Source organism: Capsicum annuum, chromosome 1 (genome assembly GCF_002878395.1).
Source record: "Capsicum annuum cultivar UCD-10X-F1 chromosome 1, UCD10Xv1.1, whole genome shotgun sequence".
Lineage (NCBI taxonomy): Eukaryota > Viridiplantae > Streptophyta > Magnoliopsida > Solanales > Solanaceae > Capsicum > Capsicum annuum.
In genome coordinates this window covers 148,472,903-148,544,991 of record NC_061111.1, presented here as the reverse complement: position 1 = coordinate 148,544,991, position 72,089 = coordinate 148,472,903, and the positions used below count along the sequence as shown (strand labels likewise).

General features: G+C 34.3%; 2 protein-coding genes and 1 pseudogene across 2 annotated transcripts; 1 reads left to right on the top strand and 2 right to left on the bottom strand.

Moving 5' to 3' along the window:
- The first annotated feature begins 34,628 nt into the window (after positions 1-34,628).
- LOC107839692 (protein RETICULATA-RELATED 4, chloroplastic) lies at positions 34,629-39,246 on the top strand. Its single transcript, XM_016683294.2, has 8 exons — positions 34,629-35,454; positions 36,368-36,436; positions 37,034-37,165; positions 37,294-37,347; positions 37,443-37,487; positions 37,938-38,077; positions 38,889-39,014; positions 39,099-39,246. The coding sequence occupies exons 1-8, from the start codon at positions 34,936-34,938 to the stop codon at positions 39,145-39,147; spliced, it is 1,134 nt and encodes a 377-aa protein (XP_016538780.2). The 5' UTR covers positions 34,629-34,935; the 3' UTR covers positions 39,148-39,246.
- A 2,014-nt stretch (positions 39,247-41,260) lies between these two features.
- LOC107839700 lies at positions 41,261-49,598 on the bottom strand (annotated as a pseudogene).
- A 5,735-nt stretch (positions 49,599-55,333) lies between these two features.
- On the bottom strand, positions 55,334-57,541 carry LOC107858681 (50S ribosomal protein L1, chloroplastic-like). Its single transcript, XM_047411879.1, has 5 exons — positions 57,533-57,541; positions 56,480-56,569; positions 56,092-56,247; positions 55,938-55,997; positions 55,334-55,402 (listed from the first exon to the last, which is right to left on the bottom strand). Exons 1-5 carry the CDS (start codon positions 57,539-57,541, stop codon positions 55,334-55,336), a joined length of 384 nt encoding a protein of 127 aa, XP_047267835.1.
- Between the last annotated feature and the right edge of the window lie 14,548 nt (positions 57,542-72,089).

The window sequence follows — 72,089 nt, the reverse complement described above, 5'->3', positions numbered from 1 at the left end:
GGTGAAGGAAAGAGGTTTAAGTAATTGTTAGTCTTGAAAGAACCCCAACCACCAAAAGACTTTACATCACTTCTCAACTACTTTTCCATGAAACAAGGGTCCATGTTTTAAGGAAAAGTACTATAAAAGTCAATTCTTGAAATTTGAAACTTGAAACTTGAAAAAAAGGCTCCAAGACTTATTCTTCCCTCCTTAAAACAAATTCCACCAATCCAAATTAAAATTGGTCAAGACTTGGTCGTTGGAAAATAAAAATTGTAGAAACCGCAACCAATACGTAGCTGCCATGTCATTAAGTTACTGTTCATGCATCAAATTTTGGCTCAAATTTTAGATTATTAGTTTTACTTTATTGTTTCCTTAGCTTTTTGTCTTGATTCTAGAATTAATTAACAACTAGTAATCACCTACTTAGTTGTAGAGTAATTATTGAATCCGTTCCTTTCATGTCTTCATTATTTGTGTGATTTTTCTCGTTTTTAACTCGTAGTAACTTCTTTGCTTCAAGTTCATAAGTAAATTTTATTTTTTGTGTCTTGAGTTGATCAAACAAGAATCTATCTCGACCGCCAAGTAGAATTGACATCCTATTGACTACCGGAGTATAAGCAACTTTCAATATTCGCCGCTCCAATTGCGAGAATCACAAAGGTGAGTGTATACGAGTGTTAGTGAGAAGCTTTTACTACTAATCTTATCTGTTCATTGTGTAGGTACAAAGGTGATATAAGGGGAACATGTCTTCGATAGCCAGGGATTATTGTGACTACAACATGGGAGACTATGATTGTAGTGAGGGGTTTTATGGCTACGAAGTTGAGGGATATTGCAGAGGCTGTGAAAATAGCCATGAACAAAACTTGGGCAGATTCGGGAGTTACAGTTTTGAGGGAAAAATGAGGTGAATGAAGTGCCTAGTGATTATGGTGAGTTTGGAGATGATGTAGGACCTCGTGAATGTTCTTATGATGATGTTGGGGCATGTGAGGAGTCCTACAATTCTTACTCTGAACCTAGATTTGATGTTAGGTATAACCCTTTCATTTGCAAATCTTATGAGAGCTATCATGAGAATGCATGTGAGGAGTGTAAAGATTCATATTCTTCACCTTGTAGTACTTCTTATCAAGGTAAATATAGTGTGAATGGTTATACTAGTTCAAGTGGAGGTTGTCCAACAAGAAGAAGAGGGTGTGCATCTCCAAAAATGAGGGGTACTTGTGTGCATTATAATGTTGATCCGAGAAGGAGTATACACTCCGAAAAGGTGACCATTTGTAGGATACTGGGCTGCCTTATTGTGTTGAATTATAGTTACTATAAAAACTACATTCTTCCGTCCATGGTCAACTACTTGGGGTTGTTTCGAGAGCCTTTACTTTTTCCATACTCATTGGAGGAGTTCAAGGTTATCGAGAGGGTAAAAGTTTTCTTCTCCCAATATGAATACCATGAGGAGGTGTGGTGCGATGTTCTTCCCTTACCCTATGGTCATGTATACTTAGGTGCCGATTAGTTTGCACGATATAAAGTTCCTAACATGCAAAATTAGCCTAATGTTGTAAGAGACAAATGGGGGAATCACCTCATAACTTACTTGCTACCCAAGCCGTGAAGAGAAATGCCTACCTACTCCAATCCAAATTATTATGAGAGATAAAAGATTGAGAGGAGTAAGGAACTACAAGGTGGTAATCCGAGAGTGGAAAAAAGAGAGGTTGTGTGGAGTTAAGTGAGGGTATTAGCACCAAACCATGCTAACATTGGTTATCCTTCTATTTCTAAGGACATCTATGTAGGTACCAACATGGAAAGCAAAGGTGAAAAATGCAGAAAGGAATTTTCTACCTAAACTTGTGGAATACCTTCACACCATGACAAAGAATAATGTACTCGAGGACTTTAAGGTAAAGTAGCTAACTCTTACACTTTTGTGCATGAGAATGGTAATTGTGTGACTAGTAGCCCATTGAGTGTGAGTTGTATCTTTCCTATATGTGAGTCTATTATTTCTTTGCCACTTGATAATGATGTACATATTGTGAGTATGGATACATTAGTTGATCCTATTGATGACCGAATTGACTCTTCTTGTAAGATCAATTTATGTCCACCTAGTTGAAATCATTGTGTTGAATAAGAGTACATTATCTTGTAAAATTTGTGTTGATCAACTTATGTGTGAAAATTGCCCACTACTTAAGGATGTGTATGATGTGATTAATGAACCTCAAGTGCGTGATGATGTTGAAAATATTGATCAAAGAAATAGGAGTGAACCCCTGAGCTTGCCCTTTGATTCTAATATTTGCTTGGCTCATAGGGATAATCATGTTCTTAAGACATCTTTAAAACTAGATAATGAACTTTTAGAGAGTGAACTTACTTGTTCCAAATCTTTCTGCGAGATAGATCATGCTCTCTTTAGGTATAATATCTTGTTTGAAGATGATATAAACACTCCTAATAAACTTAGTGGTGAAAATGATAGTATATCTTGCCTTGGACTCTATAGTCGATTGCTAACCCACTATGGTGTGACAACATTCCTCCTAAATTTGGAAATCTTTTTTTGAAAGATGAGAGTACTCTTAAGGGTAAGGAATGCGTAGTCCTTCTTGAAAACCCGAGGGCAAGGGTGTCATTAACTCCTTGGGATAATGTTTCTAAATGTGCATCCTTGTTTGACACACTTGTGTTTACATTGCATGAATACCAACTTGTGGATGCCAAGTTGTTTAATTGTTTGAAGGAAAGAATGTGTGTGTTAAAATGCTCATTCATCAATCATGAATTTCTTTGCACGTGATTCTTTCCTATACTACTTCTTTGCCTATGATGATGTCCATGTTAGTTTTGGAATTATTTTATATTGAGGTGAGAAGTTTGTTGGTCTGTCGATGTATGGATTTTATGGACTTTAGAACCAATTGAAACACCCTCCTTGGTGTGGTATTTTGACGAGATAAAGAAGAAATGGTGTCTTATGGCTCATAAGATGAAGGAAGTTCTATCTTCTGGATTATTTGATGCCATTGGGACCTATATAGTTTCTTTATCTCTTGGTGATTCCCATAACCAAATCCTTTGTTCACCTTTTCATGAGCTTTTAATATTTAATTCAAAGGATCCTTGGTTATATTACAAATATGTGCAACCTTGGCATGTTCAGATGATTTGTTAGGCTAACCCTAACCCTCATGCCATGAGGAGTTTGTATTTGTTTTCCCTCTCTTCGTTTTTGCAAGATTTGGATTTGAAGTCGAATCCTTTTTAAGAAGGGGAAGATGATACGAGAATAATCATGGAAATGGACTTATGTGGGTGTGCATTTAAAATGCCTAAGTGTATGTGCAACAGAAGTGTAATTAAAGGCCCAAATACACACCAAAATAGCCCACTCCATACACTAGAGGAGCGGCCCATTCTTGAAGGGCCTTTTTGGTCATTTTAACTTCTATTTGTTTTGTAATATATAAGTAACATGTTAGGGTTTATTCACTTAGTTTATGAAAGATGAAATATTGAAACATCAAAAATCTTCTCTCTTGAGAGTAGAACACTTAGTCTTAATTAGGGTTTGGAAAAGCTAGTATTGATCTTTGCTTGGAAACGGTGGATCTTAAGGTGAGTTGATTCCCTTAGTGATCACCGTAAGAGTGTGGTTTTGATAATTACATTCATTAGGGGTTTGAGTTTAATACACTCTTTAGTTCTTAATCTTGTAATAATCTTGGTCTCACTATCTATCCTTTGCTTTTGTTGTTGTCATCTTATGTAGTGGACTGTTTTGGGTTCTTTATTAAATCCGAAACTTGTGTTATTGTTATTCATCTTGTTCCTCACGTTTTGTAGCTTTTTTTGGTGTTATATACACCATTGTATCTTGTATTCTTCTTGTTGATAGCAAATCCGAGAGTGGTCTCCATCTTGGTCCTTGGATCCTTAAATTGTGGACTGATTTGGAGTGTGTTTTGTGCCTTTCATTGTTTTCTTGTATCATGTCTGTAAAGAAACACTGAAAAGGGGAGGAACGTGACCAAGATATGGCACACATGAAAAACCAGATAAATCTGCTTACTAAATATTTATTATCTGGGAAGACTAACAAGGTGAAAGTTGTTGGTTCACAAAGCAGAGATGATTCTGATTCTAAAGAAGAGGACAACTATCTAAATAATCAGGAGGGTTTTTGAGGCAATAACCAAGGGAATCAAGGTCGAAACTATTACGACAAAGCTGGTTACAAAGATAGGGACCAAGGGAGTTGGAAAAACAAAAATGACAGGAGTGGACTGTATGCACCTCCTAGAAGCCGTGATAATGTTGCTACCAGTTCAAGAAAAATTTCCATAGAGGACGTGATAGAGAAGTTGTTCAAGGGAGTTGAGGCGACTAATGCTGGGGTGACGACGATGAAGAGTGACTTATCTTCCATGAGCCACCTAGTAAATTCGCATTCAACTTCTATCAAACAGTTGGAGCAACAGATGAGCTAACTCTCGGCAGTATTTAATTAGAGGAAGAGCGGTACATTGTCGAGAAATATAGTGCAAAATCCTCAGAATAATGGCTTTTGCATGGCAGTTACCACTCAAAGTGGTAAATTATTACCCGGCCCTTCTATGGGCAAAGCTATGATTAATGATGTGATTGAAGAAGACACAAAAGATGATGAAACCTATCCAGTGGAGTCTGAGAAACTAGATGGTAATGAGAGTACATCTAACTATCATCAGGTTGATGAGTTAGAAAAAAAAAGGGAAAGAAGAAGGAAGCAGTGGTTACTACTCTCCCAAAACCACCGCCTCCCTTCCCCTATTGATTGACAAAGAAGGTTAATGACACAAAGTTTAGAAAATTTATTGTAATGCTGAAGCAGCTAACTGTGAATGTGCCTTTAGTGAAGGCACTAGAGCAGATGTTAGATACGCCAAGTTTATGAAGGATCTTATGATGAAAAAGAGAATAATTAGCTACGAACCGGTGGATAATCTTTACCATTGTGGTGCTATTTCGACAAGATCCTTGGTACAAAAGAAAGCAGACCCAAGATTGTTCACCATCCTTTGTAATATTGGATCACTTGATTTTTCTAAGGCCTTATGTGATCTTTGAGCAAGTATTAACTTGATGCCACTTGTTATTTATAAGAAGTTGAGTTTAGGGGATCCTACACCCACAAATATGCGGTTAGTGATGGGTAACAGGTCAATAATATAGCTAGTGGCGATATTATATGATGTGTTAGTGAAGGTGGCCAGCTTTATATTTCCTGCAAATTTTGTTATTCTGAACTGCAAGGTGGATTTCAAGGTACCCATAATTTTGGGCAGACCTTTCCACACAACTGGGAGTGTGCTTACTGATTTATGGGCTAATGAACTATTACTCAGACTTAATGATGAGTTAGTTTACTTTGATGTGTGCTAGTCTATGAAGCAACCCAAGGAAATAAGTGTATTCTCTATCGTTGATGTTTATTATGAAGACGAGCAAGAGGTTCCAATCGGGGAGAGATTTGCTGTGGAAACTTTGGTTGTAGTCTTGATAAACTTTGATGGTGAAGGTATTGAGGAATACGAAGAGACAGTGTATGCCTTGATGGGAATGGGTTCATATTCTTATGCTCCCAAGAAGCTGGACTTAGATCTAAAAAATCGGCCAACACCACTGGCTAAGACATCTATTAAAGATCCACTGGTGTTGGAGTTGAAGAAATTGCCAGTATATTTACGGTATGTGTTTCTAAGTAGTGGAAACACTTTACCTGTGATTATTGCAACCTATTTGGGTGAGCACCAAGTTGAGGCACTTATCTCTGTTCTTAGGAGATATAAAAGGGCTATAGGATGGACTATTGTGGATATCATTGGTATTCTGTTGGGTATTTGCACTCACAAGATTTAGCTTAAGGAAGATTGCACACCAACCATTGAGCACCAATGTCACCTTAACCTACTGATGCAAGAAGTGGTTAAGAAGGAGATCATTAAATGGCTTGATGTAGGATTTGTATACCCTATCTCTGATAGTAAATAGGTGAGCCCCGTCCAATGTGTGCCAAAGAAAGGGGGCATAACTGTAGTGGCGAATGAGAAAAATAAGTTGATTATAATCAGGACTGTGACTGGGTGGAGAGTTTGCATGGACTGTTGTAAGCTCAACTCTTGGACTCTGAAGGACCACTGCTCGATGCTTTTTATGGATTAAATAATTGATCGGTTAGAGGAAAGAGGTTGGTATTGTTTCTTGGATAGATATTTGGGCTACAACCAGATTTCTATTGCTCCAAAGGATCAGGAGAAGACAACGTTCACTTGCCTATATGGTAATTTCGCTTTCAAGCGGATGCCATTTGGTTTATGTAATGCACCCACTACTTTCTAATAGTGCATGATGTTTATATTCTCCAACGTGGTGGAAACACCTTGGAGGTTCTTATGGATGACTTTTCAGTGGTGGGTGATTCTTTTGAGCTATGCCTGGTAAATCTGAGTAGAGCATTGGAAAGATATGAAGAGTTCAACTTAGTGTTGAATTGGGAGAAATGCCACTTCATGGTGAAGGAAGGCATCGTTATTGGTCACAAAATTTCAGCCAAGGGAATTGAAGTCAACTGGGAAAAGGTCGAGGTTATTTAGAGACTACCTCCTCCTTAGTAAAAGGAGTGCATAGTTTCCTTGGTCATGCGAGATTCTATCGTCGATTTATAAAGGACTTCTCCAAAATTGCAAACTTTGCAAGCTTTTGGAGAAGGAGGCCAAGTTCATATTTGATTATGATTGCAAGAAGAAATTTGAATGCCTTAAGGAGAAATTAGTTGTTGCACCAATCATTGTTTTACCAGATTGGTCAAGGCTGTTCGAAATCATGTGTGATGCAAGCGGAGTAGCGATTGGGGTTGTGCTTGGCCAAAAGAAAGAAAAGTTGTTTCATCCCATTTACTATGCAAGTAAGGTATTAAATGAGGCTCAGAAAAATTACACTGTGACTGAGCAGGAACTTCTCGCAGTGGTATATATATTTGAGAAGTTATGTGTTTACTTATTGGGGACCAAGGTGGTAGTTCACATAGACCTCGCTGCTTTGAGGTATTAGATAGAAAAGAAGGATACTAAGCCAAGGCTAATCAGATGGGTGCTGCTTCTTCAGGAGTTTGACTTTGAAGTCAAAGATTGAAAAGGATGTAAAAATCAAGTTGCAGATCACCTATCCAGACTTGAGGGATACCAAGCAGTCGAGGATGAGCTCGAAATTGATGATACATTTCCGGATGAGAAAATCCTGATTGTTGTACTCGAAAGAGTGCCTTGGTACACATACTTTGCAAATTAAGTGGTAAGTGAAATTATTTTGGAGAATCTTTCTTTTCACCAAAGGAAGAAATTTCTCCATGATTTTATGCACTACTTCTGGGATGAACCATATTTATTTCGGTGGTGTGCAGATAACTTTATCAGGTGGTATATTCTAAAGGTGAATAAGTTGAGTATCCTGGAAGCTTGTCATGCTTCTCCGGTCGGAGGTCACCATACAGGTGATCGTACTGGAAGAAAAGTATTGCAGAGCAGTTATTATTGGCCAACCTTATTCAAAGATGCATATGAGTTCATGCGGAGTTGTGACCAATGCTAGAGACAAGGGTCAATCTCAAAGCACCACAAAATACCCATGACAAAAATGATGGAAGTGAAGTTGTTCGATATCTGGGGTATTGATTTCATGGGGCTCTTTGTGGGCTCTTAAGGGATGAAATACATATTGGTTGTTGTTGACTATGTGTCCAAATGGGTTGAGGCTATTGCCTTGGCTGACAATAAAGGAAAGATAGTAGTTGTGTTCCTCAAAAATAACATCTTCTCTCGCTTTGGGATACCACATACTATCATAAGAGAGTGGATCACATTTTTGCAACCGAGTGTTACGAGATGCCTTGGAGAAATACGGTGTTAAACAACACAAGGTGGCGACTCCATATCACCTGTAAACTAGTGGACAAGTGGAGATTCCAATTTGAGAGATAAAATCCATTCTTTCCAAAACGGTGAATGCAAGTAGACAAGATTGGTCTACAAAGTTGGATGATGCCTTATGAGCATATAGAATGGCTTTCAAGACACCCATTGGCATGTCACCGTACCAATTGATCTATAAAAAGGCATGTCACTTTCTGATTGAATTAGAGCACAAGTCATTGTGGGCACTCAAGAGGCTAAATTTGAAATGGAATGAGAAAAACAAAATTGCGACTGGGGCAGCTGAATGAGATGGGTGAGTTCCATCTCAGTGCTTATGAAAAAGCTGATTTGTGCAAAGAAAAGATGAAGAAGTACCATGACTAGAGGATTAAAAAGCCAGACTTCCAGAAGGGTGATTGGGTACTCCTATTTAACTCCAGACTGAATCTATTTCCACGTAAACTTAAAGTGGTCTGGCCCAATCAAAGTTAACCAAGTCTACTCATCTGGAATTGTTGAACTTGAAAATGAGGACAGATGTGTCTTCAAGGTTAACAGAAAATGAGTGAATTGTATATCAGTCCAATGAACTCGGTAAAGTCCACAGCTATCATCTATCTTAATGAAGTCTGAATAATCGAGATAACTAAGTCATGCCGCGACAATAAATGAGGCACTAGTGGGAAGCAACCCACCAAGTGTTGTTATAGCCCTAGTTAGAGTTTATTTATTATTTTTCTGTGCAATTTGATGTGGTTGTGAAGTGTGTGGGACTAAGAATGAAGAAAGAAAGGATTTTCTCCAGTTGAGAGAGGGTGACAGAAAGGCTAATAAATCGTCAAGGCCACGACGGACCATCAATAGAACCGTCAAAGTCCTAGTCAAAAAATTGACATTCTGGATAAGCCTTGACGGCCAAGTTGACGGACCGTCATAGGTCCGACGGGCTATCACAGGTCCAACAGACCATCAAAGACTCCATCAACCTGAAGTTAAAATTCAAAGTTTCTGGATTGGACTGACGGACCGTCAGGTCGACCGTCAACTTAACCCTAGTATGACGGGTCAAGTCAATTAAAATAATATTGAATATATAGTAATTATCTAACCTAAACAATTTTTTTATGATAAAAGGAAATGATTACATACGTTGGCACCCTTTCAAATCCTAAAATTGTTTAACTTCTTCTGTATTCAAAGTACCTAGGATCAGTTATCCTCTCTTAGGACTCTCCTTCTTCCTTTTCTCTTCTATTTAAACAACCTCATCTTTCTCTTCCTCACATCAAAAAAAAATTTAGCAATAACTGATAAAGGCTCTAAGTTTTCTTTTTTCTAACTTTGCAAGTTAGAGTAGTGAAGTTACTGTAATATCAAGGTATGATCATAACCCTACTCTTCTATTTGAATTACTAAACTTGGGTTATGGAAATTATTGGTTGATTGAAAGAAATTCCATCTTATTTTTGTTTTGTGTCATTCTAATTCTAAGTCGAACCCTGGTGTGTATTGTTTTCGCTAATATCTGAGTAAGTCATAGATCAAAAGTGGAAAAAATTATCCTTAAACACTAAACTAATGCCATGATTGAACACATAATAAGGAATAGCATATCAGGTGTTCAACAAAATGCCTAAGTGAAGTTTGAAAGTGAAAGTTGAAGTTGACGGTCATCTTGACGGACCGTCAGACCCCTGAAGGACCGTCAGATCGACCGTCGCAAGGTTGTCAAAACTAGAACTTACTGGATAAGCTATGATGGATGAACTGATAAACCGCCATCCCCCTAATGGACCTTCAGGTCAACCGTTGCAAGGCTACCTGCTATTTGAGACACTGGTTAAGTCCTGGTGGAAAGGGTAACGGACCGTCATAACCCCAACGGACCATCAACCCTTTCGACAAGTCATGGTTGTAGTACTTTTTTTTCTAATTCTAATCCAACGGTTTTATTAATGTGATATTCAAGCAATATGGCAAGAAATCTTCCCCAAACAAGAGGTGGTGGATGAATACAATGGGGAAGAGGTGAACCAACTTTGAGTGAGGAAGCCCTGGCTTTGAGTGAGGAAGACCCAGCTTTCAAAATGAGGCAAAGGGACAAGATAAATCAATCACTCTCCCAGTCTAAAAAGGAGAGTGAGAGCAGTTCTAGTAGAACAACTTCAATCCCCAATCAGAAAGGGGTCAATACATCTAACTCTAACCAAGTTGAGGTACCGGAGGATGAGGATGCCAATGTGGTCAAAAGCAAAGAACCTCAAACGAGGGAAGCAATAAGGTGGCAAGTTGATGGAGAAAGGGATAAATACCTTGATGGATTAGAACCAACCGCAACCAGGCCAATTTTCGAAGAGCATCAGATAGTGACATATGAGTTGTATGAATATCCAAAACTTGAGCGGTAATTCAATGAGTATAAGTTACCCTAGATAAGAAAACCACTCAGAGCATACCAACCGAACCTTGTACGGGAATTTTTTGCTAATTATTTGGCACTGGAAGAGAAAGACTGTCTAAGGGCTCAAAATTTTTATATTTGCCCAACCGGGAATCAGTTTCGGTCAGAGGGGTTACCATTGATATATTGGCTTGCATAATAAATAGAATGTTGTTTGGGCCTGACTATGAAGCATCGGAGATAGTTCCAGAGATGGAGCATCATATGACCATGGCATCCACTCAAAGGCCTTGGTTGGCAAGACTTCTTACTAATGACAAAAAACCATCTTGGGCACTCAACCAGCGGGAGCACATTGCTTAATACTCTCTTAGCTTCCGAGCTAAGTTTTGGTGGGCCATTGTTCAATTGAGGTTGATGCCGACAGGGGGAGATGCTAATTTGGATAGTCATAGGGCTGCGTTGGTAGCTATTCTATTTGTCGGGCTGAAGATTGACATTGGTCAAATTATTGCTGATGAGATATTTGTTCGGGCACATAAAGTAGCAAGTGTGTTACCATTTCTGTATTCCTGCCTATTAGACACAATCATCTCCAAGTCTCGACACTTTAAAGATTCCCACAGGTATGTAGTTGCCTATCACCATACAATCATCTCCTACCCTAATATTCGGAGTATAGGTTGAAACTGGAAAATTTTACCACTGTCAAGCAACAGAAAAAGTTTGAGAAATAGTTGAGCACTTGGCCAAAGCAGTTCAAACCCTTTGTTGGTCATATTGTGGATGAAGCCTTAAAGATATATAAGAAGATTCAAGAGAGAATGGATGATATGAAGTGCATAAACAGGAGGCTAGACGCACTATCATTGCTAGATTTTGCAAAATTTGTGGCTGAGTTCAAGCAAGCACAGGCTGATATAGCCAAACTCAAGAGACAACCAATGCAGCTAGCGTTTGATCTAACTTTTGTCATTCTTGAGGAATATGAGGGTCTTTTTGACCTTATGGGGAACCTATTGAAAGACAAATGCAAGCAGGTATATGAAAGTACGGATAAAAGTGTGGATATAAAAGTCGCCAAAAGAAGAAGAAGAGAAGCAATGACACCAGAAGAATGATAAGCAAGAGATATGAGAAAGGCTGCAAAGAGATCAAGGCAAGATGAAGAAAGGAGACAGAAGAAGATTGTAGATGAAGCTGCAGGAGTTTCCACCAGTTCTGCCCCAGCTAGGGGACCCAGTTCAGACCCAGTTCAAGTTGAGATACCTTCGATTCTGGAGAATGATATTGTGAGTACCCCTACCACCATAGGGGTTAACGTTTCTAAAGATAAGGCCAAAGAAGCCTCACCATATTTTACTGATGCCTCATCTGAATAAGAGACTTTAGAAGTATTCCCCTCCTCTATACTTTAATTTTATGCATTGAGGACAAAGTATTTATTTTTGGTGGGGATGGGTATACTTGTACCAAGGGGGTTTTTGTTGCCTGTGTTCTTTTCCTAACGTGTGCTATCTAGTAGAACCGGCATGACTAGTTTGCATTTTATTTTCCTAAGTGATTGTAATCTAAATATTTGTTTGTTAATGTTATTTCTGAAGTATCTTTTCTTTTAACACCTTTTTATATATATGGATGATAAATGGATGTGGTATAAGACTCCAAACATGCTTGTATGACTATCTGAATACTGATACATCTGTCCGAAAGACCTCTAAACTATCTGAGTTGTAGAGTTGATGGGACATAACCCCAACTAACTCCGTCTACTAAAAATAAACTAAATCTGATGCGACAATAAAATAAGGATCATCCTCGACCGAAGATGACTCACTACTATATCTACTGCTGCTGATTGGGACTGGGTTGCTAAGGGTACTCTGGATCTCGTGCCTCTGAACCTATTGTGTCAAATAAAATCACCATAGTGCAAATACGTTAGTATGGGAATGTACTGAGTATGAACATAAGGTAAGGCTAAATACATGGGCTTATGCATGAACAATGACTTAACTGAATAATCATGAGAGTACTGAATAAGAACACATGCATGAATACACAAACCATAATCATAATCATCATGACTCTGAATACTGAAACTCGGGTACTGCACTACTATCATCTGAACTCACTACTAATACTAAGATACTACATAATTGAATCATCTGATACTGATAACTGAGTACTGAAAGTTGAGATTGGTCTTATCTAGTGAGTGATCTCAGAATCTAATAGTACTGAAACTTATTAACTGAATCTACTCACATCAATGACTGCATTCACTACTCTCAACTGACGGAATCGGAGATCAAACCTCTCTAACGGATGATTTTGAAATCTACTATCAATGATAAGAAAATGATCATATCCGAATTTGACAACAAGAATACTCAACTGAATCTGAGATTGGGATCAAGCCTATCTGACGGGTGATCTCTAGATCTGATAAAAAGGATACTCAACCAAATCTGAGACTGAGATCAAGCCTATCTGATGGGTGATCTCTAGATCTGATAATAAGAATATTCAATAGAATCTGAGACTGAGATCAAGCCTATCTGACGGGTGATCTCGAGATCTGATAATGATATTACTCAACTGATTCTAAAACTGAGATCAAGCCTATCTGATGGGTGATCTCGGGATCTGATAATGATATTACTCAAATGATTCTAAAACTAAGGTCAAGCTTATCTGATGGGTGATCTCTATATCTGATAACAAAGATACTCAACTGAATTTGAGACTGAGATCAAGCCTATCTGACGGGTGATCTCTAGATCTGATACTGAATAACTTTACATAAGATGAAGCCTATCTGATGGGTGGTCTATGAATTAATGGAACTATCTGAGTTCCTCACTGAGATAGATGATTGTATCTGACAATCCTAATTTCTGAAGATTGATACTGAAACTGCAATTATAGGAGTGTTTACTTAACTGATATGCCATGAATCTTAACTGGTGGGGTCCAACTTATAACCCTAGCTGGAAGGGTTTCAATACTGTGCCATGGGTAAAGACCTCTCTGGACAAGCCTCTCTAACGGGTGACCCTCGCAGGAAGTTAAGCCTAAGGCAATATAATGGTCAAGCCTATCTGACAGGTGTCCAGTCTTTCCTGATGGGTGAATCCTACATCCTGCGCTGGCTACGCAGTTTTGAAGTTCAGGGATTTCCCCTAATGACTCTGCCTCTCTGATGGGGAGCCGCCATCCTTACCCTCGTTCGGTGCTAGCTCCTACTCCCAATTGAAAGACTTTGAACTGATTCTTAAATAAACACAAACTGAGCTGAATTTGATACTGATCATGTTTCTCAAATGATTTGACTGAGTTAAGTTGAATTCACTTAGTTTCTTATCTGACGGAATACTACTGATTCACGTTATCTGATTAAACGACATAAAGCTTTGAATAGAGTACTCGATTACTACAGAGGTCAGAACTGAACACTTAAATACTACTAGATTTGAGCTGAGTATAGAACTGAGGCTAGAATACTAGAGATACTGAGATTACGATGATTACAAAGATCACTGAGATTTCTTAAGTTTTGTATCTGTTTGAGAATACAGAGTTCTATAACTCGCTGAGTTTTGAGAATCGTGGCTCGACTGAGATTATCATAAAAATTGACATGGGCTCTAGACAACAGCTAAATTATCGGGTATAAATACCCTCAGGACTCAATAACATAAAAGTAAAACATAACCATCCTTGACTAATCATAACCACGGTCATTCATTCACCATCATAATCATTAAAGCGTCTCTTCAAGCATTTAGGAATCATAAACATGTGATAATATAGGGAGAATGTTATTTGCTCATACTCCATTTAATAAGGTCTTGCATCAAACACTTGGCATGTATTAAAGTCTTGGCATATGTCGAAGAGCACACAAATGGGGAACTTCATACTATCATGTCACAATTCACTCATCAAACACTTAGCATGTATTAAAGTCTTAGCATGTATCAAAGAGCACAAAATTGGAGAATTTCATACTATCATGTCTCAATTCATTCACTAAGGCTCTTAAACAAACACTTAGCATGCATGGGTTTACACCTTATTGGGGATTTCATGCTATCATGTCATAATTCATTCACTAAGGCTTTTCAATTAAAACTTGGCATGCATAGGCTTGCACACAATTGGGGGTTTCCTAGTCAACATGTTATAATGGCTCTAATTCCTTCACATAAGCATTTATCTAATATATGGGGAGCATGCTTTGCATATTCAACAATTTTTATACTTAATTGACATGAACACATCATCTAACAAGCAACTTGAAGAGGTTTATCATGAATTCCACATACTAGGGTCAAAGCTTGAAAACTTTGTAAACAAACATGAATCACAACTCAATGATAGCAGGAACATCAGTTTCAACTCATATGAATAATGAAAACTCATAAACATAAAATCATTGAAGTTTAGAAAAGGTCTCCTGATCTTCTTGGATGAAAGGGACCCAAGAATCAATATCTACATACCTTAGAGAAACTCTTTCTTGAAAGCTCTTGAAGAGATTCTTGATTTCGTGATTTCTCTTGATTTTTCTTGAAGAAAGAAAGGTTTTAATTTTATAGAAACTCTAGTTTTTGATGTTGAAGATGAGAAATGAAGTTGTGAGCCTTGATCGGATATAAATAGGGGCTAAAAAGTGTAAAAAAAAATCAAAAACTCTTTTAAAAATGAGTTAAAAATGTTGAATGGGGTCTACGACGGTTGAAGTGACGGTCCTTCTGTTGCAAACTCGATGGTCTGTAGGATCATCCATTGCACATTGGCCAGGATGAGGCCACACTGCCTCAGTGCGATGGTCCCAGCGACAGTCCATCGCAGCCTCGATGGTCCGTCATCCTGACCGTCGCACTTAGGCATAAAAAAGAAGTCACTTCCTTAGTTGCGATGGGCTGGGCGATGGTCCATCGTAAAATCAACGGTCTGTCAACCCGGCCGTCGCACCTGGGCGGTTCCGACTGCTTTCAGTAAAACGGTCATAACTTCCTCGTCCGATGTCGGATTTTGACGAAATTGGTATCGATGAAAATCTTATTCAATGCTATACATAAAAAAAATTTAATATTATGGAATTCTACATGGTTTAAAATATTTATCACTTGGTAAGGCACTTCTCAATCTTTTGGGACCGGATTTATGCTTCACTTGACATGCTCTAAGGCTCAGACTACGACAGAAATTTGCGGGGTCTTACAAAGTGTTAATTTAGTTGCCTCTGTGTGGGAGTATTTGCTTTAGTTCTTGCATATTGATACACCTAGAACTTTCCCGGTTCATTGATGTTGTTTTATGGTTGATTCAATAAGATAGGATAGCAGGTCTCTTTGTACTTTCAGTCTACTTAGTTGAAATGAATGACCTACCAAAAAGATCTTTCCATTTTTTGTACCCCTTGTTTGAGATTATGTTAGTTCTTCTTCATTCCCAATAACTCTGATTAACTCTCTTTAGGTTGTTAGCTCCTAACTTTGGCCCTGGTCCAATAATTAGACATTGTGTACCTTAACGTAGGCAAAACACCTAAATTGAGGGTGGCTACTATCAGGATGTTAATAGCTTAATTAAAAAATAGTTTAAAGCTAAAATGAAGCATTCGGCCCTGATCTATTTAAGATGTTGTGCACCTCAACTGACTGCATCAGCATAAGTTGAGGGTGGCTGATGCTTATAAGAAAAAAGGTATATGGTGAAGCGTGCATAAATAATAGAGATTGAAAGTGAGATAGAAAAGGAGTAGTCTTGGTGAGTAGCAATCAAGGGCAAAGAGAGTAAAGTCTGAACTTTAAGTCACTTTTTCTAAAAAATTTCCTCACCTAGCCCCAGAACCTCATTACAAACCTATTTGATCTTTGCGAATCAACCATAAGGGAGCATTAGATTATAAGGGCAAGCCTATAGGTATGTATGCTATATTTTTAAGTTCTTTAATGAGCGTGAGAGTTTTGATTTTCATCCAAAAGATATATAAATAATGAGTGGTGGACTTCGTTGACTGTGATGGAAACTTAAGTTACGCTTAGTTTTGTTGATCTCTATATGATATCGTATCCATGTTTGTGTGTGATCTGAATTATAAACAATGTCGGTTATAGATCCTGATGTATTAAACTCACATAAGTGAGATGACAGTTGAGTGGTTATGTGAAATCTAGTTCAACAGTTGATTGCCCATGATTGTATTATTTATGTATGCGATTTGGTGCTGAGCTGCTTGAGGATAAACAATTATCTTAAGTTGAGGGTGTTGATATTTCGGCTTTTGATGGAATATTTTACATCTTTTTCAAGGAATAATTGTATGTTTTCAAGCAACTGATGTTGTATTTAATACTGGATTTTAGTGATTTCAGGTCAAGGATTTAGCTGAAGAAAAAAACTTGGAAAAGTAGCAGAAAAAGGCCACTGACGGTAGAACTGGAAGACAGTCAGCCAAGCGACGGACCACTTGTGTGACCGACAAAATTAAACAGAAAGGACCAAGTGGATGACTCCTGCAACGGTCTAAGTGATGGATCGTCGGACCTCTGATGGACCGTCAACTTGGACGTTAGGCTGAAACAGATCATTTCAGAGGATCAAGCGGCGGCCCATGAGATGGACCGCCAGACCAGCGATGGCCCATCAACATGACTGTCACCCCTTAACCAAAACATAGCAAGTTGGGACCTTCAGCGACGGTCCACGTGATGGACCGTCAAGCTACCAATGGGCCATCAACCTCGACGTGGCTTTAATGAGTTTAAATTTTAAACCCTCGGTACCAGGAAACATATAACTACCCAGTTTAGGTTTTATTGAAGTATTTTTTTATCATATTTCTATCTAGAAACCTTATTGTAACGTAATATTCTCTGAGATTCAACCTACAATTATAGAACTAGTTATTTTTCATATTCTTATTGAAGATTCAAGAATTATTCTTGTAATTTTTGTAAGCAATTCTCCAAATCCATTTATGAAGAACACAATGATTTCTTCTTTTTCTTCTCTTGAGATGTGTAGCTAAGCTCCCATAACTCGAGTTATGGGAGCCTTAATGTGAATAGCTGATTTGGGGTTTTGAAACACTTAATTCCATATGTAATTGAGATTGTATAAACCCTTCTTCATATTAATGGCCTTTCTTGATTGCAAACTTAAAGGGTGAGCCCAAGAACATTACTTGTCTGAGAAGAAAAGTGTATGTTGGGAAATGAAGGGGTTTACATAAAATCTAAAGGCTTTAACCTTTGGGTTCTGGGTTGATGCCTTAACAAGGATTAACCTACATGAGAGATTAGTTGAATAAATTAATATATTCTTTAAGTTCGAAAGAATTGAAAGGTAAACTATCCATTTAGGTTGAGAAACAAATGGGTAAATTTTAGAATTCAATAACTCTTATTATTGAATTTACAAATTGGAAATTTAAGGTAACTCACAACCTCGATTGCTCGAACATCTTGGTGAACATAAACTCTAGTTTGTCTACTCACATTGAATTATTACTTGCAAGAAAACTCTCTAGTAGGAACACATTTTGATACAAACATTTGGATACTATTAACAAGTTTAAAAAAATCCTTTAATTAGGAACCTTCGATCAACAATCCGTTAATAAATAACACTTAGTTTGTACAGTATTTCCTGTGGGATTTGACCCCAACCTAGTTGGGTTCTATATTTGACAGTGACCGCTTACACTTTCTATTGAGAGTTGTAATTTGGGCGTATCAGTAAGCGGTTCTCATTAATATTTTAAGAAGGTTTTTAAGGCACCTAAAATGTTTACTAACCTGCGGTTATCTAAACTGTTTGAAAATAATTCTTTTGGCTAACTTCTAAAGGAAAAATAGATTGTTGAAAAGAAATTGACTAAAGAATATTTTTTTAGGTTTATGCAAAATCAATTTTTTAACGATTTTGTAGGAAACTAACTAGTTCTATGCAAATTAAAGTCAAATAGCAAATAAGAAGAAAAAAAGGGGGGGATGGGGAAGAAATAAGTGATTTAGGCTCTTAAGCCCAAATCTATCAGCCTTGTCCTAATCTAATTAGGCTTTCTGCCCACCTTCACCTGTCCTAATCTAGATATTGAATTTTGGCCCATAATCTGTCCTAAGCTAATTTTCGGACCTTAAAGGCCCAAAAATCCGCTTCACCTATATTAAAGTTACAACTTTGGCTTCGAGGTCCAAATGATATATATATATATATATATATATATATATATATATATATATAATAAAAGAATAATAAAAATTAAGACTTTTCAAGTCTCTTAGCGGCCTTATCAATGGGTTTTGACCCACTTTTTCTTCTTCTTCTCTCTTTTTGCACCCGCACGCCATATAATCGACCTTGGGTTTAAGCTTCAAACTTTACTCGAAGAGGTGGGCCTCATTGGCCCATTACAAAATGCAAGAGGAGAGGAGACCATTTGGACTCGAGATATTTTTCATGCAAAGAAAAGATAAAAAAAAATTAATATACGTTTAAGGCATAAAAGTGACATATTTCAAAGCAAAAGAAAATATCAATAACCAATTTTTGAATGACAATGATAAGCGCACTTGTACACATATAACAAGAATGAGAGTCAACAGATAAAATGTAAAGCAAAGACACCCACTTACATGTCTCATGATTTATGTTCATATTAAGAATGAATAAAGGTAAAATGAAGAAGGTCATATTCAATAAATTAATGCGAGAAAAAATAACACAAGCTTGCGAAAGTAAAGGGATGAGACAGTAAGAAAAATAACCATGACTTCTAAAATTGAACATACATCGACACTAATCTATATGATAAAATAAAATGAAGGCTAACTTTTCAAGAAAGGAAATCTTTAAATTTTAATTAAGGCGACATTAACGAAGATTCATACATCTAAATTATAATCAATATTTTAGGAAAAAACATGTAACGACCTATGGTTTATCTTTCTAAGACATCGTTGATTCTCTTTTAATATTATGAATCAAAGAGAGACATGAATCAAGTCTTTACACACACAAAGAGCACATATAACAATCCAAAGGGAGTAAGAAAATTAGAATAAAAGTTTAGCATTTCTAAAAGTGAAATCGTTCAACAATCATACTATGCATGACTCAAAAATATATAAATAATTCTATTTAGCCACAAAAGCCCAAACTTTCTCATCATTTTTACAAGTCAACATGAGTAAAAAAAGAAATAAACATCTTGGATAAAAAATATTTAGCACTTCATCTCCCATATGAGAATTTTTAAATCCATTAAAATAATTAGCAAGCAAATGACAAGTTTTAGACTTAACCAATTACTATTTTATTAAGGCAAAACAAACAATAATAACTATTTTTTGACATAAAAAAAAATAACTTTACATGCTAAAAATAAATATATCTGCCAACAATGAATTTAACAAAGCATAAGAATGTCTTTTAAGCAAAGATTGAAACTTTATCTATAATAATCAAAGAATAAAGTCAAAAAGGCACGTACAACTATTGCTAGCTTATTTTTATTTCATGAACATGAAAATAATTATAATATCGATACCACAACGTCCTATGGCCTTTAAGGTCGTCTACAGCAAACAATCCCAGCAAATAAAATTATAACTACGAATTATGAAGAAGAAAACAATAATAAAACTAACAAGGGGAAAGGTGTGTTTACCTTTTTGGGGCAGCAAAACAGGACTACAATCTTTCTTAGGAATCTTGATCACCACCAGAAAGTGTTCAACTCGAGAACTTCGATTAGCCCGCGAATTTCATGGAAAAGAAAATTTTTTTACTAAAATAAAAACTCTTCTTTGCTCAAAGCTTTTATTTCCAACCTTGAGATTTCTTTTTTTCTCTTTGAAACTTAGTTTTTCTCCCAACATAATGGTAGTATTTATAGGAAAGAATAGAAATTTAATTCTTTTCAATCACCAATGTGGGAAAGAGTATTTAGGGGTGCTTTGAGAATTTTAAAAATTGAAGATGAGGTGAGGTGAAAAATAAGATGGGGGAAATTGTACAATATAGTACAATTTTTAAATTTTAAAATTTGAATTTGGAAAAAAGAAAAGGTTAGGGGGACTGTACAATGTAGTACAATTTTTTGAATTTCAAAATTTGAATTTAGAAAAAGGAAAAGGTTGGGGGGATTATACAATGTAATATAATTTTTGAATTTCAAAATTAGAAAAAGACAAAGTTGGGGGGAATTGTACAATCTAGTACAATTTCTGAATTTCATAATTTGAATTTGAAAAAATAAAAGGTTGGGGGGAGGGGGATATTATACAATATAGTACAATTTTTTAATTTTAAAATTGAAAAATGACAAAGTTAAGGGAAATTGTACAATCTAGTACAAATTTTGAATTGCAAATTTGAATTTTGGGATTTGAAATTATTTTTGGTGGGAATTGGGTAGAAGTTATGAGAGTTTTGGGAAATTTTGGGCTATTTAAAATACTACTCCAATTGGGATTTAAAATTTAGCCAAATTATTTAATTTTGATCAATTTAAAATCAATTGACGGATTGCATTGCAATTATGGCCAATTTGATTTTAGTTATGGCCAAATCTAATATATTGACTAAATTAAATTGAATCTCGATACAAATTAATACTTCTTTTAATCCCGATCTTCTTGATTTAATAAAATCAAACACATATTTATACCAAATAAATTATTTTTAAGAATAAATTATATTTAAATCAAGACTTTAATCATTTGAATTTATTTTCAAGATAGGCCTTGATTGGAATCCGATATTCCGTAAACTAAATATTTAAGTAACAAAATTATATAATTTCATATAATTTAATAAGATAATATATAATTGCTACTTAAAATGACAAAATTATCTAGATAAATACTTTAAAAAGTTGTTTTTCGGATAAAATAAATATTATAATTTTATTTAAAATCAAAAAAACTTGAAATTAAACTTAGTTATAGAGGATAAAAATTAAGTGTCAACGACTTTAACCTTGTGGTTTTAGGAATGTCATTTGGAAAGATGAAATTAGTAAAGTATCAACAAAAAAAAAAACTTGAGTGGACTATAAAAGAAAATAAGACAAACTAATAAAAGCGGAGAGTATTTCATTTTAAATTGATTCATCTTTTATTTGGAGGAATAGTTCAACATCACCAACTTGTACAAACTTTCTGAAAAATAAGTTTTGAAGACGTGACTTCATAATTGTATTTTATGTTAATGTACATCGGAAGATATCCTATTGAAAAGTCCTTTTGGATCTTGATGTCTTCATTGGACAAACGGAAAATTAATTGAAAATGGCTTAAATTTGTATTTTCTTTTATTTATTGGATCTCAGTTGTCTTTAATATTAATTTTGGATTAAAAATTAATAAAAATTACATATATAACGACATGTTTACTAGTATTTACTAAAAATCTCAACTATTTTCAAAATTTCATAAAATTTCAACTTTTAGCCTTTGATGATACATATAACTTAAGTTAAATACATACTACAGATACATGCTTTAATTAAACAGATTTGCACGTTTTAAGGGACTAGATAAGTATACATGCTTTGCACGTGTGTATGACGATAATAACAAACGTAAATAAAAGAATAAATTACTATTATTTATATCGAATAATATACTTGATCCGCTTCAAAAATTTCACTATTATGAATCAAATCTATTTAAAGTCACTTAAGGCTAATTTCTTGATAGAGAAAAGCTTACCGTTCGAGAGATCTCCCACTTCTCTCTTTCCATACCACGCATGTCAATGCAAGTAAAATCACATTCCATTCCATGTGTCTTCTCATCCAAGACTAATAATTATAAATGTATGAAATAAATGTATGAACAAAAAACTTTAAAAAAAAATAATACGTTGAAATATTATTATTTAATATTATACTTTGAAAGGAAAGATATATTTTAGAGTCTTGATGACGACACTAAAACATAAATCGAGCGATGCAAATTATCTCTAGCGTCCATCTCTAAGTACCTGATGGAAGAATGAAATAGGCTATAAATCTGATTTGCTAGCTCATTAAATCTCTAATCTCCGTTTTGTTTTATCTTCTAGTCAATTAATGACTTTATTTGATACTTGTTTGACACTATGATTTGTCTATGTCATGACAAATTACAATTTCACTTATATTTTTGTCCCAATCATTTTTTTTATGTAAGTATGATTCTGACAAAAGAGTATTAACTTGAATTACGCCTTAATAAGAAGTATAACTAACATGAATAAGAAATAAAATTTAGAATAGGAAAAACATACCTTAAATTCACTTGCAATCGACATGAAGCCTAGTTTGCACGTTTTAAACAAATTTTTCTTTCATCTGCACAAACATATTAAAAAATAAATCAACAGTAATCAATCAATAATGATTTATTTACGGAGGAAATAATTTAAGATTATGAAAAAAATATCTTATAAGTTAAGGAATATTCAATTTTGCTGAGCCTAATTTAAATCAACAACAAAAGAATATAAACGTATTTTGAAGGTAAATTTAAACAACAATAAAAAGACATCAAACATAAGCTTAAAAACCCAGCCCCATAGAGAAAATCTCATATGATACGGGAATAATCACGGATATGGACTTATGGGAGTGCATGTTGGGTCCGAGACTTGGTGTGTGCAATTAAAGTGCAAAAGGGGACCTAAATGCACTAAAAATCAGCAAACTTACTACACTTGATGGGCACCTAAGTCTCTAAGGGGTCTTTTGGTCTTTTTGTATTTTATTTGTAACTTAGTATAAATAGAACATTGTAGGGCTTTTAGACTTAGCTTTTGGATATTATTGTAAGTCTTGTAAGATTTGAAACACCATAGATAGGGATTGAAAAAGCCACCAACCGAAACTAAGGGCAAGATCTAGTGTGGAATCACTAGTGATTGTATTTTGCTTGGAAATATAGATGCTAGAGAGGTAGAATCTGATCTTGTATCACGTAAGAGATAGGTGAATTGAAGTGTGTAGTATTAAGGGTTCAAGAGTAGAATAGGCTCTTAAGTTCTTAAGATTACATCTTCATGTAGTTTATCAATCTATCCTTTTATCTTATTGTAATCTTGTTAGTGTTGTAACTTGAATATGTTTGTTCTTGTGTTTTAGTGAAGCCGTGACTTATTGTTCATCTTATTGTTGTGTCATATTGTTATCATCTTATTGTTGTTTTGGTGTTATATACACCATTGTGCCTTGTATTCTTCTTGTCGGTAGCGAATCCAAAAGTAGTCTCCAAAAAGGTCCTTGAATCCTTAAGATTAGTGGACTGATTTGGAGTGTGTTTTGATACTTCCTTGGTTTTTTTGTATCATTTGGTATCAGAGTCATCTTTGATTTTGTTCTAACAAGATCAATCTTAGGTTTGAGAGTTGAAAATACAAAAAAAAATGTAGAAATCTGAAAATTCCAGTAAAAAAGAGAAATTTGTCTATCTTGTTCTTGGCCAAGATTGGTGTTTGTGTGTTTAGATCTAGGTGTTTTTTTGTTTTTCTAGTGTGCTTCTTATGTTGATATCTCTTTCACTAGCACAAAGAGTGTCAAGATCTAAAGTTGAGCTTAATATATTGACCATATTGAAGTGGACTTGGAGTTGGCTAAGCCTTGAAGATGTTGTTCTTGGTCGTATAGTGTGTTATTGACGTTGGGATGAACCTTGTTGTTATTTTGTTGTTGAGTTCTTGAAGGTTGTTGTGGTATTAATATTGTTCTTCATCTATTCTTGCAACTTAAGACAACCAAAAGACTAAAATAGATCCAAAAAGTTGTAAGACAAAGGTTGTAAAGTTGTTATGAGAAGACTTACACACATCACTTTCTAGACTTGACAACTACTTTTCCTTAAATCAAGGGGCCTTGTTTTGTGGGACTCGTAAAGTCAAATCTCACCCTTTTGAGTTTGAAAAGTTGACAAGGAGTACAAGACTTTATTTTCCCTCCAATATTAAGTCATCCGTTTCAAAAGGTGTATAAGGACTAAAAACATCAAGTTATTGAAAATTTGTGAGGGTCGTGACCAATTAAGGGGTGCCACATCACCAATTATTGTTCACCAATAAATTTTAAGCTCAAATTTTGATCTTCTAGTTTCAATTTTTTGTTCTTTAGTCTCATTTGTTGATTCGTTTACTAACTTATGAGCTAGAACTAGATTGTAAGTTGGTTTTGAAACTGTTCTTCGTGTTAACTTTTCTTTGTGTGTCTTAATTCTTTGAGTCATTGTAATACGTCCTTGTGTGTTTTATTAATCTTTGGAGTCTTTGTAAATGTGGATTTACCTCTCAAAACCTCTCAGAGTACAAGCAAGCTTACAACACTTGTGAGATTAAGTGTGAGGAATTCGAGAGGCAAGAAATAAAAAGAGAGAGTGGGGATGTTTTTGTACAACTAACGTGTTTTCTGTTTTGTAGGTAATTCCTTTGTCATAATGGACAACATTTTGGCCCACCTTGATGTTATTGCCCGAGAAACAGCTAAGGCCAATACGGGTCTTGACAAATTAGGCTCAGATATGTCTACTATACTTGAGAGGTTGGATCGAGAAGAGAGTCGAAGAAATCCTCATGATTCTACTTCCGAAGCTTTACCTCAAATAATAAATCCTCCAAGACCACCACCAAATGACATAGACATAAGCCAAGCCACCAAATGTCCTCCAACCCAAGACCTACATAGGTCAACCCCTCCTCCATTCGATCAAGTCCAACAAAAAAAACTTGGAAGCCAAATCTCTCACTTCCAAGCTCCACCATCGAAGCTCCACTTTACTAAATCAATCCTCTCAACCGAAACTCCACTTCACCAAAGCCGACATGTCCATGTAAAGGAGAATGATAGAAAGGAACATGACAGATATGGAGTCTACGACGATGCTTGTATGATGGTAGGAGACTTTTTTCGGATAATATTGGCTCAAGATAGAGAGGAAGTCGGGGTTCAAAATGAAGATGTTTGCCAAGACTTGTGTTAATGTTCTTTGAGGTTCCTCATGATTTTGCGGACTATTTTTGTGTCATCTCATGTTTTGCGGGCTATTTTGAGTGGTTTCTTTTGAAGTGACCGATTAGATGAGGTGAAGCCATGAATTTGTGGGCAAATTTCTCTCAATATGGAGAGGATGATACGGGAATAATCACGGATATGGACTTATGGGAGTGCATGTTGGGTCTGAGACTTGGTGTGTACAATTAAAGTGCAAAAGGGGACCTAAATGCACTAAAAATCAGCCAACTTACTACACTTGATGGGCACCTAAGTCTCTAAGGGTTTTTTGGTCTTTTTGTATTTTATTTGTAACCTAGTATAAATAGAACATTGTAGGGCTTTTAGACTTAGCTTTTGGATGTTATTGTAAGTCTTGTAAGACTTGAAACACCATAGATAAGTCTTGGAAAAGCCACTAACCGAAACTAGGGCAAGATCTAGTGTAGAATTACTAGTGATTGTATTTTTCTTGGAAACATAGATGCTAGAAAGGTGAAATCCGATCTTGTGTCACGTAAGAGATAGGTGAACTGAAGTGTGTAGTGTTAAGGGTTCAAGAGTAAAATAGGCTCTTAAGTTCTTAAGATTACATCTTCATGTAGTCTATCAATCTATCCTTTTATCTTATTGTAATCTTGTTAGTGTTGTAACTTGAATCCATTTGTTCTTGTATTTTAGTGAAGCCGTGACTTGTTGTTCATCTTATTGTTGTGTCATATTGTTATCATCTTGTTATTGTTGTTGTTGTTTTGATGTTATATACACCATTATGCCTTGTATTCTTCTTGTCGGTAGCGAATTCAAGAGTAGTCTCCAAAAAGGTCCTCGGATCCTTAAGATTAGTGGATTGATTTTGAGTGTGTTTTAATACTTCCTTGGTTTTCTTGTATCATCATATTTGAAAAAAAAAAAGTGAAAAGGTAAAAAAAGAATTTGGATCTAGGGGTTGGAACATATATGTCAAGCCTATATATTTAATTAAAATAAAATATAATTCTTTACATATAATTTAGGACTATTAATTTCTTTCCATATATTTTAGGATTCATATATATTTTACAATTCATATATTTTAAGTAGTTTAGGATTCATAATTTCTTTTCATTTATTTATTTTATCAGGATTCTTTTCATATATTTTACGAATTCTTAATTTAATAATATAATAATTGAAGGAAAAAGGTGAAAAGATGATTTTACCTATTGTAAAGTGTTTTAATGAAGGGTAAAAGTTCGAATCACTTTTTTAAGGGTCTTGACACTTTTAATATATTACAGATATAGATGTAACGACTAAACTAGCATCAAAATAACAATTAAGCTATCTAATTAGGGTAAAACTAAAATAATATTCCACAATATATAGTAATTAGTTTGTTATTCCACCATTCTAAATAAGAACTTTTCCATGATCTAATTGCATAACCTTTTCAGAACCTTTTCAAATTGCAAAAAGTTCATACGACCTGTTCAAAAAAATCATACGACCTTTTTTTTTTATTTCTTAATTTTGTTTGAGTAATTGCAATGATTATTTCAGTGTTTTTACATCATTTCGACGTTTGAGTTAATGATATCAACTCGAGGGCTATAAAAGTAATGGAATTGTGGTTAGTGAACATGTATCTTACGATAAATTAATTTCGACAATTGTTGTATAACTGAAAATTGATGAAAGCATGAAAAAAACTTAGGCTCATTACATAGTTGATAGTAATGCGGCACCGTTGTTGATTCATAATGAGATGAGTGTGAAGCTTTATATCGAAATTAAGAAAAGCGAGCGTGGTTTTGGGACGTATCCCCTTATCATCACTACATTAGATAAGTCTACTAGTGAATTGTTGTTTGATGGAAAAGTTGGTGCAGTAAGGTGTTTGGAAAATTCATTCTAAAAAGTTGCAGAATTAATTAGTAATAAATCTAGTTATTTTTTCCCTTTTCCTTTGTTCGATATGAAGGAGAACAAGATCATTATTGATTTCGAACATAGTAATGTTAAGGTTGGGCAAATCTACAAGGACAAGTGTACTCTAATTTCAGTTATGGCAAGGTATGCAGTTGAGCATTCCTTCAATTTCTATGCAAAAAGATCAGACAAGAAAAGGTATGTTTCGTCTTTAACGTATCAATTGTTGTTAGTTATCTCTACTTTAATGAATTATGTATCTAATGTTACATAATTATTGTTTTACACAAATTTATTGTAAGGTCGAGATACATAATTCTGTGCACATGATACATTTTTTTAATATTGTATCTGAGGTTCTATAGTTGTATTTAATTATGTATCTCGTTGTGTTTTAGTTTTATCTATATGAACATACGAAAGATACATAATAGTATTGTTATAGATTCATGTTTTACACGTTTGTACAGTTTATGTATCTATTATTTTTTTTAGTTGGTGAAGAAAAATATGTTGAAGTTTTGTTTTCATTGTTGCAGCTGTCCTAAGATGTCATTCGGAGGATTGTGTTTGGATATATAAAGCATCATGCGGGCGAGGGATGAACTCTTTAAAGTTAAATGTTTTCAAGATGTCCACACATGTCTGTTGAAAGATCGAGTTTTTACGCAACTTTAAGCTACGGTTGAGTTTGTTAGTGGTTTTGCTACTCCAAAACTTGTAAATTATAAGAGAATGCAAACCGTTATCGACTTATTTGTCAAGACTATTTCTGGATGTTATCTCAACATCCCTCTGTCGAATTATATTAGACAATTTAGGTAATGTTTGATACATCTACAGATACATATAGTTAGTAGACTAATCTACTTAAATCAAGAGATGTAATGGTTAAATCTCCTTTAATGTAGCAATTAACCTAACTAATAATGGTAAAGGATCAATAAAATCCCCACATAAACAGGTAATTTGTTTCTTATTCCGTATTTTTAGACAAAATTTTTTCATTATCAATTTCCAGATAGAACGACTTTTAATTATTTTTTTATTCTGTTTGACAAACTTGCACATTAAGAATCTTAGGTACTTTCTTAAGAAATGGTGAATATAATAACTATTTCAATTTAACAAATTCATATGAAAAGAGTTAGATGAACGATGCATGGTGAAAAAACCAATAGATTGTACAAGTCAATGTTACAAAATTAATAATAGATACAAGTTAAATAGATTATATCTCTTGTTACATATATATTGTGCACAGTGTAAAGTCTATGTACTATAAATACGTGAATTACTTATCTGTATATATTTATTAAAAGAGATACATAATAATTTCTTTGAGATACAAAATAACTAATATGTATCTCATGCAACGTAGCAAAAAAATACAAAAGCATTTCTTTGTAACATATAACTAAAGTATATATCAAAACAATAATATATCAGAAACAACAAATAGCCATATGTAAATAACCCTGATAACGCAAAACTAGTTTATAACCAAAAGAGCTAATGTATGTTTTTGTAAACATTCCAAAATAACCAACAGCTAAAGCATCTAATAACATCACCAAATCTTTAACAACTACTCAACATTCAGAACATGGTTTTTTGCTGTTGGTATGAAGCTGCTCCTTGGTTTCGGTGGATCATCATTTTCACTAAAGTATCCACTCTCAGCCTTTAGAGACCTATGCTTGCACAAAAGTGTTGCATATCTCAAACGATGGTATTAAGCATCAATACTCGAAAATGATATGCCTAATTCCTCGCTCAGATACTCGGCAAACATAACTACAAAAATACCACAATCCCTGCATAGTGATTACTAATTGAATTAAAAACATATATACGCTTGTAACCGATAACCATAGATACAAATTGTATCAAATAAAAAAAATAACAAAAGATACATACACCAGTATTAAGACAGTTTTAATAGATACATACACTTACATTAACACAGAAACATAGATACAAATTGTATAAAATGTATATGTTGTTTTAAACCCATGTTTTACACCTATAAAATTGTATAAAAATTGCATAGATACATAAACATGCATTAACACAAAACCAGTGATACAAAAATATATAAAAATATATTTGTTGTTTTACACCTACAAAATTGAATAAAATTTTCATAGATACATACTCCAACACTAACACATAACCAGTAAAACAACGGTTGAAATAACATGTATCTATTAGTGAGCTTCTTTCACGAAAAGTTTAACAACACGAGATACATATAAATGCATAAACAGTAAAACATTGATACAAGATAATGCAATATGTTTCTATAAGCTTATAAACATGTATCTATTTTTACATTAATTTCAACGTATAAAGCATGTCTAAATATGTATCTCTATCAAATATTTTTAAGTTCTGAACAAGTAAATACCTTTGGAAGCTCTTCTCTTAAAATAACTTCAACAAGTCTTCTTCTTTTAGCGGGAATTTTACTTCCAGAGCCTTTAGAACCTCTTTTCTTAGAAACTTGAACTTATTTTTTGTTATCCTTCTTGGAATGCTTTTCCCGCAACTTCTTCATAGTATGTGGATCATTTCTATGCTTGAATATTTTTCATCAAAACTATCAGATTCATAGTAAAAACTACCAGAAACAAAGTAATTAACTTCTTCATTCGGTTTGATAATGTCTAATTGAGAGATTTCAAGACTAAAAGATGGTCCCAAATCTCTATTCATTATGTTAATTCACAAAAAGTAGACTGAAAGAACGATAATAAAAAACTTCGTTCAACAATAACACCAAATAATCACTTGTAAAAACAGTCCCCAAAATATTCTTTTTGAAAAAAAAAATCGTCATACAAGATTAGAATAAATTGAAAAAGATTTTAGGGGGGAAATTTACCTTGATTCAAAATTTTTGAATTAGAAGAAAAAAGGGGATTGAAATGAGCCCTTGAATTAATGGCATAGTTGGTGGAAGAAGTTGTTCTTAATTTGGTAAAGAAAGAGCGTATGATGAGGGGCCTTTAACTTGTATGTCAACTTTTAGTAAAAGTAGTAAATGTTGGGATATAAGTAATATTTTTAAAGTGGAGGGATATTTAGTAGTTTTGAAACTTAAGTTGTTCTTTTGATAATTTTTTCTAAAAAATATTCCTCCCTCAATCGAAACTATGAGATGCATTATATGGGGCTTTACTTAAATACGTAACACTGATATATAGTCTTTGTGGCCTAATTTATTAAGGGAAAAGGACACTCTATAGAACTTTTTAAAACAAATAGCCCAAGTTTGAAAACTTTTCAAAACGTGCCCAGTTGGATATGCAATTTTCGCTTTATAGCCATTTCCTAATTTGGGTCATTTTGGCCTACGTAGTCCATATACAGTCCATATACAGTCTATATACAATACTGATACAGTATTCAACTTGGGCAATTCGGCCCTTTTAAAAATATTTTAATTTTTTTTGCTATAAAATTTTTAACTGATCAAATATTTTGCTTTTTTTTTATTATTTAGAAATAATAATTACATTATATAAAAATGATATAATTGTTAAATAGAATATGTATCTATATAAGACATATGTATAGAAATTATATAGTTCTGTCAAAATGTATATATACAAAATATATATAAAAAATATATAGAAAGAGTATGAAAATTATATAATTGTTGTATAAAATGTGTAAAAAATGTACAGTTATTGTATAAATTGTGTATCAAATCTGTATAATTTTCGTATAAAATATTTATATGTATAAGATTTGTATAGAAACTGTATAGAAGGTGTGTAGAAACGATATAGAACAAGCCGGTAAATTGAAATGGCTAGAAAGTGGAATTTAAATCCCATGGCCATTTTCATGAAAATAGTTTAATTTGAAGTGTCGTTTCTGTCCCTTCCCTATTTATTAATAATCTGACTTATCGGGATTAATCCAAAACAATTAAAGATCATTTGTCAGAGCATAGCTTATAGAGGACATGACCCTTGATGTGAAGGTATGGAGGACGCGGATTAGTGTAAAAGGTTAGTGGATAGGTCTACGTCCTTACTAGTAGGGAGGAGTGCTTTGTTTGTCGATTTACCTGCAGTCATAATGTCTTGTAGTTTCTTATTCATCGTGGTTTGGGGATGTTTGTGATTTTGGATAGGTAGTTCATAGTATTACTTTGTGGGTGTCTTGTTTCTTCTATTATCTAGTGGTACATTGCCATATTTTGTTGTTTGTTTTGATGTTCTCGATAGTGGTATGGACTGCGTACACTTTACTCTTCCTACGCCTCACTCTGTGGGAATTTTTTTTCAACCACTTTGTGGAAATACACTGGATATATTGTTGTTGTTGTCAGCACTTAATTCCTTGGATATTTCATTTTGTGCGATTGATTAATGAATTTAAAAGACAATAATATCTTCTTCGTTTAGTATTGCAATATTTTGCTCAAAACCGATGCAAACAAGCTCAATTGAATCCAGATGTAGGTTCAATTAAGTTTCTTCTCCTTTAACAATGATGGATTCTTAGAAATTCAGCTCCAACATTTCGAACAAAAAAAATTGAATAGGTCAAATTATTTATATTTTAGTCTAATATTCACGCCAATCAAATTAATTAATTTCACTTATTTAATTAAAGTCTCACATATATTATCTCATAATTTCATAAAATGAGGGTCTATTTTAGTTGTAAGGGTCAATTTGGGGTCTAATAGGCAAAGAGAGGGCATTTTTATTTTGAAAATTAATGATAAAAGCAATGATAATCTAAATGTGCAAAACAAGGCCAATTTAAACCATTCAATATACGTTAGGATATCTTTGATTCTTCTACGTTGGACAGATGGGATTTGAACCTTCAGGCGTTTCGTGGCAGATTACAGCTACTAAGACTAGCAGATGAAGTTTATAAACTTCAGTTTCATTCGAATTCAATATTTTTAATGCAAAACATTAGTGTAATTACCATAGTTTATGTCAAAGCTCTCTTCATTTTAGATTTCTTCTAGTGTTAAACTGAGGATGAACGAAACATATCATGTTGGGATGACTTTAAAATTTTGAAATGGACAAAATTCATTATTTATATTTGGCATAATATATAGACGGACATCTTAATTCAGTCTCAACTAACAACTAAATACTTCAAATTTAAGAATGCACATCTAGACACCTTAACTCAAGTCCATTGTATTATTTGAACTCTCTAACTTATACAATGATCATCTAGACACCTCTAAAATTTATATGTCACGTCAGCATTGGATATGCACTAGACACAATGAGCATAAGTTAAGATTTCTGGATGTGCATTCTCAAGATTGAAGTATTCAGCTATAAATTAAGATGTCTATCCTTGTATTATGACGTTATATTGATAGGTTTAGTTTGAAGGATTGAGGAGGACAAAATGTGGACTTAAAAAGGTGAAAGATGATAGGGACATAGGAACCACTAGGAGAAGCAGAAAGTTTTGCTTCTTAGTATAGTCACTGTCTAGTGGCAATAAAAAGATCAAGTGGATCACACATTTATTATATTTGTTTTGGATCACAAATATGGATATATGGGATTGAATTCATGGCCATACTTTATACTCCTGCTTATCTTCTACAGTCAATACTTCGTCCTATATATTTTCAACTTTATTTACATGTTAGTAATTTAAATTAGAAAAAAAGTAGGGATGAATGGATTAATTGTGGATGATCATGAGACAAAAATATATATAAACATTGAAGTTTAGAAAATTTAAGAAAACTATAACATTGGGTACTTGAAATTTGGAAAATGTTGGCATAAAGTTTTAGAAAAGATTGATAAAATAAACTCTTTGACTAATTAAATTATATTTAGTATATCAATGAGATAAAAAGTTTGCACTTTTGTGAGTAAAATATAGAGAAAATGGTCTATACATATATGGTATTTGATGCAGGCAAGCCACAAGTGAAAATTACACTTTTAAGGACCCACTTCATTAATCTGATCACGTACGACAAACATGTTTAACAGCCTGTTTGGATGGTGGTTTGTTATGGTATGGTGTAATATGGTATGGTATAATATCATGTTTAGATAGATTGTATCATTTACTGCGCTTTAATAATAGATTTCTTATTTGGTTTGATGGTATGGTACAGTATGGTAACAGATAAATTTACTAAAATGCCCCTAATTGTAATACATTTGAGATATCAACTGTTTTATCAATATAAGTGCTAGCGTACCAGTTGTCATTTCTTTCTTGATTCTTCTCATAGGTACCCGATGCTCCTTTTAAGACGCCAAATTCACAAGGGTATTTGCTAAACAAAAGTTTGACGAATGCAAACTAATGCAATCGGGAAGTACTTCCCAATCAATAAAACAATTGGTATACATGTATGTATCGTAGAGTTCAAAAATCACTTCCCATGTATATGCTTTTTGTGCATTCACTCTGTTTCCCTCCATTTTAGTTTTCAATTTTTTTTTTATCGAATTAAGTTTTTATTGGCATTAAAAACTACTACTACTAAATAACTGTGATCATTGTTCTCACTCTTTGAATTTTTATATTGCTAACAGGAAGTCTTGCAATCTTCGATCTTGTTAACAAATGCGTAGTCTTAGCATGTATTTTGTTGATAAGAATAAAATAGGATTAAAGAAAATTATATAAGGGTAGTTGAAAAAGAAAAATGAAAACCATGGCACACCATCAATTTGGTGGTTCAATAAATTGCTTTATTCCATGGTTATCAAATCATGGACTAGTAACATATCATACCATCATTTTTAGAAAATCATGAAAACAAACATGATTCTCATGATAACCATACTATACCATATCATGGGAAATCACCATCCAAACAGGCCGTAAGGGATTTTATTAAATTTTGGATATATGATTATACTAATCAAGACTAACTAATATTTAATACTCTTTTAGGCTCAAATTATTTGTCAAAGTTCTCAGATAAATTTAACTATTATTATTTCATTTTTCTTTAGTAGTAATTACGTTTGAACACTATAAACATTTCGGAAGACGACATAAATAAAGTAATATTTAATAAAAATAAATTATATATTAAGAAATACACACAATTACAATAATCATTATACCTTCTCATTCATATCTTTTCACAAACTGTATGAAAAAAATTACATAGATAATTTTAAACAGCGGAGTAACTACTTAGAATGAACTGAGAGCAAAAGTAAATCATTTGACATTTGGATTTTTTTTTCCTAATAATAGTATCATAGGACTAAATTGATAATAAATCAGAAAGGAGGAATGTGGGACCAAAATGATGGAAGATTTAGGACTAAGAGAAAGCATTATAATGTTTGAGGTTATAATTGAACTAAATTAATTTGATATTTAGATATTTGAAATTATATTAAAAATATTATAAGGTGTAATACTTGTCATTAATATATTAATCAAAATTCATATTGTACTTTTAGTTCACGGAAACAAAACTTTACAAGTAATAGTAAAGCTTCGTCATATAAAGTTTGTACAGTGATCAATTAGGAGTATTTGTGTCGGAAAATTCTCCCAAAGTATATTCTTCTCTTTGTTTTTTTTAATATCAGAATATCGAAAGTGCAGAAAACTGTCAACTGTCATTACAGTCCACAACTTCCTACCACCCCTTAATGGCGGCCATCGCCACCGCCACTACCACCTCCTACCTCTCTACCACCTCTTTCAGCCATTATCATTCTTCATCTTTTCGTTTTTCATCCCTCACTTACTCAAACAACTTTCCAACTTTTTCTCTTAATGCTCAATATCACCCTCCTCCTCGTACTTCTTTCCCCATATTCAGTAATCACCACGGTGGCGGCGGTAACATCATCGATGGAGGAGGAGGTGGTAGTGGAGGAGGAGGTGGAGATAAAGATGATGATAATGCAGAGGAAAGGAACAAGAAAGAAGCAATACTGGCGTTGGCTGAAGCTGAAAGAACATTGGACAGTTTGCCTAAGGACTTGGCTTCAGCTATTGAAGCTGGGAAGATACCTGCAGCCGTCGTTCACCGTTTTTTGGAGCTTGAAAAGTCATCGGTGCTCCGGTGGTTGCTCAGCTTTGGTGGATTTAGAGAAAGATTGCTTGCTGATGATCTTTTCTTGACTAAAGTTGCTATAGAGTGTGGCATTGGAATTTTTACTAAGGTTAGTTTCTTTATATTCCCATTCTTGCTAGAGGTTTGACTTATAGACACGGATGGTGTAAAGATTTACACTGTCAATCACACGCAGTATAAATTTTATCTCATGCTAAATACTGGGATATACCAAATAGGGGTGGAGCCAGGTACCCCTTCGATGGAAAATTTACTGTATTATTCAAGACAAAAATTATTTTTATGCATATATTGAAGATGTTGAATCCGTTGATTTCTTCGTGAATTTGCTTCATATTTTTTAACCTTCTTAATGAAAATTCTAGCTCCGCCACTAATCCCAACTTATTCCAGTGCACCAAACCACCCCTAAGAGTTTATGCAGGCATTGGAAAATTTACTCCTCACCCTTGAATGAATGGAATAATAATGTTGTAACATCTCCATTCTACAATGTTAATTAACTGACCTTTTTGAATTGGAGTAACTGGAAATGGAAAAGAAGTCCAAATTAGAAGATCATGTACAATGCCCTAAATATAGTCTAATATTAGATTTGTCAGAAAAAGAGGAGACTAATGATGGGTTTATCCCAAAAAAGAAAAAATGGATAGAGGACTAGAAGTGTAAATGTTTTAGGTGAAAATGTGTAAACATAACTTGTAAATGGATAATATGTACTTGTGTAGTCTGAGTTCTGTGTTAATTTCAGCTTAGCAGTTGTATATTTTTCTTTTTTGTACATATTTCTCCATTTTCCATGGATGCTACTGACATGAAGTGTACTGTCTAAGTTGGGACATTAAACATTTGTAGCAAAACAACCTTTAGTTTGTTATATTTAGGCATATCTAGTTGAAGCTTACTCTGTCTCTCCTTAAAAGTCCTTTGTGTTTGTCATTGATCTTTTATCCAGAATTTAACAGTCATGTGGATAGCTGAATTACTTGTTTATGTTTCAGAGTGCTGCAGAACTGGAGAAGCGTAAGGAGAATTTCACAAAGGAGTTGGACTTTGTCTGTGCTGATGTGGTACAATTTCTCCCCTAAATGGGGCTGAGACATATTTAATACAATATTGAGTTCAATACTTAAAGCCCTCAACAACAGATTAACTTAAGGGATCATCACTCAAATAGCAGGACAGATTTACTGTTTACTTTTTCTAGCCGGCATACATAAATTATACATTGATTATACACGATCATACACATATTATACATGAACGATACGTATATTATACATCCACCAACTGTTTTTAATTTAATCAGTTGGGTGGATGGATATTTAAGTTAATTTTTATTTTAATATAGGAGTGAAGAAAATGAAGTATTTTTTTTATCTCGAGCTTTAAAATAAGTTTGTTTCACGTTTACAAAGCAATTATGACTATTTTAAAGTCTTACGCATATTATAAGCTAGTTTGTTAAAGATCAATAAGACTTCGAACTGAAAGCATTCCGATATGAAATTTAGTACAGTTGGTTGTGAGAAGAATTTTGTCCTCATTTTTCTTGGCAATCATGGAAAGACATAATCTTGTTTTGCTGACACTGCTCTTTGGTGCTGGAGAAGTATTTCCTTGAAAATGCTATACTTGACTTCTGTGTGACCTTTGTTTTTGCTCAGATAATGGCCATTGTTGCTGATTTCATGCTGGTCTGGCTCCCAGCTCCTACTGTTATTCTCCGTCCTTCGCTTGCAATTGGTGCTGGGCCTCTTACTAAACTTTTCTACAACTGCCCAGACAACGCATTTCAGGTTTATGATTAATGAAATTAAAACATCTTTCTTTCACAGTCTTTGCTCTTCCTTTTGTGGGGTAAGCGATGGCCTTTAGTTGCCCGATACAAGTAACTGATTGACCTTTGCATTTATGCTGTTCTCAGGTTGTGTTGGCTGGTACATCCTATTCATTTTTACAGAGACTAGGTGCCATAGTGGTAATGCATTTGATAAGTTTATACTAAGTTTTGTCATATTTTATTGCAAGTTGTATGTATTTATGAATCTTAAAATAGTCTAATGTGTCCTGCAGAGAAATGGAGCCAAACTATTTGCAGTTGGTTCAGGTGCATCTCTGGTAAGTCTGTGAGCTCCTATTCTTAGTGGGCAAGAAAACATTGTGGAATTTACAAGATATAATTTAATTGCTCAATCATAATTGTGTTATTATTCTATGCTATGGCTTCTACCTTTTTTTTTTTTTGGTTTGGTTAACTATTAAGGAATATTTACACCACGAACTATTGGAGATGCACTTCCACTAGACACACTAGCAACTAGTTGAGAAAATGCCAATAATTAAGTTGACAAACCGCAGATATTTGTACATGTGTGCTCACCTGAGATTGTCTGCATAATCTTAATATGGCATTCTTTGGTTTGTGAGCTTCTGTTGTACTTCTTCCTTTGTAAGTAACTGAGTCTTTAGTGCAGTGGTCATTTCTTAACTATTCTGTAGCTTGGTTAGTGTCAGCTAGCATGCTGTCCCTTTGATGTATTTAGCTTATTCATTTTTCCTTTTTCCCAGGTTGGTACAGGTGTAACAAATACTTTAATCAACGCACGGAAGGCTATTGATAAAACCTTTGCTGGTGAAGCTGAGAATCTACCAGTCCTGGCGAGCAGTGCTGCATATGGTGTTTACATGGCAGTATCAAGCAACCTTAGGTATTTCACATTTTCAAGAACTGTCCAAAATAATGATCATCTTCTTCCACCTCTTAGTGAGGAGAAGTACTTGGAGGAATTTCACACTTTTTACCCCATGTCGATCAAGATTATCCATTTACAGTATTAAAGAAGAGTTTCTTCTGTGGCTACCCGTTCTCTTGCCATAATTGGATACCTTTGTCATCTTTCTTCCTGCATGTACTTTTCCCTGTCACCATCTTTCTATGAGATATCCTTGTTTGGTCATTTTACACATGACCCTTTTTTGGGTTGAGCTCCTTGATTCAGAGTACTTATATAAGGCGCATAAGCTTGCTGTGTAATGTTCTCTATAAAGTCAATGTAACTAACCCTTGTTAAAAAACCTCCTCGAGAAAAATTTATGTCTGTTTACAATGTCAAGCCTTAAAATAAAGTGTGTGCTATAAGGAGCTAAGCATATACAAAGTGCTCTTAGATTTACAATTATGAGGCTTTATCATCATACTGTCATATAGCGTTACAGCATATTAAAAGCTGGAACCGTGTCTCCTCTTAAGTATGGGAGGATGGATTGTGAATGGTCTAATTAATTTTGCTCCTTAATTTATTGATATTCATCCATGACATTTTAGTTTGATAACAATGTATAACCTCTATGTATTTAGACTTTCCCCTTCACAATTGTGATGTATTTGTAAGTAGTTAGGTAGTGTAAAACCACAAGCTAGTAACAGCACACACACACACACCGTGAGCTCTACATGTCAAAGAAATAATGTTTGGAAGCCCCACGCCATTTCATTTATATATTTTATTTCTTTATCAGGTATCAAATCCTTGCTGGAGTTATTGAACAGCGAATATTGGAGCCCTTGCTACACAAGCACAAGATCATACTCGGTGCACTGTGCTTTGTTTTTCGAACTGGCAATACCTTTTTGGGATCATTGATGTACAATTTCTTTCTGCTCTAAGGTTTTTCTTTAAAAGTTTCTTTTATCTTCTAATTTCTAAATCTTACGTCCTCTCTCAACAGGTGGGTGGATTTTGCACGTTGGGTTGGAGTCCAAAGATCGCGAGAATAAAAGAAACTTAGATAATGGTTCCCTGTATTGTGGTCAACCAAGTATCATTTGTACAACTTTTTTTAAATTCAATTATAATAGTGGTGAGATTTTTTGTCACACTCTTTATCGCTGCATTATTTTGTTAATTCAAAAGAAGTAAGGCCCCTTAAGTCTCTTGATTGTGCAAAATTATTACTTGTTGATAACTTGTGCTCTGTATTACAAATACCTATATCTGATAGGAGCCACAATATGATCTACGCTGAAGATTGATGTTGAGAAAATTTTGCAAATGCACATACTACAAGAACCAAATGTAAAGAGAAAGATCCCTTTTTATTGTTTAAGCATCTTAACTTTGTACATACATGTATCATACCAAAAGGATTTCAAAGGTACTTGGGGACGTATAACAAGCTGATCGAGCTATAGTCTTGATTAATATATATTGGTTTAATTGAGTTATGATGAGAATTCGAAATATGTTGTACTGAGTTAAATGGTAGGCAACCTTCTTTGATAAGGTTTGGTCGTTTGGAACTACAATGATTCCCCTATGGATATTTAAAGCAGCAGTCAGTTCTATTATACAAGCTGAAATGGACCTCGGACATATTGAGAGCTTGAGCTTATCTTTGGATAAAACAACGCTGATCATGAAAGACATTTTCATCAGAACAGTGAAACTTTGGAGCAGGATGGTTCCAGTTAAGCGAAATCAGGCTGCAATCTCGATGGGATAAATGGTAGAGGAATACCAACGACGATGTCTAGCAAATATTTAAGACAAAGGGATCATCAAAGTGGTAAGTAGTAGTCACATGCTTTTAACTGCTGCTATAGTGTTTTATTGTTCCAAAGAAGGAAGCTTTCAGATATTTGTGTTCAATACGATTATCTGTTATTGATAGGGAAATTTAGTCGTCTAATCTTTTTCTATTAGGCGGATTATTAATCACATGCTTTTAACTGCTGCTATAATGTTTTTTGTTCAAAAGAAGGAAGCTGTAAGACATTTCATGTTCTTATGCTTATGTGTTGTTGATAGGGAAAATTAATTTTCTATCTTTTTCTATTATGCAGTTATTGATCACAAAAGCTAAAATTTAGCCTATTTATCTAAATTGCTTTTTTTCCTTTTCTCTCGTAGGAATAGTTGAATATGTGATGTGAGGGGAATGGGTAACTATTTCCAAAAGCTGAATGATCTCAGGTAACTTTTCAATGTACTTGTCCACAGATTTCTTTGCACAAAGTATGTATGGTACGTAAAAGGTTTGCTTAGGCACTAATGTCTATACTACCAAGGAACAACTTCTTGGTGAAAGACTTCCATATGCCTAAGTTAACTGAGGAAAAAGTCTGATCAATATGTCTAAGGAATAAGACTGGTCAATATGCTGTAACGTTCATATCGGTCCGTCTGCCTAAGCCTTGGTGCGGACAGTTGCCCAGTAACTATGCTATAGTGGAAGATAGTCGGTGTAAGGACTCCACTGTCATCATAAAAAGAAGACGTCCACACTATTCAGAACCAAATTCCTGGTGAAAGACCTCCCGGCTCCATATATCCTACTTTTAGGAAGATTTGAGAACCAACATTTGATACCTCGTTTCGGGTTTGAGATAATCTATTCCTCCATAGCCATTGTCTAGGTTTTATTACAGCTAGTCAATTAGAAGTCTCAGATGTACTGCCTATGAATTCTTTGATACAGTCAACGGTTCTCCCTAGATGTCAACTAGTGGGTGTACTAGTCTTCATATTTCATGGAGTTGCACATTAGTGTGGACATTTCTATTCTAGTCTGGATTTCATTTTGATATGAAAACCTGATGCTCAGTATTACAATTGATGCATCTGGCAGTTCTTTGTTCTTTTCTTCAGCTTTTCTAAAACATTTCATGCCTATTAAGAAGCTTGATTATCATAAAGAATTAGTCTTGGTCATCAGCATTCAAGTATTGAATTCCAGCTAACTAGTTTGTGAAGGAATGCCCCTATCCGTATTCTCGAAACTGCTCTACTTATCAAAAGCGGCAGTGTGTTGAAAAGACCCCTTTGGTGGTGGCACTTTTCATTGGCTTAAAAACAAACTAGTAATGAGTACTTACTAGCCCATGACACATTATAGGCACTATTCATGCTCTTATATTTAGCAAAAAATTATCTTTCAACAATTACTTCAAAGTACACATGCTTTACCAGAGGGTATTCGGCTATTTCAGACAGAATCCTCTTCACTCTTACAACTTAGAAAATGAAAGAGAGCTTCACTACCAGGTCTCTATCTCTGGAGATATTACAATAGGACTCCGTACTGTATGATTTCCGTTATCTTCCACCCAGGTGATTGAACCAGATTGGACTTTTTGTTCTGCATCATCTCTATACCGAATGGTCAAACTGGAGCTCAGCCTCTGATTTTTCTTCTTAAAAACCAATGTTTGCGGTGACACAGAAACCGTTGAATTTCTTGGCGCTTTCACTTTCACTCTGTACGTGGATGCAGTACTCCCAACATTTGTCACTGTCCTCCTGAATTTCTGCTCCAACCAAGTGAAGTTCCCTTCTGGACTAAAGAATGCAATAAATGATGGGTAATTGATATCCGAGGATGGGTTTGAGCAGTTGTGGTTAGCTGATGATCTTGCAATTGTTTTGAACTGCTCTTCTGTGAAATTCAAAGAACAAAGAAGATTAACATTATCTTCCGGAGTTGTATCATATATGAGGCCTGGATCAAGAGCCCGGTTAGGATCAACATGCCCAGCTCCCATGTCTAGTGGTGTAGCAGGTTTGTTATCCTCGGAATTTCTTATGGGTTTTTGAGTATTATCCAAAGGGTTGGCAGTGGTCATCATGGCGGAACGAATAGCTGAAGGACTCCAGTCAGGATGTGCACCTTTAACCATTGCAGCTATTCCAGCAATGTGAGGAGCAGCCATGGATGTGCCTGATTCAAGAAGGTAATCAGTTGCCAATTCTATATTGGCACCAATTTTCGCTGCCATAGCATTAGATGGCCAGGCGGCTAGAATTAACACTCCTGGTGCTAATATGTCTGGCTTTGCCACTCTCAGGTAGCTTCGAGAGGGGCCTCTAGCTGAGGATCCAGAAACAACTGGAGCAGGCTTTGAGTCCAAATGCGTCTCCAGGAAACTAATGCTGGCCTTGGGTTCAATAGTTTTTGTAACATAACTAAGAACCTGTTTCCCTTCCTTGGGGATTATAACGACTCCAGGATTTGGTAAGTCAATAAAGATGGCTGCTCCTAGTCTAGCCTCTGCAACAGAGTTCATTTGGGTAGAGACTTCATCTGCATCTGCACTCCTCTGACAAATGATGATGCTTCGTCCAGCATCGGGTTCTTGAGCTAATAATTCAGCTGAATCACAAGCAGACACTGTCTTGTTGTAAATTACAGACCAATTGTCAATAATAGCTCTTGCTGGAAACAAGCTCCATCCCTTTATCTTTAGACCATTTCCCATAGTCAGAGTCCCTGAAAACCAACAGTCGCTATGGCCTGACGCCACCGTGAAGATCTGTTGAGTTTTGCATTTAGTTACTGCAGTAATTTTAGTTTAACAAATTGTTTAGTTACAATGAATTTAAATTTTAAATTTTAGATTAGTTTGTTTTAGTTGTTGAGAAATTTGAGATTATTTTGAAATTCAAATTATGCTGATTTTTTTTGTTTTATGTTGGCTATTTAAAGCTCCTCAATGCTCAATAAACTTATTGAAAGCTATTGAAAGCTTATTGAAAGCTATTGAAAGCTATTGAAAGCTGTTGAAAGATTATTGAAAGCTATTTAAAGATTTCAATCCATTGAGAGCCATTTTAAACTCCTTGTCACTGCCCCATCTTTTAAAAAAAAAAAACAGCGGTATCAAGAGCCTCATTGATCTTTCGGGATCTGTGAGTTCTTCTAAAGCGCTACCATATCATTTTTAAACCGTAAGGGCTACCTTTTTCAATCCGTGCTTATTTTCAAAGCGTTGGGCTATTTTCAACCAAAAAGATGTCAAGCAGCAGTCTCTCTTTGAATGTTCCAAAAATTTTCACAGACAAAAATAATCAAATTTGTTCTGTGAAAAAATCATATATTGAAACCTATGTTTTATGTGATGTTGTGATTAAAAAAAGATTCTTACAATATTTTATGAAGCCTATGAGAGCTCTTTCAAGCAAGACAAGATTGTTGATGTTGTTCTTTAAGCACAAAACCAAAAGAAGAAGAAAAAAAGTCCAAATTCAAAAAAAAAAAAAAAGATCAAGAAAAATCCAGATCAATTGCAAGAGCACAAATTGAGAAGGATCAACTTTTAAATTGTGGTAACTAAAGCAAAGGAAGAGTATTGAGTTTTGCATTTAGTTACTGCAGTAATTTAGTTTAACAAATTGTTTAGTTACAAAGAATTTAAATTTTAAATTTTAGATTAGGTTGTTTTAGTTGTTAAGAAATTTTAGATTATTTTGAAATTCAAATTATGCTGATTTTTTTTTTTTGTTTTATGTTGGCTATTTAAAGCTCCTCAATGCTCAATAAACTTATTGAAAGCTATTGAAAGCTTATTGAAAGCTCTTAAAAGCTGATGAAAGCTTATTGAAAGATTTCAATCCATTGAGAGCCATTTTAAACCCCTTTTTCGCTGCCCCATCTTTTTTTAAAAAAACCAACAAGATTCATGGTACTCCGTTGTTTAAACTTCACATACCAGGACAATGATTTCCCACTGAAGCAGAAACCAACACTCCCTTGGCCATGGCACCAAAAGCAACTATTGTAATAGTATCTTCATATATAGGAATAAAGCGCCAGCCGTAAGAAATGCATATCATGTCAAATCCATCTGCAACAGCTTGGTCCATAGCTGCAATCAAATCAGAAGCGAATTCCCCTTCATCAACGCTAAACTTATACAGCTTGGGGTGCAACCCCTTTTGCTGTTCCAGGAGCACATCCAATGATGTTAGCATGATGACGTAAATATTGTATATATTAATGTAACCATATATTATTGTATATTAGTGTAATTACATAGATTTGATTTAATAATTAAAGAGAATAATAGTGGATTTAGTAGGCAGATTTGGTGGGATAGAATAACGGATTAAGAGGGATAGAGAAGCTGATCTTTAGGGATAGGAAGACGGATCTTTAGGGATATAATTATTGAATATTTTCTATTTAATGGAAAGTCTCTCAATATTAAGGGGCATTCAGCAAAAAATCGACATGGTCACAGAGTTTTCTCTTGGTTGTCTTGTTTCATAGAGTTCATTTGTGGTTCCTTTCAGTCTTTTTGAAAAATTTTGATTTTTGTTGATTGTTTCTCGGTAATTAACACCTTGGACTTTGATCTTGGTCATTTTGGTTATTCTTTTTGAGTCGGTGTTTTTAGATTTCATAAATATGACTTCATATCAGTTTGAATCATTCAGTGTTTGTTTCACTGGAAAGAAATTTTTTTCATGGGAGTTTCAGTTTCAGATATTTGTCACTGGAAAAGAACTATGGAGCCATATAGATGGAGCCGATCCTGCTCCTACTGATCCTACAAAGTTAGGTGAATGGAAGATTAAAGCTGCTCAAGTGATGATATAGATTTTAGGGTCAATTGACCCTCTTATTGCTCTTAATCTCAGGCCTTACAAGACAGCTAAAGCCATGTGAAATTATTTACAAAAAGTTTACAACCAAGATAATAGTGCCTAACGCTTTCACTTAGAGTATAAAATTGCTAATTACTCTCAAGGAGGTCTTTCTATTCAGAATTATTTTTGTGGATTTCAGAACTTATGGGTTGAATTTACAGAGATAGTTTATGCCAAAATACCTGCCGAATCTCTCTCTATAATTCAACAAGTTCATGAGTAAAGCAAGCGAAATTAATTTTTGATGAAGTTACGCTCTGAGTTTGAGAGTGTTCGTTCCCACTTGATGAATCGTGACCCGTCTCCATCCTTGGATGTTTGTTTTAGGGAATTACTTTGTGAAGAGCAGCGTTTTGCACATAAAATGCTTTCAAGCAAGTTGATGATATTGTTGTTGTATTTGCTGCCCAAGGTAAAGAAAAGAGTAGGGATATGACTAGAACTCAATGCTACAGTTGCAAGGGATACAGTCATATTGCTAGCAATTGTGACAAGAATTTTTGTAATTATTCCAAACAACAAGAACACATTATCATAGAGTGTCTCACACACCCTCAAAACCGTAAGGTTAATACTTTTCAAGCTGGGACAAATGGTTTCACTACTGAGAACTCATCTTTGGGACAAGTTCTTACTCCTGAAATGGTAAGACAAATGATCAAGTCAGCTTTTTCAGCTTTAGGGCTACAAGGTAATAATCTTGCATCTAATTTTTGGCTTGTTGATTCTGGAGCTTCCAATCATATGACCAATTCATCTAGTATGCTAAAAAATATTCGTAAGTATCATGGTCCATCACAAATTCAAGTTGCCAATGGTAGTAATTTACCCATTACCAAGGTTGGGGATATTACTAAAACTTTCAATTGTGTCACCAAAGCTCTCCATTAGTCTTATTTCAGTTGGACAATTAGTAGATAACAATTGTGATGTGAATTTTTCTCACAATGGGTGTCTTGTGCGGGATCAGGTGTCGGGGACATTAATTGCGAACGGCCTAAAGTTGGAACTGTTTCCTATACCCTTTTCCATTCCTCGTGTTCTATCATTTACTTGAACTTCTACACCTAGTAAGACTGAGGTATGGCATAAGCGCTTCGGACATCCAAATTCTATTGTGTTATTTCATTTATCAAATTCGGGTTTATTGGGGAACAAAAATCAATTTTTCAAGGCTTTCTTTGATTGTTCTACTTGTAAATTAGGCAAGAGTAAAATTCTTTCTTTTCCTAATTTTGGTAGTCGTGCTACAAAGTATTTTGATGTCATTTATAGTGATGTTTGGGGTATTTCACCAATTGTTTCTCATGTTCATTTCAAGTACTTTGTGACATTTATAGATGATTACAGTCGATTTACGTGGGTATATTTTTTTCATTCCAAATCTGAGGTATTTTTCATATTCAAGACATTTTTGGCCTATATTGAGACTCAATTTTCTACTTGCATCAAATTATTAAAGATCTGATTCTGGTGGAGAATATATATCTTACGAGTTCAAAAATTTTTTGCTTGAAAAAGGAATTGTCTCACAACGCTCTTGTCCATATACACCACAACAAAATGGGGTTGCTGAACGTAAAAATCGTTATCTTTTAGATGTCACTCGTACTTTATTACTTGAGTCCTCTGTTCCATCTAAGTATTGGGTGGAAGCTTTGTCTACTGGTGTTTTTTTAATTAATAGACTACCATCTAAAGTCTTAAATCTTGAATCTCCATATTTTCGTCTTTATCATAAAAATCCAAGCTATGATAATTTTCATACATTTGGTTGTATTTGTTTTGTGCATCTTCCTCCTTCTCAGCATAATAAACTTTCTGCTCAGTTTACTAAATGGGTTTTTATGGGTTATAGTACTTCACAAAAAGGCTTTCTCTGTTATGATCCATGTTCTAATAAAATTCATGTTTCTAGAAATGTTGCTTTCTTTGAGAATCAGTATGTTTTTCCAACTTATGTTGAGTCATCTCATGCTTCTCTTCTTCTTCTTCCTACTTTTAAGGATTTGTCATCTTCTTCTAAGAGGTTCAAACCTGGATTTATGTATAAACATCGACGGCCAACTTTACCCCCTTCTGATATTGATCCACCACCTGAAACTGATCCACAACTAGAATCTGAGAATTCTTCAAGGCCTGCTCCTCTTAAGCCCACTCGGCGATCTACGAGAGTATCTCGTACTCCCAATTGGTATGGATTTTCATCTACTTTATCCACCATTTTTGTTTCAACTTGTTACTCACAAGCTTCCAAGCATGAATGTTGGCAGAAGGCAATGGAGGAAGAACTTTTGGCTCTTAAAGAAAATGACATATGGGATATTGTTTCATGTCCTTCAAATATCCATCCAATTGGATGTAAATGGGTTTATTCAATTAAACTTCATTCTAATGGAACTCTTGATCGGTACAAAGCTCAATTAGTTATTCTTGGTAGCAAGAAGGAGTATGGTGTGAACTATGAAGATACTTTTGCACCGGTAGTAAAAATAACGACGGTGCGAACTATTATTGCCATTGCTGCTTCACAAAACTGAACTCTTCATCAAATGGATGTCAAAATACTTTTCTTCATGGTGATCTCAAAGAGGATATTTATATGAAACCTTCACCAGGTTTGTTCTCATTGCCTATATCAGATGTATGCAAGTTGAAGCGGTCTTTGTATGGATTAAAACAAGCTCCCAGAGCTTGGTTTGATAAATTTCGATCTACTTTGCTACAATTCTCTTTTGAGTAGAGCAACTATGACTCATCTTTGTTTCTTCAAAAAACATCCACAAGTTGTGTTCTTCTTTTGGTATATGTAGATGACATTATTAGTACAGGAACTAATTCTTTACTAATCACTAGCCTGCAACAGCAACTTAAGGATTCTTTTTATATGAAAGATCTTGGTACTCTTACATATTTCTTGGGTTTGAAAGTTCAGTGTGATTCGTCCGAGGTGTTTCTAAATCAACACAAATATACCCAAGATTTGATTTCTTTGGCAGGTCTTTAGGATTCCTCCTTTGTAGATACTCCATTAGAATTGAATGTAAAGTATCACTGGGAGGAAGGCGATCTTCTTCCTGATCTAACTATATTTTAGTAATTAGTTGGGAGCTTAAATTACCTTACTATTACCAGGGCTAATATCTCTTTTGCAGTTCAACAAGCTAGTCAGTTCATGCAAGCTTCCCGTCATCTATATTTGGTGGTTGTTTGTCGCATCATTCGATATCTCCTAGGAACATCTATTTGTGGATTATTCTTTCCTAGTGGTTCGCCTATTCGTCTTAATGCTTTTAGTGATTCTGATTGGGCAGGATGTTCTGACACTCGTCATTCGGTTACTGGTTGGTGCATGTTTCTTGGAGAGTCTTTGATATCTTGAAAGAGTAAAAAGTAAGACCGCGTATCAAAATCTTCAACAGAGGCTGAATATCGAGCAATGTCTACTGCTTGCTCTGAGATTGTGTGGCTTCCTAGATTACTTGCTGAGATTGGATTTCCTCAATCTAATCCTAATCCTCTCCATGCTGACAATACAAGTGCTATTCAGATTGCTATTAATCTGATTTATCATGAGCGAACCAAACACATTAAAGTAGACTGTCATTATATACGAGAAGCTGTAGATAATAGTGTCATCACTCTTCCGCACGTGTCCAGTGATCTTCAAATAGTGATCTTCAAATAGCTGATGCATTTACAAAATCAATGGCATGACGACGACATCAATTTCTAGTCGGCAAATTGATGCTTCTTGATCTACCACCATCAATTTGACGGGGGATGTTAGCATGATGATATAAATATTGTATATATTAATGTAACCATTTATTGTTGTATGTTAGTGTAATTGCATAGATTTGATTTAGTAATTAAAGAGAATAATAGTGGCTTTAGTAGGAAGATTTGGTGGGATAGAATAGCGAATTTAGAGGGATAGAAAAGTTAATTTTTAGGGATAGAAAGACGAATCTTTAGATATGTAATCATTGAATATTTTCTATTTAATGGCAAGTCTCTCAATATCAAGGGCATTCAGCAAAAAATTGACAGATGCTCCTTTGACAAAATTACCAGCAGCAATAGAGGCAACATGAGTGCCATGACCACCAGTGTCCCTCGCAGAATTCATGGAAATGTTCACATCTGGATTACTCGCCAATAGTCCTTTATTAAAGCAATTGGCCCCAATGAGTTTCTTGTTACACAACGAAGTATTAAACTGCGTACCTGGCCGACAAATTCCCTTCCATTTTTTGGGGATCTCAGGAATCCCATCATCTCTGAAACTGACAGATTCCGGCCAGACACCAGAGTCAAGAACACCAATGACCACATCTTGGCCAAAACCAGAAGCTGGCCACAAACCAGAGAAAGGGTTGAGCTTAAGAAACTCAGAGGTGTGCGTCGTGTAAGCTTCAAGAGGTGTATCTTTATAAGCTGAAACAAAACCTGGAGTCTTTTTCAAAGCTTGTAGCTCATCTTTAGACAAAACAGCACTGAAGCCATAAAATACATTGTCATAAGAATATAGAAGCTTCGGTGCAGGATGGTGGCTATTAAGTGAAATAAGACCAATCTTGATGGATTCAATAGTGGACGAATGCCAGTGATGGTGACTAGCAAACATCTTAGGCATTAAAGACTTGTCCAAATGAACAATGTATGTTGTTCTATCTGCTAAGGCTACTAAACAAAAGGAATAAGCAAAAAGAAACAAAGATAACAAGAGAAGAGGTAGAAAACTAGACATTGCCATTGTTATCAATGTATTTTGTGTCTTCCTAGTGCCCTTTTGAATAAGCTGAAAAAACACGATTGTAAAAAATTTTTTAAAAGTTCTTTTGAAAGTGTGAACTTATTTTAAAAATAAGCAATGCTGAAACTGAAAAAAAAAATTATTGATGTGTTTGGTAAATAATGTTTTTAAGCACTTTTTTGGTTAAAATGACTGAAATACTCTTATAGCTGTTAATAATATATTATTAATTTTTATTGCTAAAATGATTCAAATTAAAATTAATATATATATATATATATATCAAAAAAAAAAAATTCATGAATGACTATTAATTTGTGTGCTAAAAAAATATTTTTTTAAGAGTTTAAATATTGAATATTTGTGTTTGAAAAAGATAGTTTTATATTAAAAGATTATTTGTTTCTTCATGATTACGTTAAGATTTCGTATCATTAAGGTGCAATTTACGACACTTTCATTTTCTTATTAAATTGGACTTGTTGCTTTTAATCTTCGAGGATAATATTAATATATATGTCGAGCTTATCATTAAGCAAAATATATGTTACTAATCATTATAATTACATTAATAGATAAATAGTTTCATATAAAAGAGATACTAATATGGCTAGAGTTAAGTTTGCCATAAATACAAAAATTAAAAAATATTCAATTAGTACAAGCATTAAGCATTACAAATGTCATTAGCAATCATATCAATTTAATTACAAATAGTGGTGGGTTATAGTGAATTTTATTAAAATAATAGTATTATATTTATCAATTTGGCAACACATAAAAGTTAACAAATCGCACTTGTATTATTATTTTTGGGGTTAACACTTAAAATTGAATTATATCGGTGCGTTATAACTAATATGGTTGGGAAGTTGTATACCTGCTATTGAATTAGGTAGTGGATTAGAGGTTAATAAATTATTCATTTAATTTTTAATTTTAATAGAAGTTAGCAAAGTGGAGGATATAATAACTACTTTTAACCAATAAAAAAAAACTACTTCTTATTAAATTATTCATTTAATTTTCTTAAAGAATTGAAAGTGGGGCGTGTGAAGTGTGCCAAAGGTAAAAAGGAGAATTAGGTAAGGGTAAAATTGAAATAAGTTAAAATTGCAAGGGACAGAGTGGTAATTTAAATGGTCAACTTAAAATTTCAAAAAAAATAAGCGCATATTTGCTACTTCTTATTTTTTACTTTAAAAAAGCTAACAACAACTTTTTTTAAGCTATATAAAAAATTACCAAACACCAATATAAGTAAAAATTAGCTTATAAGTTATTTTGACCAACTTATAAGCTAATCCAAACACCCAAAATAGATGAGGCTCCTTTTTTATAATACAAAGGCTCAAAGAAACCATTGGCCAATGGCCATTTTCTTCAAGTAGATAGTATAATTTGAGCACATGGTACACTAGTCCTTTTCAATATAAAATCCTGTCAAAAGGAGAAGAATACCTTTGAAGTTTGAGCTATTGGCCAATTGCTTGTTTTTTTTAAAGTATAAATTAGTGCAAATTGCAAATATATAAGAAGCATATTGGCCAACAACTTGATACCTTTCGTTTTATTTCGTGTGTTTGGATTAGCATATAAGTTGTTCAAAATAACTTATAAATTATTTTTTACTTTTAATGGTGTTTGGTAATATTTATAATAGCTTAAGAAAAGCTAAAAGAAAAGTTGGTATTTGTTACTTTTTTTTTTTTCAATTTATAATTTATTCCTCATTGACCAAGTAAATAACTTTTTTGCTATAATTTTTCCTTATTCCAAAATTGTCCTCTTGTTGCCCTAAAAAGACTCCTCTTTCACTGCATTACAGATCTTGTTGCTACTATGACCATTCATAATTACATTAGAAAGAAGTGCAATGTGGATAATGCATTTTAAACGGCAGAGAATGAAAGATATATTCCATCGGTTGATTTTGATGTAGGCACAACTTCAAAGGCTAACAATATGGATGGCGAAAATGTGAGTGAGGAAAGTAATGTATATTGGGTGGGACTTCGTGATATGATTGCTCATGATATTTGTAATGCTTAATGCTTGTATTAATTAAATATTTCCACTTTTTGTATTTATGGCTAATTTAACTCTAGCCATATTAGTTTCTCTTTTATATGAAACTATTTATCTATTAATGTAATTATAATGATTAATAACATATATATTTTGCTTAATGATAAGCTCGACATATATATTAATATTATCTTCAAAGGTTAAAATCAACAAGTCCAGTTTAATAAGAAAATGGAAGTGCAGTCACAAACTGCATCTTAATGATACGAAATTTTAACGCAACCATGAAGAAACAAATAATCTTTTAATATATAACTATTTTTTTCAAACACAAACATTCAATACTAAAACTCTTAAAAAATATATTTTCTTAGCGCACAAATTAACAGTCATTCATAAAAATATTTTTTTTAATATATATAAATATATATTAATTTAAATTTAAATCATTTTAACAATAAAAATTAATAATAATCAACTCTATATATTATTAACAGCTATAAGGGTATTTCAGTCATTTTGATTAAAAAAAAGTGTTTAAAAGAATTATTTGCCAAACACATCAATAACTTTTTTTTTCAATTTCAGCACTTTTATCCAAACACTTAACTATTTATTTTAAAAATAACTTCAACACTTTCAAAAGCATTTTTAAAGAACTTTTTTTCAGCCTATCCAAACGGGCTCTAAGAAGACATATTGCATATTTTATTCATCCTTCTTTTTAAAATTCGTATTATCGTTCTCCATTTTTTTGACAGGCTTTGCTTTATTCTAATATTTCCCTTTCTTTAAATATGAGATAAATTTCATTTATGGTCACTTAACTTTGTATCTATTATGCAAAAGTCACTTTTCTTTCATTCATTTCATCCATGGTCACTTAACTTTGTATCTATTATGCAAAAATTACTTTTCTTTCATTCATTTCATCCATGATCATTTACCTTTACTCCAACCATCACAAAAGTCACTATGGTCGGATTTTATAATAATTCCATCAGAAAAATAATGTGGCAACCTTAATTAGTTCTTAATTTTAATTTAAGTGAATATATAATATATTACTCATATCTTGATCTTTTTTATATTTACACAACCCAATTTTCCTTATGGATCATTTAATGAAAGAATACCAATTTCTTAATAGATTAGATTACCTAATGAAGACTATTTTCATAAAAAAAAATTGGTTGATATTTGTATGAAACATTTCATAATATTGTATTCATCTGTCAAAAAGGTGTATCGAAAAAGAGTGATAAATAAGATAAATTCTTCAAAACACAGAAAATAGAAATACATGTATGATAGTATTTTTTTTTAAAAAAATTATTTTAATTCTTTGAAGATAAATCAACATGCTAAAGATAGTTTTAAAATAAAAACTTTTTAATTGTGTCATTGAATAAGTATTGTCAAAATTTGTGCAAATAATGTTATATTAACGTACAGTTTTGTTAATAAAAGTTATAAAATATAAGTACTTTAATAGATAAAGAAATTATAGGATATCTAATTTTCATATTTATCAATTAAATTAATTAAACAATATGTAATTTATCAGAAATTGAATATTATAATAGAAACTTTTAAGAGAATTAATTGATTAGTCAAACAATTAAAAATATAAAGACAAACTCAATAAATAGAGTAGTTTATCATATTATTATGATATACCAAATGCAAAGACTCAAGTGACAAGAAAAAAAATATATGAAAAAAATAATTTTTATCATATTATTATGATATACCAAATGCAAAGACTCAAGTGACAAGAAAAAGAATATATGAGAAAAATAATTTTGTCAACTACATTTCACAATTTTAGATGGAGAAAAATAATTTTATCAACTACATGCCATAATATTAGAGGAAAAAAATAATTTACCAACACGTCTCAACTTTAGAGGATTTAAAGAATATATAAGTATAATTTTATTTCATAAAAATATCAACCAATCTTTTTTTTTTTTTATGAAAATAGTCTTCATTAGGTAATCTAATCTATTAAGAAATTGATATTCTTTCATTAAATAATTCATAAGAAAAATTGTGTTGTGCACATATAAAAAGGGTCAAGATATAAGTAATATATTCACTTAAATTTAAATTAAGAACTAATTAAGGTTGCCACATCATTTTTTCGGTGGAATTATTATAAAATCTAGTCATAGTGACTTTTGTGATGATCGGAGTAAAGTTAAATGGTCATGAATGAAATGAATGAAAGAAAAATGATTTTTGCGTAATAGATACATAGTTAAGTGACCATGGATGAAATGAATGAAAGAAAAGTAATTTTTACGTAATAGATACAAAATTAAGTAACCATGAAATTTACCCTTTAAATATGCATGGTATGGTTGTAAAGGTTTTTGGCACTACTATGAGGATGCCTTAACAAAGACTTTTGGGAAGACCTCCTCATTAAAATTAATAACAATATGACCTTAGTGAATACTCTCCTTCGTCTCAAATTATCCGTCCCAAATTGAGATGATACATTGGTTAAGAAAAATAATTAATAACATGACTAGTTTATTATAGTACTCATATTAAATGATGTTTATATTTTAATTTGAAGAAAAAGTAATTAATGCAAAGGGTAAAATATGAATTTTTTTTTTTATCTCTTCTTGATTAATAAAAAAAATAAGTGAAATAAGAAATCAAATTAGAAAATTTAAGATAAGGGAGTATTTTGTAAGAAAAAGTAAGACGTATTTATTTATCTATGAACTGTATAACCAATTAAAGGAAATTAGCTTTCTCTTACTCCTAAAAAATATAACTATAGTCCCCCTCTTTCTGATTTTCATTGAAAGCTGAGGAAATCCAGCATGTGGTTTCGTTAAAATATAGTATATGCCTAGGTTATTTAAAAATTCACTCAACCTGTTTTGATTGATCTATTTTTCTCCCTCGATTTTTTTTAAATTGTCATAGTTTTTTTTATTGAGAGTCAAATAATATGAACTTTAATCAATATTTTAAGATGTATTTTTTAATCTTGTATGAGAAAAGCTACAATATATAGTACTTTAATTTTAAAATATTAAATTAATCTATTCTAATTTAACTTTAAATATTAGTCAAGTTGACTCTGAAGAAGTAAAGCGTGATGATTATTTTGGAACAGATGAAGATAAAACAAGACCCTCAAGTTGTTGTTGTTTTTTTTTTTAATTTTTAGGGACGAAGACCCTAGATTCGCGTCTGAAATCACTTCCCTTAAACAATTATGGAAAATAACATCCTCAAAAGCAATTCTAATTGCATTATGGGGACACATGAATGTTACAGACTATCAGTCATCTTTTAATATTACATATAAAATATTCCTCAAATCAATGGAGTTCTGCTTTTACTTTCTTTTGATAAAGATAATTTAATCACTAGTGCGTGCATTCGGTCCTTTCCTATTTCAGAAGGGAAAGAGGATGTTGTTAATCTATTGATAGGCCGCCAACTGTGTGGCTCCATATTGGGTTGATTATGTGACTAGGCTATATTGTCTCATATGGACCAGAAGATTGACTTTTTCTTTTCTTTGATATAAGTATTTTTTTTTTTTCAATTTTACTTGTCCACAATAAATTTTGCAAACCCAAATAAATGTATATTTTATCATGATATTCATATTAATTGATGTATAATTTTTACTGGACTTCAAAAATGATTTAGAATAAGTAGTTAGTGTTAATACTGAAACTGACAAGTTTTCCATCCTATCAGTTGTTGGCAGAATCTCAGACGAGAACACAAATTAGACAATCTTGGAGTGTAGAGAAGTTCTGAAATTTGAGTTGGCTTCCCTTCTGCAAATCAAAGCATGTACATTAGAACCTAGTGAGAGTTAAATTAAACATGCAATTGATATCATCAAACAAAAATATCTGTTTAGCAACTATGCCTATGAATGCTTCCACAGTGATGATATTGACAAACTGGCGTAGAATCTCCTTTCAAACTTTCCACCACCTACTTTGTATCCTAACCCTCACAAAATGGAAGCTCAGTTAAGGCACCAAAAAAGCTAGTTAGATGATAGAAAAAAAAAAAAAATAGTCCAGTGCACTAAAGCTCCCGCTATGCGTAAGGTCCGAGGAAGGACTCCACTACAAGGGTGTATTGTACGCAATCTTATCTTGTATTTCTGCTAGATGTCGTTTTCAAGACTTGAACCTATGACCTCCTAGTCACGTGGCAGCAACTTTACCAGTTACCCCAAGGCTAGTTAGATGATAGAAGATGCAATATACATGTCTCGGTCGTCAATTAAGCATTCGGGGGCTAGAACTTGAGCATCTTCCTTAGGTTTAACCGAATGGATGGCCCCATCGATGAACATACATGTGCATTCTTCCAATAAACTCCTTTGACATCTGGTGGCTTGTTTGCTTGTACTGATTTCTGTCATTCAATGAAATGCAGAACGGATTTTAAATAGTATGTTTAGACTATTTCGGAACAAAAGTAAGAAGTAGAAGCCAAGGGTAAAACTTACCACTGCTGCAATGAAGTTTTTGATAAGATCTTCTTCCGTGAAATTTGCTTTTCCAAATGGCAAGTGAACAATTCCAGTTTTATCTGCTCGGTACAAGACTACGTTGCCCTTTTTGAATTCTTCGATAGCCCGGAAGAAGTTCAATAAGTTTACATGCTTGAATACGTTTTCCAGGAGCGGAAAAATGGTCCAATAAGTGAATCATCACTGCCTACTCGATAATAATTGTGTTACATTTTCTCAACTCTGAATGACTTCAAGCTAGGATATATGTGTTTTTCTAATTTTTCATTTTACATAAAGATTCAATTATTCTTCCATTGCATAGAGAAAGTTGAACAGAAGAAAGACGGTATTCTGATAAATTTTATTCATAAGCAGAAAATACTTGAACCTGAGGTATATTTGTAGTGACATTACCAGCCTTTGGGTTCGGCATAAGTCCTCTAGGTCCCAGAATTCTACCTAAGCTAGCAACCTGCCGCAAATACTAGAGAATGTATCAATATGAATGCACAAAAGATGACACAAAACGAGCCACAGATATGCTCAGGAGAAAATAAAACTAAGTTCTTTTCAAAAGTATCTTAAAGAGGTGCAACTCTTTCAATCTGCTCAGTCAGGCTTAAAATGGAAAGATGGAGAGGACGGAGAGCCTCTGTGATTAATCACTCAGCTTAAGCTATGCTCATTATTGTCATCGTCCAAAAGCATCAGATTTATGATAGAGCAAGTTGGACTAATTCATTCAACTATACAATGCGAAAATGGTTAAATGAAATGGCAGTCTTCCAACATAATTTAATTCATGAAAAATAAATTTCAATCACAAATAAAATATGAAAAAACAACAGTTTTATTGATAAATGATGGGGTACAAATCTGTTCCTTCCTTGATTCTTCTCTCTTGATTTTCTCCGTAATTCGAGGGTCGTCAATAGCATATTTCTCGAATGTAGGAAGATTTGGATATGAATTTCTCCGTAATTCGAGGGCCGTTAGTGGCGTATTTCTCGAACGTAGGAGCACTTGGATTTGATCTCCATGAAAGGAGGGTTTGTTTTCTTGATGTATTTGATTATCAAGAAGAGAGAATTTTGATCTTTATGAATATCTCATGAAGGGTTTTGATCTTTATGGATATCCCATGAATTTATTGGGACTTTTCAGATCTTTGATCTCTTTATGAATATTTCATGAATTTATGGAATACTAGAGATGCCTCTTTAAAGGATATTTGCCCCCTTTATATCGTCCTAATTTAGGTTTTAGGTTGAGTAGCTCTCAAGCTAGATTTAGGGTAAAGCAGTCCCTAAGAACTCTAACCAAAATTGAACTCTTTTTGTAGAGTCCACAAAATTTCAATGTCTGCAAATGTCCCTTGCTTCAAGGCTTGTCGGAGTGTAGACTTGATAAAACTCAAAGACGAGTCATGAAGTACCGCTTCCATCTTTACGATCCTGCGGCTATAGATTTGCATATTTGATTTATGAGAGAAGAGATAAAGGCAGATTTGGTTCCACTGGGCATGTCAATTTGTTTCCAACATAATTTAATTCATGAAAAATAAACTTCAACCACAAATAAAAATTATGAAAAAACAACAGTTTTATTGATAAACGATGGGGGTACAAATCTGTTCCTCCCTTGATTCTTCTCTCTTGATTTTCTCCGTAATTCGAGGGCCGTCAGTAGCATATTTCTCAAATATATGAAGATTTGGATATGAATTTCTCCGTAATTCAAGGGCGTTAATAGCGTATTTCTCGAACGTAGAAACATTTGGATTTGATCTCCATGAAAGGAGGGTTTGTCTTCTTGATGTATTTGGTTATCAAGAAGAGAGAGTTTTGATCTTTATGAATATCCCAGGAAGGGTTTTGATCTTTATGAATATCCTATGAATTTATTGGGACTTTTCAGATCTTTGATCTCTCTGTGAATATCTCGTGGATTTGTGATGCCTCTTTAAAGGGATATTTCCCTCTTTATATCGGCGTAATTTAGGTTTTAGGTTGGGTAGTCATCAAGCTAGATTTAGGGTAAAGTAGTTCCCAAGAACTCTAATTAAAATTAAACTCTTTTTGTAGAGTCACAAAATTTCAATGTCTACAGGCAAAGCATGGAAAACTCGTGCACAATGTGACAACGAAATTTTAAGATTTAACTTTTTCAGAAAGAAGGTAGGTTTGCTTAGGAAACTATGTACATGATACTAGCCAGATTTTGAAGCCGACGAATGTTAAGAGTACCAGCCAAGCAAAATGTATGAACAGGTGAACATTGAATGACGGAGGACTGTGAAATGGGTGATAGAAGCTTCTGTGAAAATTTAACAAAATTATGTTTCATTCAACCAAATCATTATCTTAGTCATAGAGCTTTTTCAGAAAAAGGGAGAGGACAGCTAGAGCTTTTCGCCAGGCCATATGAGTTGGTTTATAACAAGCTACGCATTGTTAAGTAATATATTCAGGTTGACAAGTCCCAAACGCATGCACAAACACTTTAGGAGCGAGATATGCTGAATTATTTGAGACAGAGACAGTGAATCTCTGCACCTATTGCAAACTTCAACATGAGATTCACAAAACCAAAGGACAGAAGTTCATAGGCTGGTTGTCGATGAGAGTAAAGAAATTGAAAGAAGATCAAATTGAACACTAAAGAAAAGTCAGACATTTTTATTAGTAAAGACTAGAAACACCTTAGCCATCATATCTGGTGTTGCAATCAATTTTTCAAACTCAATAAGTCCTCCCTGTAAGAAATAAAATTTTATTAAATTTAAATTCGTATGAAATTCGGATAATATTAAATTTAAAATATATTAGTCTCAAATAAATATTGTGGATTAATATAACTGGATTAATTAGTTAAGTACAAACATATATCGATGTAATTAAAGTCCAACCTCAATTGGGTTAGACCACTAATTTGGGCTACAAATGATTAACCCTACTTTTAGAAGCCCAAGATGTCAGCATGTTCTAGAGGCCCAATTTGGCACCACATGTCAAATGACGTGGCATGTCGAGTCAAGTGAAGGAGTCAATGGGATCATACTACATGTCAAAATGATGCAGTAAATTAAAAGCCCATGTAAGGTGTCATGTCACTTAAATTTGATTGGTCAAGGGAAGTTCATATTTATCAAGATCATGTCACTTAAATCTGATTGGTCAAAAGAAGATCATATTTATCATGACTTTTTATTTCCTACAACTATAAATAGAGCCTCATAATTCAGAAAAGGGACCAACAATTCTAGCAAGAAGCAAGAGAGAGCTCGTGGAGCAAATGCAACAGATTTCTCTACAAATTCAAGAACTCAAGATCAGTTCATCAAGCTTCAAGATCAAAGCTAGTTCATCAAGCTTCAATATCAAGACTACAAAATTCAAGAACAAGCTCAAATGCCCTTAAATTCAAGTACAAGTCGAGATTAAGTTCATCAAGTCCTCAAATCAAGTTCAAGTTCAAGATCAAGAATACAGGATTGAAGAACAACCTCAAAGGCCTTTGAATTCAGGTACAAGTCGAGATCAAGTTCATCAAATCCTCAAGTCAAGTTCAAGTTCAAGATCAAGACCGCAAGATTCAAGAACAAGCTACCAAACCCTGGATTCAAGCACAAGTCAAGATCAAATCCATCAAGTTCAAGTTAAAGTTCAAGATCAAGCTCGAAGCCCTTGAATTTATATTTGAAAAGGCGAATCAGAGGATTTATAGAGATTGTAACACTCACGTTGAAATTAATAAATTGATTATTGCAATATTTTTTTTATCTCGATTATTATTTTCGATCTCAAGAATTTTACTGTCCAACAAATTCTGGCACGCTCAGTGGGACGATCTCTACCTCTCATCTCAACTTTTCAGACTTTGAAGATTAAGAACGCTGAAATGACTTCTAAGAAGATCAACTCCTAATCAAATGCTTCCAAGGCTGTTTTCAAAGTTCTTTGCTAAAGTAGAAAACATCCTTGGTGTTACTTTTGGAAGCTTGGGAGCTGTCACAAGGAGCAAGATAGGCTTGCTAGGACAACAAACACATCTAATGTCATCCGCGCCAACTCCAGTATTTAGATCTTTAACTCTAAAAGGAATGAAGTCCAATGCAAGTGCTTCAGAAGGATGAAGAAACATGGCAGAAACACTTAAGAAGACTCTTTCTCTACTTGAGCACTCTGGTTCTAAATACTTTGGCGTAAAGAGCGATGGTTGTTCAACAAACGCGTCATCTCCACTTACATCGCATAAGACGAGCACTTCAAAGATCAACTTATGCGACAATACATGTTACTCTCCAACGTCTCTAGTGATTATGCAAGCAATGGTGACTGATGCCTCATCTATGGAGGAGAAACTAGCGAACCTGACAAAGGCAATTAAGGGTCTAACCAAATATGTTCAGAATCAAGATGCTCGGATTGATAAGCTAGTGGATAGGGTGGAAGGACTGATAGTCTAGCCATGCACCTGGAAAATTTCCAGAGGCTCACGAGATAGAACATCCTATGAAACAAAGACAACTGACTAAAGAGGTACAAGTTTCTTCTGAGGGAATGATCCCGATTGAGCAATTGAAGGAATTCATTGAAGGGACTCTCAAAGACAAGTATGATGTTTTCATCAAGTCTCCCCTTACGTATGCCAATCCCTACACTACGAGAATTGATAGCCTCAAAATGCCTGCCGGCTATCAACCCCCCAAATTTCAAAAATTTGAGGGCAAAGGGAACCTAAAACAGCATGTTGCACACTTTGTTGAGACATGTAATAATGCTGGAACTTACGGTGACTATCTTTTTGAACAGTTTGTTTGTTACCTAAAGGGAAACGCCTTTGATTGGTATACGAACCTTGAGCCTAACTCCATTGATAGTTGGGAACAATTGGAGAATGAGTTCCTGAATCACTTTTATAGCACAAAGCGTACAGTGAGCATGGTAGAGCTCATAAATACTCGACAAAGAAAGGATGAGCTAGTCATCGACTTAATCAATCGATGGATAAATGCGAGCCTAAATTGCAAAGATAGGCTCAAAGAAGCTTCTTCAATAGAGATGTGCGTCCAAGGAATGCACTGGGAGCTCCTCTATATCTTGCAAGGTATTAAGCCTAAATCCTTTAAAGAGTTAGCTACCCGTGCTCACGACATGGAGTTGAGCATGTCTTCTACTGAAAAGGGTGCAACGCCTATCCATGACCCTCGAAGGGGAAAAGATAAGTACGAATCCAAAAGATGGGGGCAAGTTTGTCCCTAAAAATGATAACAAAGAATCCATGAATGTCGACGTGTCTCCTGTCAAGGTCACCATGAAGATGAGAAAAAAGCAAAGCGTGAAGATGACTTCTCGAGCACGTCCAAATCAAAAGTTAACTTTAAAGGAGATGCAAGAAAAAAATACCCCTTTCTTGATTCAGACGTGGTCGAGATTTTTTATGAATATCTTCAGCATAAGCTCATTGATCTGCCAGAGATGAAGCGACCCGATGAAGCTGGAAGGACCAATGACCCAAATTATTACAAGTATCATAGGCTTGTGGGTCACCCTCTGGAAAAGTTCTTTGTCTTTGAAGACAAAGTCATGCAACTAGCAAACGAGAAAAAGATCTTTCTCGATGATGAGATACCCAGTTCTCATCAAATCTCTATCATATTTGGCTTGCTCAAGATGGTCCAAATATGTGTCAAAGAGCATAATGAGAAATTGCTAGAGCATGACAAGTCTTCAATAAACGAATGTGATGATGAAGGTTGGACTTTGGTAACCAGGCGCAGACATAAGAAGATGAGTCTGCGAAATGAGTCGTCTGAGCAGCCAACCAGAAGGAGAATAGTGAAGAAACCAAGGAAACAGAAGTTGGTTGAACTTCCAAAAAGGACAAGCATAACGGAACTTCACCGTCAAAAACCACGGTGTCCATTAATGTTGGAGGAATTCTTACCAAGTTGGTTTCGTACAAAGACTGCTCGAGTCAACCTTGAGGTATCTTATTTTAATATTGCCAAAGATGGGGAAAAGGGTGAAAATCCACCCATGAAAGTTCCTTCATCTTCTGAAAAGCTTGCCAAAACTCTTGAAGAGGCACATGTATGTGATACAAAAATCACATTCACAAATAATGATATTCTGCTTGGAGCAGCCCTACACAATCGTCCTTTATACATGGTAGGTCAAGTGCTAAGAAAAAAGATAAATAAAATCTTGATTGATGTTAGGAGTCAACATCCTGCCTATCTACACAATAAAGAAACTTCACATCGCTACTAACTAACTAGACGAAATCCATATAATGATCCAAGTCTTCAACCAAGGTGGCCAGAGGGCTATGGATCTGTCAAGTTGGAGATTCCTATGGATGATTTTTGATCAAATGCATTGATGCATGTGATCGATGCCAAAAACTCATACAATATATTGCTTGGTAGGCCTTGGGTGCACGAGTAAAAAATTATTTCATCCTCTTACTATCAATGCTTGAAATACCTCGGAGGTGGAATGGAAAGAAAGATAGCTGTTGATGATAAGCGATAAGTTAAAGCTGAGTCACATTTTGCCGATGCAAATTCTACTTAAAGAATTATGTTGTGAATACAAAAAGAGTTGATGATGTCACCAAGACCAAGTGTGATGATCTTGCAGCCAAGAAGGTCGTGGTGACTGTCAGAAAGTTCGCCACCAAGAAGCCTCTCTTCACTTCAAATAAAAAAAGCGTCACACCTACGAAAAAGAAGACAACTCCTGTTCTTCGCTACGTATCAAAGGTAAAGAAAGAGAAAGATCACTCATCTGATGCCCAAGATAATGTTCTAAAGGGGCTAACTTTACCTATCAGGAATCTTGAAGCAATAAATCCATCCTCAAGGCTACTCAGAGAGTTTGTGGCTCAAAATACGCCATAAGATATGACACTCCCTACGAAGCATACAAAAGAGGGCTTCAATTCAAATGCATACAAGTTATTTGTAAAGGCTGGATATAATCCTAATAAGCCATCAAGGTTGGGTAAACTTTTGTCGGACGATACAACAAGGCAGGTACGTGAAGGCCTAGAATACATGCAGCCATCTCCAATTCGCATCTCCATAAGAAGGGCGGTTAGTAACCACATCATTGTAGAAGAAGAGTCTACTGCATACAACAAAAAGCCTTTTATCTTTAAACAACTTGGAAAATCAACCACAAGAACGTCCATGTTCAATAGGTTGGGTCCTCTAAATAAGAATAAAGGAAACAAGCGTCAGAAAAGTAATCAAAGCACGATGATGCACTCTTCATTAAGAATTTAGAAGGATTTTTAAAGTCTGATTCCTTCTAGAATGAGGTGGCAGAAAAAACTAGTGGTTTCATGCAATGAGGTGTTAAAAGCTATGGCTCATATTGTGGTTTATACCAAGAAGCGTGAGAAATATAAAGAAAGCTTTGGCTCCTCATATCATGTTACAACCTAAAATGAGAACGAGGCCTCATCTCAAATGAAGGTTAATGAGAAAATGGAAGATACTTTTTGGTATCACCATAAATCCATCAATGGTGATGATCCTCAAGGGGAGAAAGATGCTGGAGATGCTCCATCACAACTTAAAGAAGGATTTAAGGATACAATAGATCCTTTGAAGGAAGTTAATCTTAGAACCGATGAAGACCTAAGACCAACTTACCTAAGTTTTTTTTTAGAAATGGAGGAAGAAATCACATATATGGACATACTCAAATAATATATGGATGTATTCGCTTGGAGTTATAAAGAAATGCCTAGATGAGATCCGAAAGTAGTAGTCCATCAGTTGGCGGTCAAGAATGCTGCTCGTCTTGTTAAGTAAGCCCAAAGGCGCTTTAGGCTAGAGTTGGTTCCATTTATTAAAAATGAAGTTAATAAACTCATTGAAGCTGGCTTTATTCGTGAAGTCAAATATCCCATGTGGATTTCAAGTATTGTTCTAGTACGAAAGAAGAATGACCAAATTTGAGTTTGTGTCGACTTTTAAGATCTCAACAACGCATGCCCTAAGGATGATTTTCCACTCCCCATACCAGAGTTGATGATTGATGCCATCAATGGTTATGAGGCAATGTCTTTTATGGATGGTTATCCGGATACAACCAAATCCGCATGGCGCCAAATAATGAAAAGCTCACTGCATTTCATATGCCCAAAGGTATTTATTGCTACAAGGTGATGCTTTTTGATTTGAATAATGTTGGCGCCACTAATCAAAGGGATATGCAAAACATATTTGACGGCCTACTCCATAAAAATATTAAATGCTACATGGATGATCTAGTGGTGAAGTCAAGAAAGAGATACGACCACTTAAAAGACCTAAGAATAGTGTTCGAGTTACTTCGAAGATATCAACTTAGGATAAAACCATTGAAGTGTGCCTTTGGAGTTACTTCCTAAAATTTCTTGGCTCCATCGTGTGACATCGAGGAATTGAAATTGATCGAGCGAAGGTCAATGCAATTTTGAAGATGCCCGAGCCTCAAAACACTCATGAGTTAAAAAGCCCTCAAGAAAGGCTAGCATATCTAAGAAGGTTCATCTCAAACTTGGATGGAAAATGTCAACTATTTAGCCGTCTCATGAAGAAGAATACTCCTTTCAAATGGGACCAAGCTTGTAACAATGCTTTTGAGATTATCAAATCATAGTTAATGAAGACACCCGTTCTTACGGCACCCACACCCAGAAAGCCATTGATACTCTATATCGTGGCACAAGAAAGGTCAGTTGGAGCATTGTTGGCTCAAGAAAATAGTGAAGGCAAAGAGAACTCTCTTTACTATCTGAGCAGACTGATGAAATCGAATGATCTAAAGTATTCTCCGATCAAAAATTTATGCTTGGCGTTGACTTTCTCAATTCAAAAGATGAAACACTGCTTTTGGGCTCATGTTGTCTATCTTGTGTCTAGGGCAAATTCGATCAAGTTTGTAATGTTGAAACCAATCCTTAGTGATCGACTTGCAAGATGGTACCTTCAGTTCAACAGTTTAAAATTGTGTACGCTCCCCAAAAAGCTATAAAAGGAAAAACATTGGCTAACTTCTTGGCAGATCACCCAATACCTGATGACTAGGAACTGAGCGATGAACTTTTTGATGAAGATGCAATGGCTGTTGAAGTTAGCTCCCTATGGAAGATGTACTTTGACGGTGCTGAACATGGAAATAAAGCTGGTGTTGGCGTAGTGTTTGTCACTCCACAATAAGAGGTCATCCCCTACTCTTTTACCTTGACGAATCGTTTCTCCAATAATATTGCTGAATATCTAGCACTTATAGTCGGACTTGAAATGGCTGTCGACATGAAGCAACTACAATTACAAGTCTTTGGTGACTCCCAATTGGTGATCAAACAGCTTTTGGGAGGCTATGAAGTTAGAAAGCCTGAGGTAAGATCATATCATGATTATGCACAGAAGTTGATAGGATGTCTTGGAGAAATAACCCTCCAGCATGTGCTAAGGAAAGAAAATAAGCAAGCTGATGCCCTAGCTATTTTGGCCTTAACTTTAACTCTTTCGAATCAAACATGAGTAACTATCCACCAAGAATAAGTAGTACCGCCATCGAATAAGGATGAGGACGTAAAAAGTAAGGTTGAATACCTCATCACCGTGTTCGAAGTTGTAAAGGAAGATTGGCGACAACCTATCATTGACTACTTATGTTATGAGATACTTCCAGAAGATCCAAGGAGAAGGAGTGATATCCGCCGTCGTGGACCTTGCTTTCTTTACTACAAAGACACACTGTACAGAAGATTATTTGAAGGAGTACTCTTACGGTGTTTGGGAGAGGAAAAAGCAATTCAAACTTTGCAAGAAGTGCACTTGAGAGTTTATGGATCACATCAGTCTGGACCTGTCACGCCTCAAATCCTATTGGGGCGGACTGGCACTCGTAACCGAGGAGGCCTGGGAAAACCAACTCATAACCTTATACTTTCCATGCATACCTCTATGAAAACCCGAAATTCGGACAGCATCATGTCGCATATAAAAGGAAATAATCACCTGTATAAGCTCGAGCACACATATATATGTATATACAATACTTGGCCGTTGGAGCCATCACGTCTATTAACAAAACACCACCTTGACTGTACATTAGGTCTACAAAGCCTCTAGACAATACACAGAGTTTAACTAAGGTCGGGACACACCCCGCCATATAACTAACTTATATACAATACCAAAAATGACTGGATATGACACGAAAGCCCCGAAGCAAACTGGATCTCACCAAAAGAAGCTGGATATCCTGGCTCCTACTTGTGCAGTGTATGAGCTGAGGTACTTGTGCCTGCAGCATGAAATGCAGGTCCCCCGTGGGGGACGTTAGTACAAAATATGTACTGAGTATGTAAAGCTGTAGATAATCACATATGATATAGGATCTCTATAGAAATCAGAAACAAGTGAATAAATCATAATAGGAGTGGAACACACTTACTAGAACTTGTGACAACCTGTACATTGTATTTATTCAATCACTTTACCTTCGTTCTTATCATCTTTGTAATCATTACTGTACTGTACTGTGACCATTAGGCTGCCTCCAGTACATATCAACTGGGATCGACCCATGATAGGCTTATGCCCCTGGGATACCACCCATAAACACATAAATAGGGATCGACCCATGATAGGCTTATGCCCCTGGGATACCACCCGATAAGAGAGAACTTTCATCACTTAGTTCAATTAATCTTTGAGATTATTATTTCGGTTGCCACCGCATTTTTGATACTTTGAAATAATGATACATCAATAAAAAACATATAAATAGACCATTAATGCAATAACAATGAAGTAAGAACTCATTGGCACATCAATGAAGTATTTTGGAGTCATCAATGCCATAACAATGAAGTAGGAACTTATTGGTATATCAATGAAACGTTTTGGAGTCATTAATAGCACATGAATCTTGTTTGAGTAACCGAATACCTTCTGACATTCATTAGTGCAATAAACATGTAAGATTTGGAAGACAAGTAAGCATTGGAATGTCTTGACATCTTGTAGGGTGGAAACAAGTTCATTGGTAATGTAGGACATCATACAAAACCATTATGGATCACATGTTATTGAATAACTTTGGAAACTTTCTTAATAGAACAATTGTTCACTTTCATGCCAAAGATATGGTATAAAGTATGCTTTACATACCTGACTGTCAACCTTCAATACTAGTCCCAAATGGACTTCCCGTCTTTTCAGATTACTTATCTACAATGAACATATATAGCAAGCTAGTATTAGCAACCAAACGTCACAATTCAATTATTTGAATTCACCAAACTAGTGGTTAAGTAGTAAGCCTTAATTACACCATAAAGGGTGTCACTTTAACCCTCTTATACTCCAATTACATTCACATGCCATACATATTCATACAACATCCTCCAATATCAAGTTTGGATTCATTTATCCTTCCAACCAATCCATTAAATCAAATTGAGCCATAGACATAAATAATCATCAATTCAATAGTATATCACCATATCCACCTTCCATAACTCAATTACCATATCCACCTTCCATAACTCAATTACCATATTCACCTCCACAATTCAATACAACCAAACCATGCAAAATAGTCCATAATCCTATTTCCATCACCTTTCAATAACAACCAATACACATCATCATCTATCACACATATACATATGGAAAAGAACAAAGGCAAATAATATTCATACCTTAGAATTCACCTCTTGATTATGCAATCCTGTTTGCACAAATAATAGGTGCCGTTTGAAGCTCTCGAGATGACAAACGCAATTATCGGATTACTTTGGAATTTCTACGATTGAATCAAAAGTAATTTAAAGGTCAAATTTGGCTAGGGTTTGTTCTTCCTCAATGATTGATGATGAAAATGAGTTTTTGAACTTATATACATGTATATATACACATATTCCCGTCCATAATATAATAGGAAATGACCAAAATGTCTTTAAAATTTAAATCATGTCAAATCTGTCCTTTGGTGGACTGTTTTGATAAGCTAAAGTAGATCGACCATAACTCTTTGTTTCGATATCAGATTTGGGTGAAATTGGTATCATTGGAAGGATAATTCAAAGGGCTTTCATTTCATATAAAGTAGGCTACCCAGTTCGTTCTGTACAAGGAGTTATGGTCGTTTGAAGTTGACCCTAAAAATTTGTTTTGATAGGCTGAAGTAAAACGAGTATAACTCTTTACTCAGATGTTGGATTTGGATGAAACCAATTGCATTGGAAAGAAGACTCAAAGATATTTCTTTTCATAGGTCTCAGCTCTCCCAGTTCATTATATTAGGGGAGTTATGATCGTTCGAAGTTGACCCAAATAGAACTAGAAATTTCACTACGGATATATGCAGACCTTATATTACAGTGTGTGTGTGTATATATATATATATATACATATATATATATATAATTCTAATCAAGTATTATCATGAAATTAATTCAAATGGTTAAAATCTTGATTCAAATATAACTTGTTCTCAAAAATGATTTATTTTAAAAATATGAATATGCCTTGAAATAATAAAGGTGACACAAATTATTCAATTGTGAGAATGAAAATTCTCGTTAACGTGGATATTAAAAAAAAAAAAAAAAGACATATCTAAGAAGAGAAGTTGGCACGTCCTTTACTCAGTAGAGGCTAAATATAAAAATATTTGCAAAATAATGAAATGGCTATCTGTGCACATTTCACCCTTAAAAATGATTTCATACCAAACACACCCAAATGAATGGTTGAGTGCAGAGCAGAATCTCACCGCAAATGACAAGAGTTCTTAAAAAGAAAAAGAAAGATTAGTCACATTGGTGTATATGCATTTTGCTTTAACCCAAAATAAGCAACATTTAATTTGTTGCGTTTGCTTTTGGGTTAATTAGAAATCTTAAAATTCTTAGTTTTGATAACATTTGCAAATAATTACTCCTCCCGTTTCATTTTTCTTGACTCCTATACCAAAATATACTTTTTAATTTACTTATTTATTTAGCAAATAAAAAGAATTCTCTATTACTTTTTTCATATTACCTTTAAAATTAAATAATTATATGACCCTCCAGGTATTTGCTTGATTTTCGTGTGTTTTTGGTGTTTCAAGCCTTTCCATAGCGGCTACGTGTTATTTATGACTTTCTAGAATTGTCGATTCGATTATCGGACAGTCCATTTGGATTTTAAGCTCAATTCCCCATTTTGGAGCTTTCGTTATTAAGGAATTGATATCAGACCAAAAATCCTCATAAATAATCTTGGGTGAGAATTCCAACAACATCATCAGCTCCAGAACATTGACTTTATGCTAGGGGGACCTTTGGATTAGGTCCCGATGCTTCTGGACTCATTTTGAGCAATTGGGTAGATTTAATAAAAAATGAAGGTCAAACACAACGACAGATACTTCAAGTTGGCACGAGCTTTTACTTTGACACCTTAAGTGAACGGTGTACATTTTAAAACCTAAAGTAGTCATAAACTGTGTCACTTTGGCACCTTTGGGCATCAGCTCTGGCATGTGCGTCTCAATCACTGCCAACATGGATTATACGGTTAATTGATTTGTGTCGTCTCATTTTAAATTGCCACATCATTATATTCACCCACAATTAATTTATTTTAAAAAAGAGATCAAAACACATGACAATTATATCCAATGAATTAATGACATGTGTTTCTTTAACCAAATAATTACAAAAAAAGCCCCCCACAATGTCTTCTCCATTGACTCCTAATTTTTGCCCTCCACGGCTAAGTTAAATTTTGAGTTTCTTTGGTTTTAAAGAAAATTACAACATTTATTCTAATCAAATAAAAAAAATTTAAGGTAATTTTGTCATTTTAAGTAGCGATTATATATTCTTGTATTTGTATATACGAGATCGTACAGTTTTGTTACTTAAATAATTATTTTATTGAAAAATTGATTTTAATCAAAGGTTGTCTCTAAAATTAAGTCAAATGGGTAAAATATTGATTCGAATGTAATTTTTTCTTAAAAAATAATTTATTTGAAAATATTTATTTAATTTTATAAAACCAAGAAGCTTCAGATTAAATCGATTGATAATTCGTTTCGAATTTTAAATTAATTTTAGCCAATTTATTAAATTTGGTCATAATTGAAATCAATTTGGCCACAATTTCAGTGTAAATTGGCCAATTAATTTTCAATATGGTCTAAATTTAGTAAAAAAGGATTGAAATTATAAATTTTGACTATTTGTTAAATAACTCAATCTTAAACCTCTATCCCTAAATAACTGGCCTTTTTTCCTTTTTTAAATTGGGCCACCAACCCAAAATTCCTCCCAAACCAACAACCCACCCGCCAGCCCAATGAAACGACCCCAGACCCGGCCCAAATTCACTTGATCCTTTTCCCTTTACCCATCAACAACAGCAAATAACGTACAATAACAACTACCACAAAACGCATAAAATACCAACAAGAGCAGTGACATGTGACTTCAACAACGTGACAAAACCCTAGCCGCCCCTCACTTTTACCAAATTACCCCCTTCATACAACCGAGAACGGCTAAAGTTTTGTCACTTTTTCCTTTCTCAGCTTGTGCTCGTCTATTTTCAGCAATATTACAATGGATATATATATATATATTTATATATATCTTTGCGTGTTAGTTCGTTTTCTACTGATTTTTTGAGTACAAAGGCCATTAATGCTCTTTGTCTCACTGTGAACTTCAATTGCTCGAAAAATAATTTTAAAATTGGGATTTGAAATCCATTTACTTCAAATCTGAAACTCTAGTTCTTTGCCCCAATTTATCCTATAAATCAACATTGGGGGATAGAGGTGAAAAGGGAGAATTTTGAGAAAAATTGAATATTCTAGGGGCGCACACTCCTAATCTTACGTAACCAAAATTCTCGAAGAACACAGTCAAAATAATCAATCCCAACGAAAAGAAAAAAAACTCCGATGAACCAAAATTGAAGTTTGGTGGAAGCTCCGCCGTGATGGGCTCGTCGTCCCAATTTCTGCCCCGAAAAAATATAAAAACCCTCATTTTTTATTCATCTGGTTCCGACTAATGCAGTTTTAGACCTTATTGTTGTAGCGTTTCTTTTAGATTCCAGTATCTTTCAGTTCGATAGTGGATTTGCTGCTGTAGTTTCTAGGCCACGTTGCAATACATTTTATTATTTGTGATGTCTGGTAATGTTAATCTCACTGGTTGAAAGCAAGTCAAGTTTTAAACGTATATCATTTTTTTCTTTCAATTACGCCTGCGATTTCAATTACACTTGCGATATGGGAGAAACGTGCCAAGTCTCCGTTTACGTGCTACATGTATTTTTTTATTTGATCAATTATACAAACATGAGAGTCTTTATTTGTTTTCCCCTAGTTTGGGATATCCCATTTTTTGGTTAGGTATATCCTCGTTCCTCAGGTTTTGATTGGACTAAATATTCGTTGATGTTCTCTGATTCGTAATACCGAGAGAGTTAGGGTGAAATTTCTTCCTTGGTAACTTCTTTCGAAATTTGAGCTAGAGATGAGGCATATATCTGCCATGGTATAATCTTCTCTCTGAAAGTTCTCAACTTAAAACTTTAAATAAGCATTCGTATCTTCCACTTTTTGTGTGTTTATTTTGTAAGTATGATTTTTGAAAAATCTTTAACTTGTCCTTTATTTTAGTGACATCTACAAGATGTGTTAAACAAGCATATCATTAATAATATGGTCAATGAATGTGCTATTACTTGTCATCACTGGAAACTTTGATGCATTTTTCATATAGTGCGTATAACTTATGAAGTTTGGATATACCATTAAATGGCATCTTCAAGATATCCAGGCCACTTTGTTTTCATGTTGTTCATTCTAATTTGTTGGAAATACTTGTGTTATACTCTCATAATTCCTTTGTGTTCAAAATTTGCAAATTTTCTTTTTAATCTCTATACTACAATTACTAATTCTTATTTT

Coding starts and splice junctions, on each gene's coding strand:
- LOC107839692 (XM_016683294.2), top strand. CDS start 34,936: ATGGCGGCCATCGCCACCGCCACTACCACCTCCTACCTCTCTACCACC. Junction 36,437..37,033: donor ACTTTGTCTGTGCTGATGTG/GTACAATTTCTC, acceptor GTTTTTGCTCAG/ATAATGGCCATTGTTGCTGA. Junction 39,015..39,098: donor ACCTTTTTGGGATCATTGAT/GTACAATTTCTT, acceptor CTCTCTCAACAG/GTGGGTGGATTTTGCACGTT.
- LOC107858681 (XM_047411879.1), bottom strand. Junction 56,248..56,479: donor CAAATATACCTCAGGTTCAA/GTATTTTCTGCT, acceptor AACGTATTCAAG/CATGTAAACTTATTGAACTT. Junction 55,998..56,091: donor AAAACTTCATTGCAGCAGTG/GTAAGTTTTACC, acceptor ATTGAATGACAG/AAATCAGTACAAGCAAACAA.